Below are 65,670 nucleotides of genomic sequence, written 5' to 3'. Positions count from 1 at the left end.
ACTGTGATTTATTGATTGATTTCTTTTTATTAATTACATTATGTGTGTGAAACAACGAATTACTATTATTTGTGTGGCGACTAGGAATCGTATAATAGGAGATACAATAATGACTTTTACTAACAAATAGTGAATTTAGGTGGGTTTTGAAGACTGGTCCATTTATAATCGAAAACTCTATTAAATTTAATCTTTGAAGTTGTCGTGACTCATGGGTGTTACGTTTCCGTCCTAAGCCTTTGGGCCTGGAGTTTATTTTCGTTGTTCACCCGACATTTAATACCAGTGGTGGTCGTGATGACATCCCCTTTCCTTCTGAAGTTGATCACGGCTTTCTTCACCAGTGTGGGAAATTATTTAAAGTGCGACAATTGATTATAATAACTTGTACCATCGACGTCTGAGCAGTCACTATTATGGAGAGACAACGAACAGAAGTGTATATGCTCTCAATTTTTTTTTTTCTTTTTCAAAATTTTTCAATAACTATGTTGCTATTCAAACCTTTTATTTGCCTGAAGGACTTGGGAAGTACTATCCGTATAATTGTGGAAATAAAAATGCAAATAAACCAAATTTTGCAAGTTGCAAAACCACTAAGTGGAATATTACGTCTCGACCATTATGCCAAATTGCCAAGTACAATCATGAGCATATGAGATAACACAACACAATTAAGTAAAACATGTTTTACGGTTATTCACTTATTTGTATATTTTTGACAACACATGTTGAATTATTATTTCAGACAAATATCATAAGACAGGGGTGGAGCCCAGTTCATGTTCAGCCCATAACTATAAGTTCATTTAATTGTGGTTATTTGTAAAATTAACTTTTTCTATAAATTAATTTCTTAATTAAATTTGGTTCAATTAATCGAGTCAGAAATGATATGTTATATACTTTATGTGAGCATCGTTCATATTTAGTCAAAAATAACATCAAATTTATTTTTATTTCATCCATTTAGTTTAATTTTACTACATTAAAAATAATTATAAAAATAATTATTCATGATGTCAATCATGCCATTCATTTTACATATTACATGAAAATCAAAATTTAAACATTATTTATGAATGATATTTACATAATCATGACATTTTTCTCAAAAACCAATGATAAAGAAATAAATATACACTAAATTTATAATAAAGACAACTCTGAATCAGCTTTATCTATCGAATCACCTGCCTCGTCCTCTAAAATTCCTACTTCTTCTGTCCCTTGTAATTTGTCAGCATTTGACTCAACACGAGTTTTAAGAAATGTAATAGAAAATGAATTTAACAAGTTAGTGACATGTGTGTCCTACTTTTATATCTATTAAGAATGAGTTAGTGGAAGATAAGATTCACTATTAAAAATAGTAAAAATGAAATATGACAACAAAAACAGAAATAATTAATAAATTTTCAGGGACTGAGTATAAATTAACAAAAGGCTAGTATATTACTAGTAATTTACTGACTTTGAAACTGCATAATAAATCAATTCAAATTCTTTAGCAAAAAAGTTGTAACCAAAAGCAAAAAGAAGTTAGCGTTCGTTTGAAATTAGTGCTAACTTTGAAGTATATTACTTGTAATTTACTCATAAAACTAATTGATTAATCATTAAAAACGTATATACATGATTATTGCATATGAATTGGTCACCGTAAATATCGACACGTGCGTATATATTTGTTGTTACGTAAGAATAATGATGCTCCAAAATTGGAGAATGACGTACACTAACAATCTCATATTTCCACCTATAGAAAAGCACAACACTTTACTTATTTAATAATTTATTTTCTTCTTTTTTTCCCATTTTTTCGAATTTGTATTGATCAAACGATTATAGTGGAGAACGTAGGTCGTGTACAAGTAAAGTAGAGGAAGACTTTGACTTGGAAATTCTTTTCAAATTGGTAATGCTTCTCACTTTATTTTATTGCAATTATTCGTGATTTCACATCAAAACGATAGGAACTTTGGATGAACATAATATATTATGATTAGTTATTAATTTTGATGACGATCTAGTATAATCTTGAAGTATGGAATCAATGTGATAAGAATTTTAAGTTCCAAGTGCATAAATATTCATTAACAAAATACAAATATTTCCCAAAATGGAAAACCAACCTCATCATGGGATTCACCACGGCACGACAAGAGGAGAGGCATAAGTGTACAATTTTTTTAAATCTAAATATATAACCTTTAGTATTTTATCGATCTAGTGCACGGCTTCAGGTTTTGGAGTAAAGATTGATAAAGGTTTGTGTTGTTGCCTGTGATGTTTCTTTGGCTTTTTGGGTTTTTAGCGTTTAGCCTATCTATTGGTGTTTGACTAAGATGTTGTTGTACTCTTCTGTTTACGGTTTTTTGCGGTTGAACTTTTGGCTGCTTGTCTTAAACCTTTGCGCGCTGCTTGCCTGCTGGCTCGAGCCTTTTTCGATTTATCAAAAAAAAAAAAGCCTTTTGTCAATATGGCAAATATTAAAATGGCATTGTTTTGTATAGAAGAAGATAATAAGCATAAACTTTTGAGATTTATTTTGCCCAAACTCCTGAGATAATAAGCAATGACAAACTTTTTTTAAAATGAGAACTTTGAAAACTGAAAAACCATACTCATTCCGTTCCAAGATAAGCGAAACACTTCATTTGTGCACGAGATTTAAGGAATTGATATTTAAAGAGTTAAAGTAGAGATAGTAAAATGAGAGAGAGAGAGAGAAGTAAAGAAAGAATAAAATAGGTGGAGAATAAAATAAGAGAGATGATTTTTGCTAAAAAGGGGAAATGACTCACTTCTAGTGGAACATCCAAAAAAGAATCTGACCCGCTTATCTTAGGACAGACGGAGTATAAGATTTCTGATACATTAATATCAGTTGACATCACAAAATATTTATTTATTGATATTGAGTCAGAAACTAATATTCATGAATCAACTAACTAATATTTAGTAAAGAAGTAATATGTTTTGTGATGTCTATCTATGTATTTGCGAATCAATATAGTTTAGTGAATAGACTTTGAGAAAAGTTATGTATCCATCTCCTATATACAGTACTCCTTCTATCCCATAAAAATAAGGATTTTGAGGATGACATAGATTTTAATGTGATATTGGTAAAGAATGAAATAAATTTTTAAAAATTGGATTACAGCATTATTCGCTCCGTCCACAAAAAATTATCTCGTTTGTGGATGACACGGGTTTTAATGAGAAATTGGATCAAGTATGAGAAATTTTCCATTTTTGAAATGAGTCTATTATTCATGGACATTAAAAATGGAAAAATAAAACTTTTTTTTATAGATATAGGAAATATGTGTCAAGAATGAGGTTCACCTTAGTAAAACTTACTAAAAATGAATGAGGCTTATTTTTGTTAGATAGATTTAAAAAATGATTATTTTTATTATATAGAGGGAATATATACATTCTAGAGAATCTTTAACTATTCTAACTAAACGATGGGCCACATTGATCTATCATCCAAAATTTTATGGTCATATTTTAATAATTTAAGAAAAAATACTAATGCTACATTTGTATAAAGGTAACGTCTAGAAATTAAAGGCTTCTCGTAAAAGTGGCTTTGTTGGTAACTACTTTGATTCAGATAAACTGTGTCTCAAATTATGTTCTTTTAAACAAGAATTAAGAAAAAAGTAATAAAAGAGATAGTACTATACTCAAATATAACATGAATCATGGTGAAATGAAGATAGGATATATTATCCACTTAACAGATTTCATGGAAGATGCATGGATTCCCACTCTAATAAATTATTTGGTAACTGCTTCCTTTTCCATAAGCTTTCTCTGCGAGATGCATTTATTTATTCTATTTTAAAGTTTTAGTACTTCTCAAAACAAAAATAATGAAAAAAGTAATACTAGGCAGTGTTATTATAATAAAATAAACATGATTCATGGTCTAGTAAAGAAATGTTATAATAACAGCAACTCATGGATTCACGTTCTAATAAATTAATAAGTAACTGTTTTCTTTTTATCAATATAATTAGTAACTGCTTCTATTTTCCTATATTTATTTGTTTTTTCTATACTGATTTTGAATAGAACATTAAACCGAATTTTATTTTTTTTAAATCATGGATATGATAAAAGTTCATTTATTTTTGTCCCAAACTTTGTAGTGATACAAAGTTTACTATAGTACGTGGATTTACACAGACAATTAGCCAAATTTTATTCATAAATTGTTATTATAACTATGGATGATTGTCAATTAATTTAAAATTTTTTTATTAACCTTTATTTAATCTCACAACTTTTAAATTAAAATATGAAATCATAACTATTAAAATATTTCTCTTCCCATAATGGTCAAAAGACTCAAAATTGTAGCCAATATGACAAAGTAAAGAGTGTTAAATAAAATATGCTTGATACAATTGAAACGATATGATTTTGTTGATATAGATATTTAAAAAGTTACTATGATTATACATTCCTGTTTAAAAATTAAAAATTCATGTGGAATGGAGCAGAGCCACGCAAAATTGTGATTACAATAATAATTGTTTCTTATTAATCTATTATTATTATTATTATTATTATTATTATATTATCATAATTATTATTTTGTAGTTAATTTTACGGACAATGAAAATGACAATCACTACCTAATGTTTGGTTTCACCTAAATAATTTAATACTCCGTCCGTCCCGCTTTAGCAGTCCCATTGACTTTTCTGCACTCGTTTTGTAAAAATAATAATAAATAGTTAAAGTGGAGAAATAATAAAGTAAAAAAGAGAATAATATAGAGTAAAGTCTTATCTACATTATTCTCTTTTTTACTTTATTATTTCTCCACTTTAACTATTTATTATCATTTTTACAAAACGAGTGCAGAAAAGTCAATGGGACTGCTAAAGCGGGACGGAGGGAGTACTTAGCTTTAATGATAAAGAGAAAACACAATGTATGAACCATAAAAAGACTTGTGACATAGAAATTCGTTGAAGGGCGTTTCTACATCTTTTCACACTTTTAATATTCCATTTTCATTATTAAAATATTCGCAGCTAAACTTTTTCATTATTAAAATATTCCATTTTCCCCTTTCTTCTAACATGTTATATACTTATACGTGTACATCCCTGATCCCCACACATTATTTACTTAATGAATATAACCACTTTCAATTATGAACAAAAATCTTTGAAATTTATACTTAAGGATTTGGATTTGAACAAAGAAGTAAGGATCATAATTTTAAGTGTTATTAGCATTTTTATTCTCATTTACAAGAGAATTGTGATCAGGCCAGCCACAAGCCCACAACGTACATCAGCCACAAATTTAAAAGACCATTTTCTTTACTCCATTATTTACAGATATCATATCACTTTTTACAATAATTTTTTATTTAAAATATGAATCTTACTTTTTTACTTTCTATTCATTTCTTATGAAAATATTACGAGATAAATAGAGAAATATTGTAAGAATAAGAAATATTTAGTGCGAAAATAGAGAAATTGATATGAAAATATTACGAGATGAATTTGGTATTTCCATGTGGAAATTAAATATGGGGTGATGGGGAGATTTCGAAAATGAAAAAAATAAAAAAAATCACCTAGTTAACATATACGGTATGAGTGGGTCTCACACCGTATCCTCATTAGCATGGAGGCAAAGGGCGCATGGCGGGACGTCATGCCGCCATTCGTTTCAAATCACGACCCCCGCTCCCTCCCTTCTCGAAAGCATTCCGCCGATGTCTCATTCTCCTCGAACAAGACCGGCGCATCATTTTAGATGCTATTAGGATCATCATATTAATTTATAATTTACAAAATTTAATTTATCTGTTTAATTTATCTATTTGTAGTTTACGTTGAAAAGAAAAAAAATCAAGTTTTTTCACTCCTTCCGTTCACTATCAGTAATTTTGTTAGCGGATGATACGAATTTTAATGCGAAATTAATAAATTTGGAAAGAGATTAGAGAAAAAATGATTGATATATTATAAAATGATAATGTGACTCACTATATTAAAGATATAAATTATCAAAAATAAAAGTAGACTAATTTTTGTGGACAATCTAAAATAGAAAAATAGAATTATTAATTACGGATAGAAAGAGTATATTTATATGTATAATGATCTTTGATAATAATTTTTAATATATAAAAAAACAAAGAAATCACTACTCAACCACATGAATGATCTTAGAAATCACTACTCTCATTAAAGCACTGTATAATGCTCATAAGTTAGTTAATTCTAGCCTGTGGGCTTCCACCTATATAAGTTTATTATATACTCCCTCTATACAGGAATAGGAGTTCCGCTTTTTTTATTTTAGTTCGTCCGCATATAGGAGTCTCAGTTCATTATTACTATAAATTGTGAAAAGACTTCACATCTCACTAATTCATTCCACTCACATATAATTTAAAACCAATATACAAGTGGAGCCTATATTCTCCACTAACTTTTCTCCTTAAAACCCGTGCCGGAGTGAAATGAGACTCCTATTCATGGACGGAGGGAGCATGTAGAAAGTTGAGATATTAATTCAAGGCAACTAAAATAAAATTGTTTTATGCAATCTTTGTAAGAAAATCAAAGAAAGTAAAAGATGATACGATGGTATGGAATATCTCAACCATTTGATATCTTTAAATTTATACATGTAGAATTGTCACAATAAAATCTTACTGCTAGCACATTTACTTGCTTCACATAACCAGACTTTAGCCGGTCCATGTCGACTGGCTCTACGGAACCAAACTTGAACCGAACCGATCTGTACCACACATTGAGCTGGATTGACTCGGCACGGCCCAATTCCAATTTATTACTATTTTAAAATTCCTATTATAATTAACCTCTAGACCATGCTACTCACACTTTTCTTTTTGAAGTATAATAAGGGAATACCTAATTAATTCTAATGTAGTTTACTAATTAAATTTTTTTATTCTTACCTATACTAGAATAATGCATATAGTTTGGGACGAGCTGAAAATAAAAATGTGAATGGCATGAGATGTAGGTTATAATTTTATAAAACTTTAGCTTTTGGTCATGAACGTAACTAGTTCTTGCTCATTATATAATAGTACTAAATTATTATATACTTCATCCGTCCCCAAAGAATATGCACTTTGAGTTCGACACGGATTTTTATGTAAAATTGGTAAAGTAAGAGATAGATAGATAAATAAAAAAGTAATTAAAGTATTGTTAGTGGAGAATGGATCTCACATTATTAGAGTGAAAAGACTTTCCAAAATTAGAAAGTATATATTTTTGTAGGACGAATGAAGTAATAAATTTAATGCTAATAAAATGTTAATTTTTTTTTGGAATATTGAAGTCGTCTTTGATTTCGACCTCACAGAGTCCCAGTCCAATTTGATTTTGAAGAAGAAGACGACGTCGTCAAATAACCTTATTCTTAGAAGTTTATGCTTATTCATGCATTTAAATTTGAAATCATTTTCACCTCCAAAATTATATTCTGAATTCGTTAGTATTTCGACCGTACAAATATTGTTGATAAATAATCAGATTAATTAAAGGGTCATTAATTTGCTATTGTTGATGATGGATATATATTTTTGATGACAAACGTAGCAAACACACAATTTTGTGACATGGTTTCCACTCACAAGTCTACTATCATAAATCACACTGTTCCAAATTCGGCTGATGGAGATTAGACTAACTATTAGAGACACCCCACAACCATGAGGTGAAAATGGTCCAAGTGGGATCTTGACTTTGTAGCCAAACCAAACAAGGAAAAAGGAAAAAAAAAGGAAAAATAGCAGTGATTCCATTGAAAATTTGGAAGATAGTTAGATAGATGATGGGTTGTGATCAAATGAAAACTCTAAATATTGTACAAACTCAAAACTATGATCTGAACCATTGAAAAATGTCAACGGATCAAAAAAAACATCAACAGGAAAATGTCAACAGAATTCCAACGGTAGTCAATGATTGATGTTGTGTTGATATTGTGATGATACTTTGTTGACATTAAAATCTTAAAATTTTACACTGTGTTGATATTGTATTGAAACTGTGTTGAAGTTGCGTCGAGGAGTTTTGAGTTTGTACAATATATAGGTTTACATTTTATCACTACCCGATAGATATCGGGTGATACTACTAAATATCAGAAAAGATAAAAAAAATCTTGTTAAAAGCAAATGAGGTTTAATTAGGTAAATACTACAATAATTGAAATGCAGCCTACGTTGTCGTTTTGTGTTGGTAGGGATATGATGTTTGGAGTTTCGTCATTTTCTTGGAATCTTATTTTGGCATTTAACTCGTCCACGCTCAAATGAGAAACCAATGACTTCATTTATTCAAAATTGGCATTTTCTTTGTTTTTTTTTTTGTTTTTCTTTGGTATGCATTTGAATAATTGAATGAGTGTGAGCGTGCACATGGGAGGACACATTGTACGCACACGTATATTTTTATTATATTTGTTGAAATAATTGAAAATTATTTTTTACCTTTACTAAGTTGACACAGCTAGAAAACAAACGAAATTAATAGTGATATTTTTTCCGATGCAAGGGCACTATGCGATAAAGTGAAACTTAGTTGGTAAGACGATTCGTGTCTGACTAATAGACTAGAGGTTCTAGTTAGGACATGAGACTGAACATTCAATTATTATTGAATTTTTTAAAGAATAAATAAATAAAACTTAGAAATATTTTGATAGGTTCTTTATTGTATTTTCAAACGATGATTAGATAAGTTTGTGAGTTTTATGAATAGATGTTGTTTGACATCAAAATAGTGTAATTTTAGTACCAAAAATATTTCCAATCGCAAAAATACAATATCATTAGAAACTTTCCACTCAGATATCTAAATTTTAATGTAGTGATTAAGCTAGAAAAGAATATGAGGCCCAATAGTGAAATTAAGTCCACTAACAATATCTAGATAGCCCAATCCATTTGGGCAAAAAGCCCATACATGTAAAACAAATCAAGCTACATTGCTGTTAATTGTCTAATAATGAAGGGATGAGCAATATACTATGCTATACAGTAAGTACATCACATGGGATCAATGTCACATAAGCAAATTATTCAATCCCAATCTCTTGCGGGTATATTTTTATGTTTCAATCCTACCAATACATATACTCCATTAACTAAGATAATTCCAGGTAAGAGTTACACATTTTCTATGAATGGCTGAAATAGAGTTTTCACGGAAAACTAGTCTCATTCTGCTACTTCCTTCGTCCGCGATTAAGAGTCTTTTTCTATAATTTTGTTCTGTTCACGAGAATATGTTCCTTTTTACTATAAATACTAATATGATTCACATTTCATTTAAAATTAATATAAACATGTGAGACTCATATTTCACTAACTATTTTTTCACCATTTTTCTATATATATACTCCCTCCGTCCAAGAATAGGAAGTCCCATTTCTTGCTTACTTTAATAAATAGTTAAATAAGATAAAGAATAAGGTAGAGAACAGTCTCCTTTACAGTATTCTCTATCTTACTTTACTATTTTTCCAGTTTAACTATTTATTATCATTTTTACAAAAACGAGTACCAAAACGCAAGTGTGACTCTTAATCGGGGACGGAGGGAGTATTAGTTTTAAATGATATGTGAGTGGAATGAGTTAGTGGAATGTGGGGCCTTTTTACCATTATGGTAATTATGAATCGAAACTCTTATTCGTGGACGGTGGAGTATTTCTTAAAATCCGTGTAAAAAAAATGAAACTCCTAATGATGATAGATAGATGGAGTATTTTGATTACTTCACTAAAACTATGGCATCTGAATTTGATACTGTTTATTATGGACGGGAATGAGTATTTAAATAAAACAATTACTAAAATTTCGAAATCACTATTCCAAATGCATTAGGATAAATACTTAAACTGAGACAACAGAGTCCTAGCAATATGTACTCTGTTTATCAAATGATACAAGCATAAAATAATTGTACATTTACTTGCTATCAATAATAATTCCTCATTCATCATGTCATGACTCCAAACATTATAAACTAACTAAGATGAGCTTCATCGTCACATAAAAAAATAAGTGTATTACATAATCCTATTTCCGGAAAACATAATTTCAAACTTTTTCCTACGAAGGTTTCATGCCGTTGATGGCGAGGAGGAGACGCGCTAGCTTCGTTGCAAAGGAAGGTTCCTCCTCGTCCTCGTCCTCGTCATCATTGTCGATGAGATCAGGCTCTGGCATCGTTGTATAAGAAGATTCCTCATCGCACGATATCTTCTGTCTCTTCAAAACACTTTCTCCGTCTTTTTCGTTTGGTTGATGTACATGTACCTCGGCCGCCCTCTTCTTTGATGCAATTGGGCCCACCGGAACACTTTCGTCAGTAGGATAAAACGAAGGATCATCGCTGGCATCACCAATCGTCGCATGATGAGTAACTTGTGGAGGCCGGACCCAAACACTGTCGGAACCGTTTCCATGCAAGTGCACATGCACACCAGAAATATCGAAACTGCCATTCTCCACAAGTGAATGCCATGTCAACTGGTAGCGGATGCAGAAAAAATTATTGTATGAGAATTTATAGAAAAATTGAATAAATTTTAAAAAAACTCCATAAAATTAAATAAATTGAAAATAAGTACCTCATTTGTGTCCGCCATTGGTTGCTGCGTAGTCGGAATATCGGAGCCGGTTTGGCAGCTGTTCTCCGCTTGTAAATCGCGTATCAACTGGCGGAAAATAATTTACGTTAACAGTTTATACTATAAAATTCGGATAAATTTAAAAACTCTGAATAATAATTAAACACCTCATTTGTTTCCGAAGATGACAGTAGTGGAGTCAGATCATTGAATACGCCTCCATAGGCGTCTTCCGAATGTGAACACGATGCCAGCTGGCGGACGCAGAAAAAATATTTGTGTAAGAATTTATATAATAATTAAATAAAATTTAAAAACTCTATGAAAATTTAATTCAAAAAAAGCACCTCGTTTATTTCTGCCAATGACTGCAGCGGAATCGGATCGACTACACCGCCATAGTCATTATTAGTCTAGCGGACGCAGAAAAAAAATATTTGTATAAGAATTTATATAATATTTGAGAATTCTACAAAATATAATAAAAAATAAAAATAAAAACCTCGTTTGTTTCTGCCAATGGATGCGAAGCACGTGTCCCGCCGGATTTCTTCTTTTTCACCGTTTTGGTGATCTTGCAGACGACGACATCGGCGGCATTTGGTACGCCGCTTGACCTAATTAGATCATCGCTGAGGGAATATTCATTCATCGTCCAATGGCCGAAATCGGCCTCTGAGCTCGGGCGCTGGAAGACCAGCATCTTGGATTGGCCGATGATTTGGCCGTTCTTGGAATCTTGGATAATCTTGGATAATCTTGGGGCCCGTTTGGCCAGCCCAAGTCCCGGTCCCTGCCCTTCGAGAAACCCTCTTCGAGTTTGAAACCCTCGAGATAAATGAGAAGGCGTAGATGGTGTACTTGATGGCGCCCTTCTCCTCCGACCTCGAGTGCCAACGCGACTCCACGTCGTAGAAAACCACCCACGGATCCGACGATGGGCCGTAGATTTCCTTCACCGGAATGTCATTCCACGGAAGCTCCTCTTGCTTCACCCACGGATAAAGGTATCCATTGATCAAATCTTCGCCGCTCGGATTGAACACAAATCGCATAGGTAACATGTTTTCTACCCTAAACCCTAAACTATCCCTCTATTTCTCTCAACTCTCTAGTGTGTTATGGATAAAAAATAGTTCTATGATCTTGTATTATGTCTATAATCTATATATATAGGGAGTTTTCTTACTTACAATATAGAATCTTCTATTTGTTATATATTTATATAAGAATATAGTATCTACGCAATTTTTCAGGAGTTTTATATAATTTTTTATCCAATTCAAGAGTGTTTAGGAGTTAAAGTTATGGAAACTAAATATGATTTTGTAACTAATTTAACTGATGATATCTGAATTCCATATCTACGAATTTGGTATATTGAGTTACGAGTATATATTATTTTTAATGCTAAATAACATAACCCTATATATCTTAATTATCTGAATTCTTTAAGTATAAATTTGGTAAATTGAGGTGATGAGTACCTATTTTTTATTGCTTAATAACATCGGAGTAGGAATTTGTGAGATCAAATCTTCTAAAAGAACTCGTATTTATTCGGTATATATCAAAATAAGGGATATCTTTCGTAAGATTTTAATTTAAATCAAATTAAGATGTTCCACAACATATTTATGTAAGAAAATAAATATTGCGTACATTACAATCTATTCATCATATAGACATTGTGCCAAATAGGGGAATGTTATATTGTTAACTCAATGCTTAATCGCTAACTACAACTCAATAATAGCCATTATTAATGTCAAGTTAGTTATAACTAACTTTTAAAAGAAATCCCAAAAAAACTTTAAATTCATATAACATATATCAAATTAAAGATAATTTTATAAGTATTCCAACGATATACTACATGCATATGTTACGACGTCAAAATTTGAAAAAAAATTGAATTTTTTTTCGAATTTTCGTATTTTTTACGAACAGATTTATGTCAATACACCTTACATAATATGTCAATATTATGCTTGTAAAATGTAAATATGAAATTGTGTTGACATTATTATGTCTTCGTGTTGATGTATTTCATACACTGTATTGACATTGTATTTCTAAACCCTAAATTTGATAGTTGTTATTATCTTTTTAATATTAAAAAATGAAAAACAAAATTACACATGGAAAATTGAAGACCACAAAATTTCTAAAATTGGTCTTAAATTAGTTGTAGTTAGCAACTAAGGGATGAGTTAGCAATTGATCACTCCCCGTGCCAAATAAATCTATTTTCTTATATACTACTAGTACTTATATTGTTAAGAAACAAAACTAAATATCGGAGACCATTCCACTTTTTTATTTTTATTTGGCTTTTTCTCTCTTTTATTTTTCTTAGGAGACAGGGCTATGAATTATATGAAACAAAACACGACAACGGGATAATATTTACGTGGTTCTATAACTAAGGACCTACGTTCACGTAACGAGAGATGTCGCACGATTTTATTAATCTTGCTATTCGCTCGTACGAAATACAAAGACGATACACAAAATGATCAAAGAATAGACACTACAAGAAACACAAGCTCGAAAGGATCTAAACTTCTTGATCACTCTTACCAACAAAAGATATTAGTATGTGAAAATTTGGAACTTAGAAAATTCGAATAACACAAATATATTTATATTAATCTTTTTTAGTAAGGATACTATCAGGCCTCGAATTAACCAAATTAGATGAAATTTATGAGCGCACTCGAACGATGTTTAGAGAAGAAACCCTAATTAATTTGAGTTGTAGGATTTGCAAAAATAAAGAATTCAACGATGAATGAGAAGAATAAAATATACTATTTCTCAATTAATTGACTCAATCTATGGAATTCTAGAATTTCTAGAATTCCGACCCTATGCGGTTCGACTCTCTTGATACGACTCGGGAAAGAACCAACAAAGAAAACCCGAGAAGATTGCATAATATACTACTCCACTACTCATCGTCTAGCATATTCTCTAGTAGCTCCGCTTCGAAGAGAAATAAGTCCTCGTCGTCGTTAGGCTCTACCTCCGATCCCTCACCGGCGCCGGATGTCTTTCCGTCTTGTTGATTTGGATCCGGAACACTAACATCAAAAGGGTCTCTAACCCAAACACCGTTGCCTTGCGATTTCGGAAGAAACATCTCCGTTGTCCGCCACTCCGGAAGCTTGCTAATCCCGGCCAACGGCGGCTGCGCACCGGATTTCTTGTTCTTCTTGACGGTCTTGGTGATCTTGCACACGACGAGATCGGCTGCGTTTGGTATGCCGCTTGACCTAATTAGATCATCGCTGAGGGAATATTCGTGCATGATCCAGTGGCCGAAATCGGCTTTCGAGCCCGGGCGAACGAAGGCGAGCATCTTGGATTGGCCGATGATTTGGCCGTTCCAGGAATCTTGGATAATCTTGGGGCCCGTTTGGCCGTCCCAAGTCCCGGTCCCCGCCCTTCGAGAAACCCTCTTCGAGTTTGAAACCCTAGAGAGCAATGTGAAGGCGTAGATGGAGTACTTGATGGCGCCCTTCTCCTCCAACCTCGAGTGCCAACGCGACTCCACGTCGTGGAAAACCTCCCACGGCTCGAACGCACCGTAGATTTCCTTCACTGGAATGTCGTTCCACGGCAGCTTCTCTTGCCGGACCCACGGGTAAAGGTATCCATTGATCAAATCTTCGCCGCTCGGATTGAACTCAAATCCCTTTGCTAACATGTTTTCTAACTCTCTTTATTTCTCTCAACTCTCGTGTGTGTTATGGATAAAAAGTAGTTCTACGATCTTGTATTATGTCTATATATACATACATATATTACGTTTTTTTAATCCGTTTCAGGGTTTAGGGTTTAGAATCTGTCCTATATTCTGATTTTGTAACTAATTTAACTGATTATATCTATCGTAATCTATATTCCACATGTATAAATTTGGTAATTGGGTGAAGAGTATCTATTTTTTATTGCTAAATAACATAGATATTTGCGAAATCAAGTCTTCTAAAGGAATACATATTGATATTTGTGATATACTAATTTAAGTAAATTTGAGAATGAAAATTTTGATTTTTTGTTAATTATAATCGTTATCCGATGTCTCAAAAATATTATAAATATATTTACATATAAAATAATAAAATAATAGTACTTTTATATTTATTTTTTAAAAATTAAACACAGCTTATTATTTAACATTTTGGTTCTGTCGTTGTATACAAGTTTCGTATATCATGAAAGATAAATTAGGTAACAAAATTATACAATTGAGGCTAAGGATGTCAATCGGGTCGGCCCAGCGGGTTTCGGGCCCATCCTACTTGGGTTGCGGGACAATCAGGTGCGGGCTGCACTAAAATCCCTAGTTGAGGCGATAAAACATAAAAAAATTTCAATACTTCTCCAGAAAATTATGAAAATATAGTTTAACATTTAAATGGTAATTCTTTTATATAAACGTGATTATAATGATCATCACATAATCTATACTGTATTAAACTTGTGAATATTGGGTGAATACTGTAATTTTGGCTAAAAACTAAATTTGACTTTTGTAAATTAAACTATCTTATATCTAAAACACGACAGTAAACAATATTACTTTCTATATATGATTAACACTCATTTCGCCTATAAATATCCTTTAAGGCTTAAAGTCTTAAACTATGTCACCGGATTTTTAGTCACATTTTACCGTAAGTTTTACTATTAATTATTCGTAGCATAGAATTGACACTACAGGACACACAAGCTTGAAAGCATCTAAACTTCTCCAATAAATCATTTGAATATAAAGTCAAATAGCATATTATCTAGTCGTCGTTGAATTAGTCGTTCAGTTAGTTGATTACCAAAATATCATTTAGGTTCGGTTATGGTTTATATCAAAAGAATTCCCTACATAAATGTTAACATTGAAGAGCAAATTGTTCGATTACGTTTAATATATTGTCGACGTTTTTCAACCAAAACAATATTGTTTACTTGTTTCTATATTATTACACGAATATTTTAACCCACCGGCCCTAACATCGATGTATGATTTCCCAATTTCTTATTGAATAATACAATTACAACAAATTTTTTTTGACTAAATTCATAATTTTTCTACCTGATTTTAAGGTCACATGACTGACTAAAATCTGACCAAATTTATTGTTTTTCACTCAATTATAGGGTGTGATCAAGGAGCCAAAATCTGCTGGTAAGTTTCCAAGCAGAAATTTCGTCACCAATCAACTAATAATTCATTGGAAAAATGTGTAGTGAGTTGACCGAATATATATAATTGAATTTCTATGTCTTTCAAGTTGACTTTGATTCATTGATCAACTCAGTTTAAATTAGGCACATTTTCTACAAAAATATTGTTCAATCTCCCTATAAATACATCAACACCTTAACTAGATTTCCTTCATTCAATTCATCAATACAAAAATATGGGGCTTCTATGTTTATTTTGGACATGTTATTCATCAATACATCGTCGGTTTTATGATGAAGTCTATAATTAAGACTTCATTGATCTAAACCCATTTCTAATGAGATATTTATACAATCGATTTTAGACATTCTTTTGGTGTTAATTATTAATCTAGTTGCATTGTTCATGAGTATGATTTTTCAAGTCTTTGTATGGAAATAATTTGAAACTTATTTTCCAAGACAAACGGTTGCACCTTGAAAATTGTCCACATTCTCGAGAAGTAATATGAGAAAGCACCTAAAATGGGCTTATAGTTGTTTGAAAAGTTTGATTAAGTTTTGGTTAGATTAGTAAACAAGATTGAAATTATAACATTTAATTGTGAAGTTTTAATTTTTTTTTTCATTTATGACGTCTTTGTTCTAATAAAGTAGTTTTGAGTTCATTAAAATAAGAAAAGAAAGAAAAAGAAAATAACTCATTTTATTGTAACAACATCATTATGCATGATTATAGCCATAATACAATCATTCTCTCTTTGTTAAGTTATGAGTAGTAAATGATCCGTGGATGTTTAGTTCTAGTGACAAATTAAATTGATTATATTCTCTTGATAAATTATCATCCTTCAACGGATCCATGTTCTTAATTTTTATTAACTAAAATTTTTAAACTTCAATTTGCAATGTTGTATAACATAACCTAATCGTACTAAATTAACACAAATATTTAGAACTACCGTGCATCAAGAGAGTAAATAGCAACATTCCTCTCCGATTTAACCTATCCATACACAACGAGCTCCAATTTCAGAGCAAGGGAAGTGGTCTCAACGCAGAGCTGACCATGTCCCTTCCCTGTACATCCATGAGAGACTAGATCAGCTCCTACCTCTTTCGCAACATCCACCATTGCCTTTGCAATAACTAGTTGACACGCTCCGCTAGCCTTGGTCTTTTGTTACAAATATTCCAATTTTTGCACTCCCTGGCCAACATTTGCAGTGAAGCAAACAATCTTATTCGAATTTAATAAATTTGGTTATGAATTTTGTAGTTATTTGTTCTCATAATATTCAAATATTCTTATCTGAGAAGACAAATGTAAGTAAAAAAGTTAAATCATACTCCCTCCGTCCCTGAAAATTTGTCACGTATTTTCTTTTTTGTCCGTCCCTACAAATTTGTCACCTTTCACTTTTACCATTTTTGGTAGTGGACCCTACATTCCACTAACTCATTCCCACTCACATTTTATTTTAAAACTAATATGTAAAAGTATGACCCACATGCCACTAACTTTTTCAATCCACTTTCTATTACATTTCTTAAAACCCGTGCCGGGTCAATTGGTGACAAAATTTGGGGGACAGAGGGAGTATTTAATTATGTTAACATTCAACATTATGAAATATCATATGCTATAACGATGTCAAACGATGCGAAATTTAAAGCACCGTGTGAATCTAATCGTGCAAATTTCAAGCAATGTTGTTGGAGCGTGCAAATTTCAAGCAAACCTAGGGTCCTTAGATTATTATAAATAGGGATTATGTGCATTGAAACATTAAGAAATCCTAACATGTTTTATTTAAGACTAACCACACAACAATAATTTAGAGTCTAAACAAAATTGTGTATTGCTGATAAATCCTAAATAACCAACTTAAAGTAGTCAGAACCAAGGGTAAGGTTGTTATGGAAGAGTTCAAAACGACGGCGACTTGGATTAAGAAGGCGGCGGCCGTTGTGCATCGGGTCCTCGATGAGGACATTATGCTGATCGTTCCAGCCTCGGGGGCACTCCTACATCCACAGCAGGTGCCAAACAGACCCTCCGGTTCCGCATCTCTCGGCTCTCCTACTTCCATAGCCACTTCCTCGTATCACACACCCCCCTCCACTCCTGGTTCCGCATCTCTCGGCACTCCTCCTTCCATAGCCAGTCCCTCCTACCACACCCCCCCCCCTCCACTCCTGCTTCTAGAGCCGGCATGGTGTAGGACTAGGTGTTTGGTTCATTTTGCTTTTGGATTAGTGGTTGACATGGTTTATGTTGCTTGACATGGTTTATGCTTGACATGGTTTATGTTCTTATGGATGATATTGCTTAAATCTAGTTTTGTAATATTTGGCCCAATTTATCTGTATATGTAATATTTCAGGTAAAAACTATAATGTGCCTGTTTTTGTCATTAAGAGATTAATTTGCAGTAGAGATAGGAATCTCTGGCATCTCAGTCATGAGGAAGACAAATTGGAGGACCCGACAATGGAGCCGAAGGATGACATGTTTAAGATTATAGTGATGTGAATATAAGAACAATCAATTTTTTGGCTGGTGATATCCGCATGATCCAGCATTGCTTGAAATTTGCACGGTTAAATTCACATGATGCTTTGAAAATGTGATGTTGAATTGAAGCACGCGTTTAAGATTATAGTGACGTGAATATAAGAACAATCAATTTTTTTTGCCTGGGTGACTTGATATCTGCACGCTCCATCATTGCTTGAAATTCGCACGGTTAAATTCACATGGTGCTTTGAAAATGTGATGTTGAATTGAAGCACGCGTATAAGATTATAGTGAAGTGAATATAAGAACAATCAATTTTTTTCTGGGTGACTTGATATCCGCAAGCTCCAGCATTGCTTGAAATTCACACGGTTAAATTCACATGGTGCTTTAAATTCGTACGCTCCAGCACATACTCACAGTGACTCTCACATTGTTCTATTAAAATGACTTGAAATTCGCACGGTGCTTGTGACATAATCGCGATGATGGACGTTGGGTTTTGGTCATTCTGACATTGTTTGGCATTATTTAGAGGGTGAAAAAAAATAATTTACTATTTTTTCGAATTTATTTTTAATTTCCTATATGTTTCACTGTGATGATAGAGGCCTTTACGATTTACACAAAATATTTTATACCAATAATAAGAAAAGAGATTTTAGCAATGTAAGGGGAGCTCAACCTTTTCCTTGCTTTTAAGCGTTCAATGTTGGAAAGAAATGATTATTAAGTTGGTATAAATTTTGGGGCATGAATATTAAGAAATTGAATTGAATAAATTAAATGAAAGTGAAATAAAATAGAAGAGGGATAAAAGTACGAGAGATAAAGAGAAAGTAAAATATGTGATTAAATAAAGTAAGAGTGATGAGATATTTTATTTTTTTATCAAAAAATGAAATAACTCAACTTCGTTAGAACGTCCTAAAAAAAGAATACAACTCAACTTAGGTGGAATGGAGAGAGTACATACACAAGGGTCGCCGCCCTTTGAATTCAAGTCACTATCGTTCGAATCTCTTCCACAACATCCTTATGCTTCTTAAAACAGTCGGTGAAGAAGACCGACTCATTTTCTGCTTCTTTTAATTTGGGCTTTATTTGGAATTGGGCCTCTTGAGGAAAAAGTTGGAGAAAGTAATAGTTGGCCCGAAAATTTTAATGTTTGGGCTGGGAATTTTATTAAATGTTGGGCAAGTGGATTTGTTCAAAAAGGAGATGTTTGGGTCTATTTACTTATTTGTTGGAGTTAATTAATTAATGCTCTTACAAATTAATTACATAGCTCATTTTTTCCTTGGGATAATTAAATTAAAGAAGTTACTTATGAGAAAAAAGGAATTAATTAGGAGGCATTGCATTTTAATTTTGTTAAATGATTTCTTGAGTTTGATCAGTATGTATTTGTTATTGTTTTCAAAATTTTGTTAAATTTTAACACGCATTTCGTCTATAAATATACATCCATATTTTCTTCATAACTTGTCACCTGGTTTTTACTAACATTTTCCTTGTATGTTTTGTTATTCGAAATTACATATAGCTAACGACATGTACTTACTTATATTTTAAGAATATAAATCATATGTAGATATCATAGTATATTAAATCACCTAACGCTTATTGCACGCGAATACTAATTGAGCTATCTAGGACTTTAATGATGATATTAATGGCGCTATTTAAACATTAAGACTCATTCGCCTATAAGTATACATGTCACCTAATATTTACTCACATTTTCCTTCTAAGTTTCGTTATTCGTAGCATAGTGTTAGATGTTGTTATTGGTATATGTTCGGGCGTAAATTTTTCTACAATATCAAGATTTACATTTAGGGGCGTCTAGATTTCCTCCCTTCTTAATTCCGTATGTTTGTGTCACGCATTCTTCGTTGCAAGGATGGTACCGGCCTCATATCCATGCTCTTGCTGATCATGTTTTTAACTATCCTAGCTAGGTTCAATCATCATAATAATTGTCGGGCTAAACGAACCTCAATTTTACATACACCAACTACATGTTCGAGGAGATTCAGTTAACTCCTCAAACCCTAATAGTAATGCCTCCATTGCCATGGACCTCGAATTGAAAAGACTTGTACCCATGACTCACCTCCGTTACAACGATGTCAACATAAATTTGTCTTATGCCTATGGGTCAACGGTGTATGTGAAGGTGGAGTTGACCCTCAAGAATAAGAAGACGGTGGTGGAGGCGGAAGCCGCCTTGCGTAGTGCTCCGGCAAGTGTTGTGATGTGGTTAATTTGTAGTCCACATCGGAGATGATATCAAGAAATTAATCGATAAAACTATCTACTCTTTCGATTCTTCCTCTATCTTGATACAAATCGTATGAGGTTTCAACAATTATAAGGTTCCATAAATCATGACATTATGTTAAATAAATCAAGAATCTCTTACAATTTTCAATTTCCTTTCTTGATTAGATTAGGTTTAACTTTATGTTATCTTTTCCAATTAAATTTGGAGCTCGAACAATATGCAACAAATATATTTATATGAATCGTTTTTTTGTAAGGATACTATCAGGCCTCGAATTAGCATAAGTTGAAATTTATGAGCGCACTCGAACGAAGTTTCGAGAAGATGCGATATTCGAAACCCTAATTAATTTGAGTTGTAGGATTTGCAAAAATAAAGAATTCAACGATGAATGAGAAGAATAAATTATCTTATTTCTCAATTAATTGACTCGATCTATGGAATTCTAGAATTTCTAGAATTCCAACCCTATGCGGTTCGACTCTCTTGATACGACTCGGGAAAGAACCGACAAAGAAAACCCGAGAAGATTACATAATACTACTACACTATTTATCATCTAGCATATTCTCTAGTAGAGGCTCTACCTCCGATCCCTTGCCGGATTTGTTGTTCTTCTTCTTCTTCTTCTTCTTGACGGTCTTGGTGATCTTGCACACGACGACATCGGCTGCATTTGGTACACCGGTTGACTTAATTAGGTCATCGCTGAGGGAATATTCATGCATGCTCCAGTGGCCGAAATCGGCCACCGAGCCCGGGTGCTCGAAGGCGAGTATCTTGGATTGGCCGATGATTTGGCCGTTCTTGGAGTCTTGGATAATCTCGGGGCCCGTTTGGCCAGCCCAAGTCCCGGTCCCCGCCCTTCGAGAAACCCTCTTCGAGTTTGAAACCCTCGAGATAAATGAGAAGGCGTAGATGGTGTACTTGATGGCGCCCTTCTCCTCCGACCTAGAGTGCCAACGCGACTCCACGTCGTAGAAAACCACCCACGGATCCGACGATGGGCCGTAGATTTCCTTCACCGGAATGTCATTCCACGGCAGCTCCTCTTGCTTCACCCACGGATAAAGGTATCCATTGATCAAATCTTCGCCGCTCGGATTGAACACAAATCGCATAGGTAACATGTTTTCTAACTCTCTCTCTATTTCTCTCAACTCTCTTGTGTGTTATGGATAGGAAATAGTTCTATGATCTTGTATTATGTCTATATATAAATATAGGGAGTTTACTTGCTTACAATATAGAATCTTCTTTGTTATATATTTATATAAGAATATAGTATGTACGCAATTTTTTAGGAGTTTTATATATTTTTTTATCCAATTCAAGAGTGTCTAGGTGTTAGAGTTATGGAAACTAAAATCTGTCCTATATTCTAATTTTGTGACTATTTTATCTGATGACTGATGATATATATTGTTATCTAAATTCCATATCTAGAAATTTGGTAATTTGGGGTAAAGAGTATCTTAATTTGATTTAATTTGAAATTTAATAATTCGAGTTAGTATATGGAGATAAAGAAATGGAGTAAATCGGTTTGGTTTGCGTCTTGTTAAATAAATAAAGATAATATTCCATAAATTATACATATCTCAAGATTTCGATTTGCGTCGGTGATTGTTCACTCTACGACTATATATTTAATCTGACTGAAAATTGACTATATAAGTACACATTTAATTCCATAGTATTTAATGCTACATAACAATTTAATTTTGAACTTAGTCTAATACTTGCCGAACGCATGCAATTGATAATATTCTACGTGGATGTTTATGATATCACTATTAATTTAGTATAAATGAAATTCAGTGGCGGACGCAGGATGTCCAAATTACTATTATAGGTGTCTATTATTTTTCGATATTTATCTCAGCACAAGTAGTCACGACATGATTGTCATCAAAAGTAGCGTCGACATTGAATGAGATTACTTATACTAATATCAAATATATATGACATATTTTTTTTCATAATAATCATATTTTTTAAAATAATTAATCTTGAATAATAGTACTAGTAAAAACTACTAGTTCTATATGAATGGGAAACATTGCTAAAAAAAAAACACCATTTACTGTCTTGGGAGGATTCGAATTCGTCTCTCCACAGTCGAAGGCTAGCCCGAAACCCGAGCTTTTAGGGTTAGGGTTGAACTTTTATAACCCGAAAAAACCACAACCCGATTAGCGCGCACCCGATTGACCCGCAACCCGAGTAGAATTGGCCCGAAACTCGATGGGCTGGCCCGATTGACATACCTAGATACAACTCACATGAAGCGATTAATTTTCAGTCTTTTCACAATTTGAAAATAGCACGTGTTTGAGGAGTTTGTATCGGTTGTCATATTGTGTATTATATGATTAATTTTAGAGTAAAATCATTTATAGAATAGAAAAATACAGTAGCATCTAACAAAATATGAGCACTAATTGAACAACCCAATCTCATCAAGAACAAGTACCCTTCCTACTTCAAAACATAATCTAAACAACTGCTCTTCATTTAGAGATTGGATCAATCCAACAAAAAAAAAAACCAATCCTCACAATCTGTACACAATTTACGCATGTGAAAGAAACACTTGCTATATGTATGAATATATACGCATGTATAGATCCCGACGGCACGGGGCTAGCCGGCACTTCGAGTCGGGACGTACGACGACGGATGCGTCTCATGAGGCCGAACTCTACCACCCCTCGTCTTCTCGTGCCTCCAACGCCGAGCAGCTTCTTGGATCCGGCGATCGTGCTCTTTCAGCACCTGCTCTATGTTGTTCGATGGAGCGAGGAGAGGGCCCGAGAAATGGATCTTTCTCTCCTTCTGGCCGTGCCCGTCCTGGCCAAGGGCGAAACGAACAAAACAAGAAACGAAAACGGACGAGGCTCGGGTTAGACGATCGCCAATGGCTCGTGATACAAAACACAAATACCAATGACAAAGTTCTCATATTCACAAAAATAGATAACAAAGTCTAGTGTTTTGCATACCAAGACGGTTTCTTTCGTGTTGATTCTTCCGTATTCAGCTTGGTTCGTAGCCTCCTGTCGTCTCTTGTCGTGCCTTCTCACGGCTTCCCAAAACGACTGCGAGAACCTGCCTGCCTGATTTGTAGCCTCGACGTGCTGAGAAGCTAAACTGTCTCGGCACTCTGCTCGTGGAGCACCGTTTCTGGTGGAAACAAGAGGACCGGAATTAGAAATCACTCTCTCCCGAGGCTTTTGCTGACGATCTCTGCTCCTTTCGGATAGAACTTGTTCCCGCCCTGATTGATCCATTGCAAAACCGGAAACGACATCTTCCTTTTGAACGTTCAAAAATCCGCTACGGCTGTTTGAGTCCGCGTGGCTCTGCCTCACCTAAACCACGGTTCACAAAATCAATAATCGATGTAGAATGTGAGCATCATAAACTGATCAGGGCTAAAAATCGAAACTTTATCCGGGCTACAAAGCAAAATTACACATCTAAGTTTACGAGGTGCAGTTCCTAGACAACTAACAATCTACCGAGACGCTATTTCAGTACACAAACATAGAATGAACGAACATTACAGGTCATAAAACTAGGAACGAACGTTAACTGACGTAATTATCCTACATCCGTTGTATGACGAAGAAGTTTTGTCTTCTCGAATGTAAGAGAGCCAAAATAAAATCGTAAGGAAACTGGAGCGCACCGGCATTAACTTAGCTAACTCGGCTTTGGGATCATGCCCTGCCACAGTTCTGAATTCTCTCGATTTTTTAGAATTGCAGTCGCCCTTCTGTCCCTTAGCTCCGGAAGCTCCTTTCCTGTTGAAAGACGGCCCAAACATAATGATCGATCGAAGACTAGAAACGATGTACATGTGTGTGAGTTAAGCAAAAGCCTTAAACAGTATGAAAGAATAATAAAACTGCAGACCTTCTTGCTTCGTCTTCTCTCAGCTTTGCATCTATCTCTTTGCTGGGAGGATACTTGGGCAAACTTGCTGGATCACAGGGAACGGGAGCTGTTTTGAAGAACTGTAGGAAAACATAAAATCAGTACGACACACTAAACTTCGGCTCGGAAATCTAAAGAACACTTCATAACAGAGAGAGAGAGGGCACCTCACTCTCGAGAGCACTAGCTGCAGTCCCTCGATCTGAAGGATCGACCGAGAGTAGGATCTCAATCAGCCTTACGGAAGCATCATGACGATCCTTAAAGGTATCAGCTATCCGTCGTTTGTAGGGCTGAATAGGCTTAAAGACGGGTGAATGAGGTAGCTTCGATTTTCTCCAATAATCCTCGGAAGGCGAACCACAAAGCTTGAAGATCTTATGCAGCTGCTCAACCTGCAAGGATGAAAGTTAGTTTATTCATCTGTCGTTTAAGTTCATGTCGAAACGAATTCCAAGTGCAAGAGTTGCGAAAATACCTCTGTTCTACCCGGCATGATGGGCTTGCCAGCATACAATTCCCCGAGAATGCAGCCAGCGCTCCACAAGTCGACAGAAGCTCCATACTGAGTCGCTCCGAGCAAAAGCTCAGGCGGCCGATACCACAATGTCACGACACGGCTTGTGAGAGGGATCTTGTTGTGACTATCAAAATAACTCGCCAGCCCAAAATCAGCTATTTTCAAGATCCCGTGATTGTTAATCAAGAGATTCGAGCCCTTGATATCACGATGCAGGACACCGTTCCTATGACAATAGTCTAGTCCACTCAATAGCTGCTTCATGTAACACTTCACCTGCGGCTCTGTGAGCTTGACACCGGGTAGTGAAGCAAGCCCGGTGAGATCATGTTCCATGTACTCAAACACGAGATATAAACACGAAGATGTTTTTGATGTGATTATCCCTTCCAGCTTGATGATATTCGGGTGATCAAGCCTTCTCAAAATGAGAATCTCCCTCGCCATAAACTTTACGCTCTCTGGGTCCATATTATCGAAACGCACTCTCTTCAGAGCCACGTACTTGTTAGTCAGGAGATCCCGACCCTTGTACACGCTACTGTAAGTCCCTTGACCAATCTGCAACAACGAAACGCCATCACACAAGAGCCACAACCATTCATATCCTCAAAGAAAACACACCTCTCATCACAACCTCAAAGATGATCAAAGGAACACATAAATCCTGCATCTATTGCTATGATAGCTCGAAAAAATAGTGAAATCGTCTATTTTATATCGAATAAACGAGCAAGATCACTCAATAAACAGATTTAACATAACAATCTTCTCTTCTCACTCTGATCATGCTATCAATTCTTGCTGCTAATACCACAAAATCAACATCAAAAGCTACCATAAGTCCCAAAACATCAAAAGCACATCAAATTCAGCATCAATAGCAACAAAAATACAAAACTCTGATCAAGCTACCAAATCTTAATCATCAATACCTTATCAAGTTTCTCAAAGGTATAGGCTTTCCGTGGAACCCAGCCTCGGATAGCCTCCCCGGCCACCGCGACCAGCCAAGACGGCCATCCAGCAGCGACCTGCTCGCCTTCCACCGCCCTCGGGAGGCTCCCGAAGTCCGGGAAATTGCCACCAAGATCATCACAGCCCCCTCCCCTCTTCTCACAACAATCATCCCTCACCTTCCTAGACCCACAAACCTTCTTCTCAATCAATCCAACTCTAACATCACCCTTCTCCAAACCCTCCTTCAATGAGAAGCTCTCACTCCTTCTCGAAGAAACCCCTCTAGCCAAACGCAGCTCTGAAGCCTTCCTATTCAACTCCCTCTGTTTAGGGCTAAACTCACTATCTTCAACTGCTGAAGATGGCTTCCCACAAACACACCCCATAATTCCCCAATTCAAGAATCAGCAGAGATATTATAAAGATCGAAACTTTGGTAACCCCAATAGCATAAAATTCAATAACAAGATGAATTAGAGTCAATCATCAAACCTAAAGATTCAAGAACTCAGCTTTGCACAGTCCAAAGCAATAAATAACTGAAACACCTGAAATTCCTAATCCAATTCCTACTTGTGGGCCAGAATTTGGAGGAGATATAAGGTGATTGGAGAATCTGTAGATATTTTAGAATTTTATTGGAAGTCAAAAATGAAGACTTGGTGTGGAAAGTTAAAATAATCTGTGTAATTATTGACTGCTCAACACGCTCTTACTCTGCAATCTGCATATGTATAGTAATTGAAAATCCTTTCCTTTTCCAAACCTGCAATTGTTGCTCAAAATTCACAAATGGGATTACAGTTATTTACAAATTATAGAAAGAAATTACTGTCTTTAAGATTCATTTTGACTTAAAATTAGAAATAAAAATTTTGATTGTATAATCTTCATTTGTCAAAGGTTATTAATTACTCCCCGTCCGCCATTAGCAGTCTCATTCCTTGGCGGCACGAATTTTAAGAAATGTTAAGAAAAGTGGGTGAAAAAAATTAGTGGAATAAGAGTCCCAATTATATATATTAATTTTAAATGAAATGTGAGTGAAATCAGTTAGATAGGTGGGACCCTTTATCATTTATGGTAAAAGTGAACCGGGACCCCTATTCGCGGACGGACTAAAATAGAAAAACGAGACTTTTATTCGCGGATGGGGGAGTATGTCAAACCCACCTAATACTTTGTCTTTGATTCAACAATTTTAGAGTATAAATAAGACAAATTTTTAGTCACTAAATTCCAAATATTTCCGTAAGTATCAATTGCGTTTAATTTATTGAGACTGAGATTTCAACCTTTGCTCCATTCATTCTTTTATGTATAGTTGTTTTAAAATAAGTAGGTTTGGTGAAACAACATGATCGCACAATGTCTCAACAAAAAATAAATAAAATACTTAACTTAATTTATTCACTAGTTGAGTGGGGTAGCCTATAATAGAATATCTCAAGTCCAAAGCCTCATTATTATTATCTTGTAAATTTTCTTCCCCTGGTGTTTTTAGTATTATAAATCAACATTGGAAACATGGCTTTGTTTTTTTTATCAAGGAATCAAACTTCAACTTATGCTTTGCCGTACAAATTTGACATTTAATGTTAAGTATCAATATTTGAAATTTTCAAATCTATAAATATAGTATAAAATAACTAGGGGCGTACCCAGAAAATCATGCCAAAGGGAGCAAAATTATATCCAAGGTAATTTTATGAATTGTAATAAGGGGATATTTAGTGAAGAAATTAATATATATTTGGAAATTTGTACCAAAAAATAGTAGGATTTGTGGGGGTGAGGAGGGGCAATTGCCTTCAAATAACAATTTTATCGATTTTAAATGACACACAGAAGTGTGTAATTCGATCCCTTGCGAGATCTACACCCACGAACAAATAGTAGACGTTTATTCAATGAACGACCAAGAATCCAAGTACAACATAGAATCAATTTCTCTAGCTCGAACCCTACATTGCTATAAAAATAACTCTCTTTTTAATTTTGTGTGGTTTGGCATTATTCCTCACATAAGTTACAATGATTCTAATAATTGTCGATAGATTTTTTGTTGGCATTTAATTTTATTAAATGTAGGTTGTAGCTTTTGTCAACCGTATCCTTTACTCCCGCGTGGTTGATTGATTTTGATCGATTCACAATTTAATTTCCTTATTCTAATAAAGGATAATTATTTTAAGATATTGTCTTAATATATAAAATTATCACTAGACATGCCATATAGTAATAGGATTTAATTTTTGATACACCATATGTAAAATTGATGGTAAAAAATTGAATTTGGGACCCAAGTGTATTTTTCAGTTATTAGCCCATTGAAGCTTCACATTATTGACTTTGATTTTCCTCAATTTGAGCATTTCATTACAATAATCATCTAAATTTTAGAAACTAATTTATCAAACACTCTTTCTAATTTCTATATATAAAAAAAATCAAACAATAATCACATCTAAAGGCTTAAAGGTTTGTCAGGAAAGTAAAGTTGTCTATCTCAATTAAACAAAAAAAAAAATACATAAAAATATATGCACCAAAAAACTAATGTTTTCCATTAATAAAATTATACACCTATATGTGTGACAAACAAAAGATGAAAAAAAAAACAGATCAAAGGGAAGAAACTCACTTTAGAGAGAAGAGCACAGTTTTCTCAAGTAATTTATTTGTGTAGAGAGTGCACCTTGAACTCGTGCGAGCTTGCACGACTGCTCGGTGAAGAGCTGATACGTCGACTGCCTCTTCCACGGGATGATCCCAAAGTCGTCGTTGGACTCCTCCATCCCTTCGACCAGGAACTGCCACACGAGAGATCCTGCACCCGACTTGTTCCTCACTGCGGACTTGTACATGATGTCGAGAATCACTTTGTAGAACCTCTCGCGCTGAGCAGGGCTGAAGTCCGCGTTCTCAGTGGAAAGCCCGAACTCTGTGAACATCACGGGCTTTTTCAGCTCCTTGTCGCCGTCTTCAATGTGGGAGATCATCCACTTGGCCACGAACTTCAGCTTGTATTCAAAATCGGGGTTGTGTGTCCTGCCAAAGTTATCTGTTAGGAAATAAATATAAACGAGTGATACGATATCAAACTACGTCTGGGGACAATGCAAGCCGGGATTTCAAAATATGATTTTCGAACAAAATTAGCAATCAACGAAGCCTAATCCTAGTAGTACATTTTTATCAAACATGAACCCCAAATCACTCATACACGACAAAATCGAGTTTCAAGATTCACGGTTTTAGTTCTAAGATACTCTTTATCAGATCGGATATTCAGAAAACAAAAAACATTACAAAGCCGAGCATTCAAGATTTGCGGTTTTGGTTTTGAAACGTGTCAAGAATTGAGATATATGATTCCTGGCTTGGTTCGGAGAAGAGGTTTGGCGAACATATAGATAGGAAGCTCACCAGTGATCAGGGTAGATATGAACCGATGCAAAGTCGACTGTCGAGATCTTTGAATTGCGAATGAAATCAGTTCCCACATCAGATGCCCAGATCTCGGGATTGACAGTCAATCTTTTCGGACTTTTAGGTCCATAGAATCCTTCTAGCCCCACGGTAAGCAGATGGTTCCGGTCGATTTCCTTAATAAAAGTCGACATTTCTTCTATCCAGTCCTGCAGTTATACGAGAATACAGTTTTTACCACACTGAAGCTCAACTCTACGTTGGTTTGAGTATGACGAGAAATTTGCAGTTTACCTGTAGTGTATCACCGGATTTGTCAGTCATACAGCGGGGTTCATTGATCAACTCCCACCCAAAGATAGTTGGATCGTCCCTATACTCGACTCCGGTTAATGTGTTCCTCCTGGTTAGAACAGTCTGCAAAGAAAAGAGAAATTCAAAGTGTTATTAACCGATGTTTCATTGTTTTGAAAATATAGATATAAGAGAAGCTGCATCGAATTTTATATCTCTTTGGCAACCAGAAAGGAAGACGTCTCCACCAATAACTCATTTACATCTGTGTATGAGGAACAATCACCTAAGCACCTAATCTCAAACGAGCAAAGGTCTCCAATGTGTTCTTTCGCTTTCAATTTGCTTTTATTGCCAACAAGGAAGACGCCTACGTCAAAAACCTAACTACATCTATGTGTGCGAGGAACGATCACCTAAGCACCTAATCTCAATTTGCTTTTCCAATCAAAGAGATAAGAAACATTGACCCCAGATGCATAATGTACTCACAACGATACAACAGTAGATGTTTAACATACACAGCCACATTTTGATAAAGTGGGGCCACTTTCGATTAATTCATGACACCGGTAAATTGTTAATTTGTTATCATTCTCAAAGGGTACGAGACAAAATCCATTAATGAATTAGTGATCATATCCTCGAAGCTTAGACACAAAAATAGGAGCTAAAACAGCAAGAATACCTTAACATAATGCTTGAAGTAGCGGCGGATAGATGGGTCATAAAAGAACGAATCATTAGAAGAACTCAAACCAACGCCTTCTTCCCACGCCCACTTGACATATTGCGTCTTTCCACCGTAAGCTTGCAAGTTATTTACCAAGCACAGCATCAGCCTTATACCGTATCTTCTAGATTCTGCGATAACATAATCTAAGGCCTGCAATAATATATAAACTCATCAGATCATACTAACGAGAAAAGGTTAATAGAAAGAAAAGTGGGAATAGAAACAGCATACTAAATATACAGTGGGACATTATCATAGATTTGAATGAAGATCAGTGAACAAATATGATTGGCAACTAATTCAAGTGCATGATTGACAAATTCCATATTCCGCTGCCTAATTTTCTTCGACTTTAAATGAATAATGAAAGTTTCCAAGGAAGAACAAAGCAAAAACTCAAACAGGAAAAGTATAAACTTAAACCAAGGGAACTACGCAATCCTAATCCTAACGATACAATAGTTATACTAGCATAAGGTATAAATTATTTGCAACCGAAGCTCCACAAAAAACAATCAAGCCATAAAAGATTATAACCACAATGCATTAGACAAATGCATGATACGAGTATAAACTATTCACAAAATGAAGCTCCATTTAAGAATCAATATAAATATAAACATATTTGCAACCGAAGCCCGACAAAATAATCAAGTCATCAAGATAAAGGCTAGAACCACTGCATTAGACAATCCTCAATCATCAAGATACCAAGATTCACACCCTGCTTACTACACATCATAATCATTATACGAGTCTAAACTATGCACAAACGAAGCTCCATTCAGTAATCAAGATAATCATCAACAACAGCCAATGCTCAAATCCAGTTACCAAGAAAACAACAACAGCAGCAACCCAACACTAGATCAACAAACAAACACGAGACGTACCCTAAACACTCTCTCATCGAATCGACCGGGGGTGATTTGGAGAGCATTGTATTCCCCATCATTGAAAGCCCAAGTCCTGCACACAGTGAGCCCCATTCTTGCACCAGTCTGCAGCATTTCCCTAACCTTCCCCCTCCTGAATGCATCAGCAGCATGATCCATCATCCAGTAAGAATTCCACCCATTGAAATAGAACGGCCTGCCATCGACTACGAACTGAGTCCCATTCCTCTCCACAAAGCTCAATTTCGTCGTATCCACATGAATATTCATCCACAAATCCCCAAATGACAAGTATACGAAGGCCACACACGACACAAAGCCGACAATGGGGTAAAGCACCCCATTCCCACCAAACGCCTTGCTCTTAACCATCAACACCGACACTCCCAAAACAAGAAAGAAGCTCAAGATCGAATTTTTAAACAGCAAATCAAGAATCAGAGTCTCCTCCCCATCCACTACCATACAAAATCGCTAGCAATTGAGAATTTATCGATGCTTTGAATCTATCCTCACTGATTCTTTAGCTTCTTGGTGAAGACAAGAAGAGGTTTTGATGTCGGCCCAGATCCCCTTCTGCAAAAGGGTATTTCAAGAATCAGCCAAAGTCCAATCAGACATCAATGAGCCTTCAAATTTCAGTTACCCCAAAAAATAAACTGAATCATGAGACTTGATGCAGAAAAAAACAGAGCACTCTGTGTTTGTGTGTGTGTTTATCTATTTCCTTAGTAGTTGATGGTTTATGAGAAAATTGGGGAAAAGGTACAATACAAAAGTGGTAAGAAATTAAGAAAAATAAAATCTTTAATGAAGACGACGGTGGAATGTTGGTATCAAATGCATTTACCTCATTAGATCTGGGATCATAATTTCAGACTTTTCTTGAGAGATTTAACAATGATTATACAGTCATCCTACCAAAATCAAAATAAGCAAAAATATTAAAATGGGCCATTTCTCAATTAGGCCTTGTTACCATTGTCACATCTTTTCTATCCAACCTTTGCTCTTAAATAAAAATAAAAATAAAAATAAAAATAAAAATAAAAATAAAAATAAATGTGAATAAATAACCTTTGCTCTTTTATCTTATTCTTTAATTTTTAAAGGGAAAATTATTTTTTTTAAAAAAACAATGAAGTTTCGTCAATTTTCAGTCCATCTTGTAATTTCGTAAATCAAATGAAAACACCATATAGTATGAAATGGTGTTTGATATGACAGTTGCAAAATTATAAATAACGTCTTCGTCGATGAGTTATAAATATGTACTAGTTTATTTATAAAGAAAAAAATGTTAATTAATTGAAAAATATCAACAATATATCATATTAAATGACTAGATAATTGTGAATGAATTCAAACCTCATATTATCAACCTGATTTATAAAGTTAGCGAGATTAATTAAAATTTGACTAAGGAATTTTTTGACATTTAAAAATATAAAAGACCTTGAATTCAAAGGCATTGGTAGAATTCGAATTTCAAACTTATGATATGACATCAAAAACACTTACTAAAACTATTTGATGATCTTAAATTGGACATTAATTAAATGGGTTCTTAAGTAAATTACAATCAACACAAAATTAAACAAAAGACAACCACACTGTCCACACATAGTAAGAAATGTACCTATAAATTTGATAGGATACATAGTTTGCTCTTCACTATTTTTTTATTGTCGCATACTGCAGTGATGATTATTTAATCCATCTCTGAATCAGTGTATATTTTAAAATATGGGATTCACTCATTCACCAATGTCTCATCACATGATGACTTTTTTGAGAATTTCAAATTAAGACATCATAAACAATTTGATTTTGAGTATTATGCTCATGTGCATTAGTGCTAAACTAGGTAGTAAACTTAATATAATCACTTTCATCATTCAACAAAAGATAAATCTCTTTTTTGTCTGGATCTTTGCTTTGTTTTTAAACAATTTCAAGTTGATGAAAATATTCATCATTATTCATAACATGTTTGGTGGTAAACTGAGTGAGACTGACAGTGTGTTCTTCAAGAATACTAGCCAAGTTGGGTTCATAAGAAAAAAAATATACTCACTCACTTCTTTGACATGGGGAGTAAATGATGGACCATGATTTTTTGTCTATAACGAGGACAAGTTTATTTTGTATGCTTTTTTCTTTTTGTCTTAATTTGCTTCTATTAGTTCTTTTGTTGGAACTTTGTTTGTAGATTAATTGGTTATATGGTTCTATTGTTAAATGATACTCCTACTATTATATTTCGTGATTTATTTCATCATGGCATGTAGATTGTAGTATAAAACAATTATTTTTTTATAATTTGTAAATTTGGAATGGTATTATTGGGATTATATGTAGGTAATGGTTAGTTCTAGGAAAATACCACAGAGAATTAGAAACTTATAGGAGAAAAGATTAATTCATGGATTGATACTTGAGAATTGTGACAATATGGACTAGTCTATTATGCATCACAAAGTGGATAGAATGTAGTGATAATTTAAAATAATAAATACTTTTCGTCTTCTTCTGATCCACAAGACTAGCGAGCAATGTATTTCTGAACTGTCATTTGTTGGTTAATAAGAATTATTGAGAATTATTTGTTGGTTAATGAGAATTATTGAGTTAGATTGCTCAAATCTTTTTAAATATTCAAAACTTGTGTTTTAAAATGATGGTTGTGTTAGCTAGTACTAGTAGTATTATTTTATGCGTGAAAAACAAAAATAGTTTTTTTTTTTTGATTCGTGGGTGGTGAGAATTTGTGCAATACATGACATACTAATCAACAAATTAGATTCCTTTTATAAATAAAATTACAACCAAGAAACCACCGGAATTCGGATCATGATATTTAGACAAACATTTAGGTGCCTTTTTAAAAGTATTTTTTTTATATTTTATTATTGAGATATACTTATAGTACTACAAATATACATATGAAATATTTATATTCTCTTAACCACTTATCAAATTTCCAATATATTTTTTTCGCGTGACACGAAGATATAAAGATTGTAGAAACAACAATAAAAAAAAAAAGTTCAAATTTTGCCTGTAAAGCTAGCTATAATTACGATAGCTTTGGTCAATATCGTGCATATAGAATCTTTAATTGTCTAAACTTTCCTTTTTTAAATATAAAAAATTGTTAATCATTAGCAAGATCGATATGATCAAATTTATACATATTTTCCGTTTACTTTTATTAAATAATACTATATTGATTTGTGGTAGGTCCTAAACATACGACGATAATATTAATCAAAATTTATATCCATACTGAAACATAATAATAGAATGTGATTAATTTCACGCAAATAAATAATTGAAAAGATTAAATAAAATTGGAAACATTATTATTGGTGATGGCTGCTTCAAATTAGTACTCCAATCAATACTAACGACTGGCTCTATAACTTTATTTTACCATTTTGAAATGCTAGATAATAAAAACGTGTACACATAATAATTTATTATTATAGTAGTAGTTTATTTATGACATGTAAACATCAATAATGAAGAAGCTCCCTCGACAAGAAATTAACTGCAACTTTCAATTATCCATTTATTTTTAGATTCTATTGTTCACACGTGCAGCGCACACGAGTGCTTCTTGTCTTAAAATGTTAGTATAATATCCATTTCAAATGCAAGTTTCTCAAACCCAATGTCGGCAGCGTTACATACAAATCGAAATAGTAAAAGAGAAAAGATAAACGTATATAAACTAAACATGCACATAATATTCTTAAGTTTTTGAATTAATTGAATATAATTAAAAATTAATTTTATATTTATTATATTATTGTAGCAATAAAAAAGATATGATATAAAAATTTTATATCAAATAGTAACATGATTTTGAGGCTCATTCGAATTAATTTAAAATATGTATGATAACACTTGAACACATTTTTGCTGAACTATTAGTAATAAATTTATATTTTACGGGTAACTTATCTAATTATGAGTAATATTTAACTGAGATGAGAAATACAAATGAGATGGCCACCGACAAGCAAAAGTAACTTAGTGGTTGGCCTATCTATTCAATTTCCAACTGTACTAAGTGAAATCTATGTTTCTAAAATTTTATTGCAGTAAAGTAAGAACTACAGTAATATTTACAAAAATATCATTGAGAAGAATTTTGGTAGTTACAACTGAAACATTTCAAATAAAAAATAAGATTTTTTTTATTGATTCACAAGTCACACTTAATTTATCCATACGAACATCCACACTGGCAGAGCAATAGTTCAAAGGATTGATCGACTTTATTGTCAGCCCATTAAAATCAGAAACTTATTTAGTTCGATCACTAAAATTGATGGAACGAGACATGTCAAAGTAAGTTTATATTTTTTCCAAAAAAGAAGCTTAAACAACATCATGTTTACACTGTTTAAAAAGAAAAAAAAGAAAAAATATCATATTAAAGAAAATGAATAAAATAGATTCATAGATCATATACTATGAAAGATAATTTTAATCAGATAGTAGTAGTAAGTAGGGTATGTCCAAATTTTTAAAAACCAACAATTTATACATAGGCCCAGGCCCAATGTATTGTAGTTTTTGGACCTTTAGGCCTAATCAATAAATACTTCCCCTACTTTTTAACCATGATTCAAAATTAAGTAAGTTTAATCTATAAAACAAAATAAAAAGTGTAGTATTAAATATTCTTAATTGCCACTCTAATCCAGCAAACGTGTAGGGCAATGAATAATTAATTAGTTTCGGCCTTAATCTGCAAGCCCAGTCGAGCAGATTAGTCGGATTCCGCCAAAAAGACAGGTTCGGTACACCTGTGTGATTAAACCAAAAAAAATTATTTTCCCTTATTTTTTTACTTCATCCTTATAATCAACATTTTGCATTTTGTTAATAAGATTTGTTAATAATTACATTTTGCAGATACTTTGAATATTCATCATTATACTCCATCCTAATAATCAAATCATGAGATTGCAAAACAGATTACAAATAATCAACATTTTTTTTTTCAAATAAACCAATTTACTTCAAATTACAGCTATACGTTACACAGCTAGTAATTAATTGCAGATTTAAACACTCGAAATTCAATAAATAAGAAAACAAAAATCTAATCCTAATTTCACTGTGACAAATCGTCGAACACCTTCGCCGCAAACTCAATCACCGCATCTTCGACAACCGCGGCGATCTTCTGATTCCCGAGGCGGCAGCCCCTCCCTTAACCAATTTCTTCTTTCCTTCACCGGAGCTAATTCTCTCCGCGCTTCCGATTTCGCTCTCCCTCGCCACTCGTTCAAAATCATCCCCCAATTTCCTCACCAAGCCTCTCTTCACCGCCGCGATCACCTCTTCCTCGTCTCCATCCGTCAATCCGACGACGCGGCGGCGCTTAATCGCCGCCGGAGCGCGCGGCGGAGACGGCGATGCGCCGATCTCGGCTGATTTTGTCCCCGATTTCGTCGGAATTGGGGATCTGGTGGAGATCTGGTCCCGCTGAGCTCGGAGGCGCTCGACGCTGCCCTCGATGCGGCCCTGGAGGCGGCGGCGATGGACGCTGAGGCCGCCCATGGACCAGTGGGCCTCGCGCGCCCACGAGATGAGCGGATCCGTGACGGAGGGCGGCGGATCGACTCTCTCGTCACTGAGCTTGGCGTCGGTGTGGAGGCGCGGCCGCGGCAGGGCGACGCCGTAGAATTTCCCCGGACCTAATGCAACAACCATTTCGGCTTCGGCGGAGGTTTATCTGTGAGATTGGATTGTGAATTTGTGATTGAAGGGGCGTGAATTTTGTAGGGCGTGAGTCAGGAATGTGGCGGGAAAATTGGCGCCATTGATGGAATTGGAAAGCTTAAGCAAAACCGCGCCATAACAAATCATATTTAAATTTCTAAAATCTGATTTTAAGTATTTTAATTTGATTTATTTTTCAAGACGTAGCAAATATTACTCCCACCATAACTAAGTCCTATTTTTAAAATTTTGTATGCTACAAAAATTAATTTATCTTTTGGTAAGTTTCTGAATTAGTAATCACTCTTTTTGTTCACATCATTCATATTTTATTAATTTGAGAATTTAATTGAGATTGATCATTAGAGAAATCAATGACTCGAGAAAACGAGCATTTTGGTACATGACAAATTTCTCTAGGAAAATAGTTCTACTACTAGACAACAACTAATTGTCAATATTTTTACTCCATTCGTTCACTATCAAGATTCTAAATCAAAATATTAAACACGTGGTATACTATTATTTTAATATACTCTGGGGTGTATTATCAGTGTAAAACACAATACAAATCACAACCTTTGGATACTGAAATTGGTTGGTTGTAATAATAACAGCCGAGCTACATTATTAGACTAAAAATAAACATTATTAGACGAGGTACATTATTAGTCTAGCATACGTTATTAAACTAAAATGTTACAGTATTATCAGAGGTACATTATTAGGCTCAAAATCTACATCAGTAGATGACACGTGACATTAATCCAACCGTCAGATCACAAAATCCAATAGACTGACAAGCATTTTATGTCTTCCATATATTTAACGTTAGATTATGAATACATCCCTATACAGCCATATTTAGTCTCAATAAAGCTCCTATCGATTTCAATTTTTTCATAGTCCCCACTCAAGTAAAAAAAACCAATTATTTTCATAAGCTCCAATTCTTCTATGACAAGTACCTAGATTTGAGGTAGCCATATATTGAAATCACAAAACCACACAAAGCACCTAAACAAGCGCACAATCCCACACTTTGAAAGCCCTCTCCCTTTGTCTCTAGATATGCTAGAAAAAAACCCTCATTCCATCTTCTTCGATTTGAAGCCCACCAATCCATCTCATCTCATCACAATGTGTGGTAGCTGCATGAAATGCATCGGCTGCTGCTGCTGCCTCCTCTTCCTCCTCCTCCTCGCCCTCGCCCTCACCGCCTCCTACTACTACGCCCTCTACGTCCCCCAAGTCCCCACCTACGAGGTCCACAGCCTCGACGTCCGCACCTTCTCCATGCTCCCCGACCTCACCCTCGACACCAACATCGTCGCCACCGTCAGGGCCTCAAACCCTAATTCCGACATAGGGTTCATCTATGGCGAGAACGGGCAGGTCAACGTGGTATTCAACGAAACAGACGTGATATGCATGGGCCGCCCCCCGCACTTTCGCCAGGGGAATAGGAACGTGACGAATATCCGGGTGGACATGGTGGGGAAGGGCCGGGTGGGGCCAGGACTCCAGGCGGCTCTGCAGGAGAACCAGAAGAGCCACAGGCCCGTCCCGTTGGTGGTGAAGGTGACGATGCCGATTAGGGTTGTGGTGGAGGGGATCCCCTTGAGGGAGTTTAAGGTTTATGTCAACTCTTCTATGTTGGTTGATAACTTGGGTCCTAACAAGATGATGAAAATCATATCGAGTGATGTGTCTTATTATTTTGAGTTGTGAGAGGGTTTTGTAAGGATGCATTATGTTGTTCTTTGGGAGAGATTTGGTGTGTGATTTATTGAACTTTAAAGAAATGAAATTTACTCGAGTTCGAATCGCGGAGGTGACGATTTTTATGTTTGTTTTAGTTTGATTATACAGCGGATTCAATAGTTAAATCACGAAGTTTGGTAACATTCTGGATGGTCGCATTATATGGTTTGAAAATGGAATATTAAATCACAAATTTTGGTTTTCTAGATTGTTTCCTCATGCAAATTTATCTAAATTTGTAATTTAGATGACTATTTATATGACCATTGCGTCTGGTCTAGCATGATTATGCACAAGATCTCTAGTAGCGAAAGAATTAAAAAATTGCTAATGTTCAAATTAAATTACTCAAAATGCTAGGCCTGATTAGCACTAACCTACAAAGACTTAATTTGTAAAACAAACACATTTGGTTTATTAGATCAAATATAGATTTTGCTATATTATTGCATTCAATTGATGGTTAAAGTTACTCCAATATCCCCCAATTCCAATGACTTAATTTCATCCCAGAAATCAGCTTGATTTTATGCCTTAAATATCAATACTACTACTTTAATCTTCATCATTATTTTTCGGGCTATACTAATTTGATCGAGATATTAGTATTGGTCTAGTCTACTACCAATGATATCTAGAGGAGTAAAATTTATTTTCCACAATATCTTAAAAAATCAATCTAATTTTGAGTTGGACTGGACCAAGCTTATTTTTTCTTACCCCAGCCCAACCCGAATTCTCCCTTCGTCCCGATGGGCCTGTCGCGATAACACAGCCTGTTGAACGAGGCGAGAACCGCTCGAATATCCCTGAAAAAACATGACGTGATAATGTGCGTGTGCACGAAGTATAGAACAAGCAAAAAGGAGCAATGTAAGTCATGGTACATTAAAAAAAGGTGCAAATCCTACTATGTTAGCATCAAAGCACCTCTAATTCTAAAAGGCCCTTTCACAGCATACCAAACATCAAGGAATTGAACACATTTTCAAGTATTACACAAGGTGTAAACCCTCAAACAACTTCTCCTCTCCCTCTCTTGGTCCATTTTTTTTCTTTGAAAAACATGTTCTAAGACGAAAACCCGACTCCACGGCCCCATGGGGTGGGTCTAAAACTATGTTGCCACGGGGGCGTCTTTGGTCAAACCCCCCAGGACCAGGCAGAATGGCTCAGCAAGAACCATTTCTCGACCTAACGCGCCCTAGCCATGCCGGATGCCCCTGAAGTAGTCGAAGTCGTGGTGCTGGACGCGCAGCTGCTTCAGCCACGAGTCGGCCACGCCCACCAGAGACACCAGCCTCTCCCTGTCCCGGCCCATCTTGTCCGAGACCCAAACGCCCCCCTGCAGCTTGTAGGAAGCCAGGCCAAACGGGGCGAGGGAGAGGCTCTCGCCTCTCCCTCGCCTCCTCTTCACGTGCTCGCCATCTGCCTCAAGATTCATATCTAAACAACAGGAATCCTCCCCAAATCAATTTAAGGCCATTCTTGATATTCAAATGAGACACATGTCTATAACTTTACCTTGAAAAGAAGAAGACAGAGTGTGGTAAGTGAGGAAGCATGTCTGCAAGTCCTTCACAGTCCTCCCAGCAGGAATGTGATAAATCGGGTACCTGAAATCATCCGTTGAGACGAGCAAACCATCATAAACACGAACAATATTACATCACGCGAGCGCATCACAAAAGACTCACCAGGCAACCGCCATCCAACTAGCAGGCGAAAGATCTACGCTCCTCAACGACACCAGCCCCGGGTATCTCTGAGCAAAGCTACTGATCTAAAGAGCCAACAATCAAGAACATTAACATTTCAAAAGCAAATATTCAATAAGAAGTTTATCTTGATTCATCAATTAATCAAATAGACAAAATTTGACATATCTCATTATTAGAAATCTATCAAGAAAAATCACTTATTTGATTCTATCATAACTACTAAAGATTTTCTTAATAAATAAATGCTTTTAACACTTTCCCTTGATTTACATCAACTCAAAAAAATAAGAAAAGAGATTGGATTCATTTTTTGTTACCTTGTCTACAAGAGGGACTCTTCCATAAGGAGATGATTTCTCAAAGTATTGAAAGTAGAGATTGCCCAATCTCCCATTGGGATGGCACAAGGCGTCGTGCTCAGACATTCCTCCCTCGGACGAACACCTGTCCCACCTAGACGACACCTTCTCGCTCTCGCTCTCATCACTGAACGAGTCGCTGCAGGACTCCCTCGTCTCGCTAACGGAATCACTCTCCTCCCTACATCTAAACCGCGCCATACGATGAGTAAAAAGTTATATGAAGCAAAGGAACAAAGCAATTTTGCAGCAAACAAAAGGTTTTTTATTTGAACCAAGTGCTATGTATAAAGAGAGAGGGAGTGGTGTTTGAATTCCATAAGAGCCAATTTTTTTCTACTTTTTAAGGAATTTAAATTATAGGCCATGTTCTGGTAATAAGAAGATTTTTATTTGAACCATGTGCTAGTAGTATAAATAGAAAATTAGATATGAAAATATGAAAAATTTCCATTTTTTTAGTGCAGTTAAATTGTTCGTTAATGAGTAATTTTATACGGTATTCTAACCACGTACTCGCAATAAAGGTTTTTATTCGTACCACACACTATTAATATATAAAGCGACAAGATTATGTACACCTCAAAAGTCAAACCGTTATAAGACCACGTACTCGCAATAAAGGTTTTTATTCGTACCACACCCTATTAATATATAAAGCAACAAATGTATCTACACGTCAAACCGTTAAGACCACGTACTCACAGTAAAGGTTTTAATTCGCACCATGTCCTATTTATATATAAAGGGACAAGATTATCAATGCCTCAAATTATATGATCACGCACTCGCATTAAAGGTTTCTATTCGCACCACACACAATTAATATACAAAGCGACAAGATTATCTACCCCTCGGACCGTTAAGACCACTTACGCACACTAAAGGTTTTAATTCGCACCACGCCCTATTAATATATAAAGCGACAAGATTATCTACACCTCAAACCGTTTAGACCACGTACTCACAGTAAAGGTTTTAATTCGCACCATGCCCTATTTATATATAAAGTGACAAGATTATCGATGCCTCAAATTATAAGACCACGTACTCGCATTAAATGTTTTTATTCGCACCACACACTATTAATATACAAAGCGACAAGATTATCTACCCCTCAGACCGTTAAGACCACTTACTCACAGTAAAGGTTTTAATTCACACCACGCCCTATTAATATATAAAGCGACAAGATTATTTACACCTCAAACCACATACTCACAGTAAAAGTTTTAATTCGCACCACACCCTATTAATATATAAAGAGACAAGATTATCTACACCTCAAACCACGTACTCACAGTAAAAGTTTTAATTCGCATCACGCTCTATTTATATATAAAGCGACAAGATTATGTATACCTCAAACTGCTACCAGACCACATTATATATAAAGCGACAAGATTATGTATACCTCAAACTGCTACCAGACCACATACTCACAATAAAGATTTTAATTCGCACCACACCCTATTTATATATAAAAGCGACAAGATTATCTATACCTCGAACTGTCGAATGCTTACTTAATCTACGAGGTCGCGTTCGGGTTTTTATTCGAACCACATGCTATATATAGTGATGGAAGTTATACCTCAAAGAGTTTGCAGATGAAGTGCTGGTGAAAATCTGGATTGCAGAGAGATAAGGGACGAAATATTGGATCAATTTCTGGCCGTCGTCGGAGACCACCGGAACTCCGGCGCCGCAAGCGCTCCATTCGTCGTAGCTATTCCAAAGATCACCCAAAGTAAAGTAGTCTTGCTTTTCTCTTTCCCATGGATGCCATAGCTTGTTCAGCTTCCTCATCTCACTCTGCAACATAAATCAGACAACAACAACAACAACAAAAAACAGACAACAACAAAACATGTATGAATTGATTTCCAAGAATGTAATGAAACACAACAAAAAGGGGAAAATGCAAGATAAAAATCGAACCTTTGGCAAGAATTGAGATGGGACCACCGGAGTTATGCAATCCAAGAAGCATTCAAGGTTTGTTTGCATCATCTTTTTCATCAGACACAGAGAGAGATAGAGAGAGAGATGGAGAGAGAGAGAGAGAGAGAGGTTGCTCAAATCTCTCTCCTATTTCTCAATGAAAACAGAGAAAAAGAGAGCCAAGGGAGAGAGGGAGGAAAGCAGAGCAAGAGAAAAAGGAATTTTAATGGGAGAGGGAGAGAGAAATTAGGAGAGAGAGGAAAAAATGAAGCTGAGACAACAGAGAATACTAACCTTTGACGTTAGGACAAGAAATACTATTACTATTATTATAAAAATAAAATCACTCTTTTTCATCTTTTTTTTCCTTCTTTTTTATCAAGAATTCCGATTCCAACAGATTCCATACTTTTTCCATAGCTAATTATTAATCAAGACTCGATTTTTATTGAAGGAAACACACTATTGCAACTTGAATCCAAGAAAAGAAATTCCTTTGAAAGAGAAGTGCACCCTTTTCTTTTTTAATTTTCCGAAATTCAAGCCAAGAAAAATGAATTTATCTTTTCACTTTTTTATATATTCGGAGATGGAATTCCTTGGTTTCTGATAAAAGGGAATCCACTTTCTACTTGAAAGAGGAAAATAAAAGGGAATAGAAAAAAGTTGTAGTTTCGGTTTTACTATGTGTAGTGTGTGAGTGAGAAAGGAAGAAAATTCATGACTTTAACAACGCCAGCGAAGAAACTTAAGATCTCCTCACTATTAATGTGACTCACTTGCAATTAATTTGCTGCGTTTTGTTAATTAGGATCCAAGAAGTATTTAGTACTCTTATATTTTATACTTAATCCGTCCCCGATTAAGAGTCACAATTTGACCGGGCACGAGTTTTGAGAAATATAAAGAAAAAGTCAGTGGAATGTGGGATCCATTTTAAAATGTGAGTGAATTGAATTAGTGGAATGCGGGACCTACTTACCATTTATGGTAAAAATGAAGTGTGACTCTTAATTGGGGACGGACCGAAATGGAAAAGTGTGACACTTAATCGGGGACGGAGGGAGTATTTTTATGGATAATAGTTAATAAATTTTTAAATTTTCTCAAATTACGACTAGTCTATGAATTTTGAAAATAAAATATTAAATCTAGAAATTTCAATTTTCGTAATTGTAATATCCAAGTATAAAATGACGTCTTTTGATAGACGACGTAATTGTATTATCCAAGTAAGGTCCTTCTTTGAAAGTCGAGTCATTCCGGGAATATATAAGTAGTACACCTATTCTGATCACAATTTTTTTATGGATAATAATTATTTTAGTCACGGATTTTGTCAAATTATGATTAGTTCAATAAATTTCGGATTCTAAATCTAAAATGACAAACTTTCAATTTTTTGCGAATTTATCAACGTATACAAAACGATATCATTTGATGGACAATGAAGCGCGGCCACGTGGGTAACACACTTTATCAGGAGTTTGAGTCATTACGAGTTTAATGGGATTAGGTTGATGCTCAAAATGAAGGTTTATTCATTAAATTAATTAATTTTTCTTTTATTTTCTAACTTTTATGAAATGACCTAAATTAAGTATTTGCAGAAAACATTGTTTTGTATACGGAGAAGTAATTAAAAATTTCAAACTTTGTGGAAATGAGAATTTGGCTAAATTTTGTAATTTAATTACTATTATCCTAATTGTGAGATACTATGATGGAGAAATGAGAATACGAGTAATCACGTGAATCATGATGTGGACTTAATTAATAACATTAAAACAAGATTAAAGAAATTAACTGTTTCGTGTGTGTTTAGATTCTTGTAAAGGATTGCGCAACAATAACAATTATTTCCATAACTGAAATGAATTTGTAGAGTTTCATTTGAGTATACTAAAATTTATTTCAACTGCATCGGTTTCATTTATGTTGCAGTTTAGTTTTAAGTAACTCTAAATTGTACTCCCTCCGTCCGCGAATAGGAGTCCCGGTTGAGTTGGGTGCGGGTTTTAAGATAAATTTGAGTGAAATAATTAAAGTGTGTGATAGTGGAATGTGGAACCCATTTATATTATTATTTGCTTTATTCTTTGGAATAATAAAATTTAACATTAAGAGAGAAAGTGAGAAATTGCAATCAAAGTGGATTAAAATTAATTGCATCTTCTAAATTAAGGAAAAAGGGGGTCATTTTTTATACTCCCAAGATAAAATGTCTATCCGGGACTCCTAATGGCGGACGGATGAAAATGGTCAACCAGGACTCCTATTCGCGGACGGAGGGAGTACATAATTACGATATCTGCTTTATTGCATTTGCCTTTGTAACATAAAAATTGAGGCCAGGTTGAGTTCTACTTCATGGGAATTGAATAATGATAATATTATCTGTATTGAAATAAAAATTGATACTAATCCTTGGGTCAGCTGTCTTACCCATTGAGGTGCCTACAAATCAGCGCAGGGAATAGTCACTGGACCCATCGATGGATACCCTTAGTAATTAAAAATAAAAAAATAAATAAAAATTGATACTTATCTTATAATAAATAAATATATAGTTATGAATATACTATGGAACATTCTCACACAAACCGCTAGTTTGAATATAATCGAATCACGAAAATAAGATGACTCTTTTTAGACAATAAGGCGTTTTCGGAAAAAGCATTTTCTACGATTTAAAGTTCAAGAGATAATGTTGGTCACTTTAAAAATTCTTGATATTAAATAAGAGCTTTGGCCATCCATAAAAAATATTTGTTGACCATATGAGTTTAATGTATGATTGGTAAAAAAAATGGAGTATGAAAAAGATACAAAAAAAGTGGTGAGAAAAGCATAAAATAAGGCTAGTTTTGATAGGCAAATCAAAATTAAAAAGTAAGAGTAATTTTTTTTGCATTTATATGATATTGGCTATTAGTAATTATATTTGTATTCCGTTCTATATTTTTGAGTACTTTAAAAAATGCAAGTACATTACAAAAATAAGATTTGGAGTATTTATTTATAGGATTCTGAAAATTCCTGTGATAATGAACATCGCAGCAATTATGAACAAGCAGTTTGACTTATGCATCATATAAAATATAAAATAATTTTAAAATAAATTATTTGAGTGCTACTATCATTTTATTTGATTAAAGTAAAAAATTGATCTGTATAAAAAACTTCATTATCCTAAATGTATTTTGGTTCGTATTTAATATTTCTATAAAATTAATGGTTAATCACGTTTAAAGTTTAAAATTAGTCTTGTGGAGTACAATATTTGTAAAAAAAAACTATTCAGTATTACACATTAATTAAGTGTGTTAGCTTCATGTTCTTATCAATATGTATTAGTAGTTTTTTCACTCAGTAATCAAGTCAAAACAAGGTTGACTATTAATTTTTGATAAAATTGTTGAATATAGACTAAAATGTATTGATTTGAATCAGAAGCTAACACTTAATTTGTTGGACCAAAATTCTTTTTGGGCAAATATATGTGACCAAGTTTGGATGGTATTTTATTTTTGTGGGTTTTATTCACTTAAAATGTGGATAACACTCTTAAACTTGTTGGATTATACTTAAAATCTATATGGATTATAATTGAAATCTGGATTAAAATTGTCATTAGTCCAATTTAATCGGCTAATATAGTGCATCTTTCACTTCATTGACTTAAATAGCCATATAGTACCATTAATTTCACTAAGTTTATGTCTCCTAGTAATGGGCTGACCACAAGCCCAAGACCAAGCAACCAATGGGCTTCACCTAATATTTCGAATTTATAGTCTAGTTTAATAAATTAACACCAAAAATCTCAATACTATTTCGTCTATTTATTTTTCCTGCAATGCTTTATGGTCGTATATATTATATCTTCAATTGATTCATCATATTATCAAATTTGGAAACACACTCAACACTTGTTCAACAAAATTATCAATTTGAAGTGCCCGCAACTATATACTCCATCCGTCCCCTAAAAATAGAAACTCTTTCATTTTTAGTCCGTCTCATAAAAATTGAAATTTTCTATTTAAGGAAATTTCTTTTTCTCTAAGATAAGACTCATTTTCCACTAAAACCCGTATCAATCTCTTACTTTATCAATTTTGTATTAAAATCCATATCGTTTCAAAAGTTCATATTTTTAGGGATCGGATGACGTATTACACACAAACAAATATCATGACTTCGTTGCAACTAACAAATACCCGTTTACAATAAAGAGTTGATTGTCCAACAAAATGAATCAATACCTATTTAAAATAAATTTCGTTCTATCATTCGATAAAGTTTATTTAATACTCCATCCGTCCTGAAAATTTGTTCCTTATTTCCTTTCTCGTCCGTCCCTAAAAATTTGTCACATTTCACTTTCTTCATTTTTGGTAGTAGACCCCACATTCCATTAACTCAATCTCACTTATATTTTATTTTAAAACTTATACTCCGTATGTAAAAATAGGACTCGCATGCCATTAACTTTTCCAACCCACTTTCTATAACATTTTTTAAAACCCGTGTCAGATTAAATGGTGCTAAATTTTAAGGGACGATGGGAGTAATACCTCAATCAATTTTCGATCACTTTTTAACTACTACCTCCGTCCCTGAAAATTTGATACAATTTACTATTTCGGTCCGTCCCTGAAAATTTGATACACTTCACTTTTACCATTTTTGGTAGTGGACCCCATATTCCACTAACTCATTCCTACTCACATTTTATTATAAAACTAATATTTTAAAAGTAGGACCCACATCCCACCAACTTTTTCAATTCACTTTCCATTACATTTCTTAAAACCCATGTCGGGTCAAACTGTAGCAAATTTTGGAGGACGGAAGTATTAATATTTAAACAACGCTTATATATGATTTTTTTACCAATTTGTTATTTTCCTTATTTTATTTTTCTTGGACGTGTTTACGACATGTCATCCATCCAACAACACAATGTCTATGGATCTCTCATCCAAACAAAAATTTCTAGATAAGACGATAAGCCAAATCCCTTCACAAAAACCACACCCCCCTCTCTCCCTCTCCCTTCCATGGCTTCCCTAATCTCCCCAACCGCCGCCGCGGCCACCACCGCCACCCAAAAACCCCTTCCACCTCTCCGATCACGAGCCACCACCATCGCCGCCGCGAACCCCACAGCCTCCACCGCCCGCCGCAGCTTCCTCTCCCTCTCCGCCGCCGCCCTCTTCCTTGCCCCCGCGGCCGCATTGGCCGCGACGGACGAGGAGTACGTGAAGGAGACGGAGGAGGTGATCAGCAAGGTGAAGAGCACCATCACCCTGGACAAGGCCGACCCCAACGTGGCGGCGGCGGTGGCGGAGCTTAGGGAGACTTCCAACTCGTGGGTGGCCAAGTACAGGCGGGAGAAGGCCTTGCTCGGCCGGGCCTCCTTCCGCGACATGTATTCGGCCCTCAACGCCGTCTCGGGCCACTACATCAGCTTCGGGCCCACCGCGCCCATCCCGGCCAAGAGGAGGCAGAGGATCTTGGAAGAGATGGAGACGGCTGAGAAAGCTCTCTTGAGGGGTCGATGATTTTTGTAATTTTTTACTTGTTTTGGTGGCATATTTTATGTATTTATATTTTTATCTTGTTGAGATTATAAAGCGAGGGGATCATTTGAGAACTTTATTTGTATATGTTTAATTTTCTTAGCTCTTTGGCATATGTCTCATTTTGATCCTACATTGAGTTTTAATAAATCTAATGGAAATTGAATGAAACGTGTAAGTGGAATGTGATTATTGTGAATCGTGTAAGTCAGGTTGAATCGTATGATATCGGGGTTTAATTGTGTAAATCAGGTTCGGGTCATTATCGCGTCGTTAACGAGTTTATGTTGGGTGCAGGTCGTATTCAGGTTTGCAAGGTAGCATATTGGATTCGTGTTCAATTGATAACTATTTTAAACAAGTCGAATTCGGTTTAGCCGTTTAGGCAATATTGTGTTAGGTCGAAACCAGGCTAACTCGATTACAACTCAACGCGAATGACTTGCCACTTTATGGTGTATCAACACTTATATTTTATACTGTATTAAATGCATATAAGGTTTTTAATTTAAATGTAATACTATATCCTTGAGTTAGTTTAATCATAACTGGTACGAAATTTTTTATTTTAATTAATACTATCTCCGTCCCACTCTAAACGACGTATTTTTCATTTTGGGATGTGCTACTATATAGAAACATCTCTCTTACTATTTTTTTTCTCTCTCTCTCTTACTTTATTCTCTCCGCTTTATTCACAAAGTAACACCACATAAAATTCTGTGCCGAATTAGAAATGTTCCACTTGAGTGAGACGGAGGGAGTACTACTTTGAGTGACTTGTAATAAGATATGCTAAATTGCTAATAATCTCACAAAAGGAATAAGCAATACTCCCTCTCTCCTATTAGAAATGAAACATTTGTTTTTTAACATGAGATTTTATGTAGTGTTATTTTGTGAGTTAATAATGAGAGAATAAAGCACTAAGAGATAAAAAAAAAGCATAGATGTTGTTTTCATTTTATGAAACATTTCATTTTTCAAATGGGTCATCTTAAAAAGAAAAATGTTTCATTTTTAATGGAATAAATGAGTAAAAATTTTATTGTAATAAAAACAAAATTGTATATGTCATTTAATATACGCATGCATTTTTACAATTTAAATAGATGTCTGAATCTTACACCCGCGAGTAATAATTAACTTAAATAATTAGTACTATTCGATAATGATGTCGGATGGTTACGTTAATCAATACAGTGTATATAACCCAAGTCATCTAATAATGCGAAGATCGAAATGTAAATATATTGTTTTCATAGATTAGGTATATAATTGTAAAAAATACTCTCGTACTACTATATTTTAAAGACCTACGTGTATAATACGCACGTGGGCTGCTGCTCCCATTTTTGTCTCGAATACTCCTAATATTTAAGGAATGTAGAATACAAAGATCCTCTTTCTCTTTTTTCGATGTAAGATTTGTAAACTTATAAAAATGCATATATTAGATGTACTGTAAGATATGTAATTAATTTTTAGTGAACTGTAAATTTAGTCTTTGGAAATGTAGTTTTAAATTTTTAGGTTTTTGAATTATTAAATTACTCCCTTCGTCCCCTATTAGGAGTCACTCTTTGACCGGACACGGGTTTTAAGAAATGTAAAGAAAAGTTGGTTGAAAAAGTTAGTGAAATGTGAGACCCATTTTTTTATATTAGTTTTATAATAAAATGTGAGTGAATTGAGTTAGTGGAATGTGGGACCTACTTACTATTTATGGTAAAAATAAAGTGTGACTCTTAATTGGGGACGGACCGAAATGGAAAAGTGTGACTCTTAATGGGGGACGGAGGGAGTATATTACTACATATTTTTAAAAATGAAAAATATTATTTTAGGTATTTATTTTTATTTTGATCCCAACTTGAATTTAAATCTACATCACCCCTTTTTTACACCGGTAATCTCATTTTTTTTTTTGAATCAAATTTGTAATTCCCTCTATATTTTATTATTTGAAATCAAATATATAATAAAAGTTTGTATCAAAATTCGTTTTATACTAATAAAAGATATTACAACTGTTATCCATTACATCAAACAGACAAACATTAACCAACAATTTGAATTTTAGATTTCTCAACTGTAAGCCTACTAGCATTAAAAAAATCCAGATAGATCGTTACCATCCTTTTTTGGCAAATGACCATGTGAAGTTGAATCAGCACTGAAAATTCGCCATATTATATACAAATAGATAATTAGCAACTTGTACACTACATAAATAATTCTATAAATATTAAAATTACCTCATAATGATTAATTCTTAGCAATTAAAAATCCCCAAGTTTCCAAATCAGCCGTATCTAGTTGTTCAATAGAATTTTTATTTGTAAAATGACGTCGTATCAAGTCAACTTGATGATCGGACATACTTCATACTTTATAAAAGTTTTTTTTTTCTTTTCTGAAATGACTATAATTCTTTAAACTAGTAAATATTGTGATTTTTTGATATTTAATACTTTGATGCCAATGAGATATAAATATTAATTTAATAGTACTATTATATAAGTGTGTATTCCTATAAATTTTGTATATATGTTTTATATCAATGGGAGTATAAAATAAGAATCTTTTTGTATCTGAAATTCTTTAAAACGACTAATGACTCACAAATATATACAACATTCAACTAATTATAACAAAATAATGCTTTTATTTTTGATAACTGCCTCGTTACTATCCCTTATATTTTTCTTAACTTTCATAAATTTATTTACATAAAAAATTGCCAAACGTGAGCTCTTTTTTCACTCATTTGCACATTTACTATTGAGCATTTATTAAAATATATGCAAACAGTCATAATTAAACGTATTATTTTTAATCATAGTACTATCCAAATAGACAACCAACCTATACATTTCCTCACTCATCCATTTCAAATTTTCAATAGCGTGTCTCTACTTAGGCAACATTTTTCTATTCCTAAAATTGGGGTTTCCTATGTTATTTCCGAATTTAAAACTCCCCCATGACCATAAATAGGAGTGAACTTGTCTAGTTTCGAGATTCAAGGCAAGCCTAAAAATGGTGAAACCACCTACTTTCGATAGCAACGGCATGAAGAGAGGTGCTTGGAATAAAGAAGAGGATGAAAGATTAAGGTCTTTTGTTATGCAATTCGGCCACAACAACTGGCGCCTCGTCCCGTCCTTAGCCGGTTAGTCCATTTTCCGACCACTTTCGATTCGATGAACCCTAAATAAATTTCTCAAATTAGGTCAAATTTCTCTTTCTCATTTGTTGCAAATTAATTTATTTCAGGATTGTCAAGATGTGGAAAGAGTTGCAGATTGAGATGGGTGAATTATCTCAAACCAGGCCTAAAAAGGGAAAAATTCACAAAACAAGAAGTGGATCTCATCATCAAAATGCATAACAAACTAGGAAACAAGTAAGAAATTCAAACTAAACTAATCCTCACACATATTTTTATTTTTATTTAAAAAAAAACCATTTTCCACTAACTAGTTTAGCTCCATTTTTATTATTTCAGGTGGTCAACCATTGCTGGAAAGCTTCCCGGGCGAACTGACAACGAGATCAAGAACTACTGGCACGCCCACATAAAGAAGCGCGGCCGACAAGGCCGATCTCCATCTTCATCATCATCTTCCTCTTGTGTGACAAAAGATGATCATCAACAAGAATTTGCAAATATCGATGCTCTTAGCCCCATTGCAGATTTACATAAATTCACTCGAGCTCAAGAAGATGTTTCGATTCACGATTCAATTAATTCGGACTTGCCTCCATTTCCGGTGGAGGATCAGTTTTCCGACTTTGAGTTTTTATTCCAAGAAATGCAGAATGGCAGCCCTAATTCTTCGGATGGTGGCAACAGTTTTTGCAGCTCAAATTCTTCGGATCTCGAAGGGGATTTGAATTTCTGGTCTTATCAATCGTTTGGAGAAGAATTTTTGGACATAAAACTGTGGTGACAGTGTACTAAATTAGTTGTGATTTTATTACAAAATTATTGTGAAATAGTGTAGATTGATTCATTTTGTGTAAATGGCTCGAGTTTTATTTTTCCATAAATGAAAATATTTGTATTGAGGAATATCTTTATGACGCCTCATTATTGTAAATTGGCGCCTCTTATTGTGTTGTGAACATGGTGGTATAATAATGTAATTAGGGAGAATCTACTGTGTTAAAGATTTAATTACATTTAACAAATATTAAGTGGTCCTTTGTCCCCACAACTCTCAGGTCAAACTTTACAAGCGCGTTAGATAAGTCAAGTCTGTCATACTTGATTTTTCAAGTGTATATAAAATTATATACATTTGGAGGTTATTGCATAAGAACGAATCTAAACTTCGACCTGTGTGCAACTTGCTACCCTTGTAAAAAGGTGTATTTTAATTATTTCACATTTGTTATATTTTTGATTAAAAAAATTGCTAATAAAGCAAGTTATGAGAGCCTTGAGATATTCCTTGCCATTCTCACCATGATATTGATTAATTCAGCAAAGTTTATTAGATAAAGTTTATTTTATCCTAATCGTGATTCATTTGACCATCAAAACGAAAATATGTGACTTAAAAGACCCCCAACCCACAAAGAAGAATCCCAAATCCCAAAAATAACACTAAAAATCTAATATGGAGATCATTAATGTACACGAAAATCTATTTGTTGGGGTGGAGATATATAGATAAAAAGAAAAAAAAAAAAAAAAAAAAAAAAGAAAAAAAGATAACTTCTTTTCTTTCAATTCTTTCAAAGTCATAATTTCTGTAGAATATGTTGACTTTCGTCAACCAAATTTATGTTATTTGTCCCATATGATATGAAGGTACTATGTGTACCATAAATAGATAAGTAATTTGTCAAACATTCTGTTTAGGAGTATTTAATTTAGGACGATTAATCCAAATACCATAACTTGCACAAAACAATCTAATTAAGATGAATAAATTTACCAGGTGAAAATTATTGAAATTTTGTAAAAATGTTAAATATATAATGCTAAACATTAATTATCCAAAGATTTATCTTTAAATTATATGCTCCATAAAAGTGAATATAAAAATTAAAAGGTAGATGTGCCCCATCTAAAGTCAGCAGAAGGCGGGGGTTTATTTTATTTTTTTTGTAAATCTCAATGAATGAATGAACCATACAATTAATATAATAATGCAGCAGCCGCATACAAACAAAATCCTACCTTTAAAAATATTAATTACTATATCCGATTAAATTAAAAAATTTCGAGACGATAAACAAAAAATTCCTACTCCAAATTTGGTATAATCTGAACACTCTTTGTTTCACATTCGATTTTATTTAATATTTATTTTCAACTTGATTGGTTTCGTGACGTTGGTTCATGTACGCTTCTTGACGTAAGCAAAAATACATTATTGTGGTCTTTTATGAAACAACAATTATTTTTCGACTAAATTAATCGTTCCCATTATGAATATTTCACACGGTTGCAGGAATAAATTTTATTCAAATTTCCCCTCCGTAATTGAATTTAATTAAGATATTTTTCAGTTTAACATTCGGTAGCTTGGAACTTAAAAGGTTTGAATTAAGCAAAGACTATGGATATTAATTGGGTGTGGTAACAAGCCAAGCTCTTCTCAATTTTATTACTTAGATTAAATTTATACTTTTACTGAACACTTCGATATAGAGCACTAGTTTAGTTCAGAACATACGAGTTTCTGAATTTGGATTCATATATTTGTAATATCATTTTTAAAATAGTTATTATTATGAAAAAATATACTTGTACATACACACTATTCATCATATTTTTGTAACAATTAAAGCTAAGTGAGACTTAATATTCATATGTAATTAATATTTAAAATTGTGTATAATAATGTCATACATTTGCCTATACTATTAGTTTTATTGAATTTTTTCTCTCATAGGTTATAAAGAAGAAGGATAAATGAACCAATAAGAAAACCTAGTAAACGACCAACAACCCATTTGTGGGACAAATAATAACATATTTATACAAACAATTATTGTATCTAATACTGTTTATTTTAATATTGTATAATTTGTCTTTAAAATTATCATAGCTTATGAACAAATGAGATAAAACATGATATGATGTTAGATTGAGATATTTTTTGACTATATAACACATATAACAATATCAAATTCGATATATAGAAATATATTAGTATGTGGGGTTAGCTCACTTGCAACTTGCCTTTCTCAAGGTATTGAAATACATAAGAGATCATCTATGGTAAAATATTAAATAAAAACAAAAAACATCTATAATACACTGCATCTATGACATTAGTTGCAAGTTGCATGTATCAAGTCATATAATTCAAATAAGTAGCACTATGAGTTTGACGAAGAAAAGGTCATCTAAAAGTGTTTCCCTAAATACAAAGATGAACATCTTTTTCTCTATGACCAATCTATATGAATATCAATTTCTTTGATAAGTACATGTGAACAAGTGACAAATAAATAGGTATATTTCTTCATAGATAGGTTTGTTATTATGCAATTTTCTAGTATTCTATGTTAGTATCATATTTTTACATTGTAGTAAGATTTTTTTTGTGCTTCAATTGAATATATTATATTCCGATGATGTGAACACTCCTTTTTAATTTTAGTGATTATGCATGCATACTACATATTCTAGTGTTAAGGATTAAACTTGCTTTCTTGATGTCAAACATCGTTTAACATTGATTATTAAATCCCCAACAATCATGGGGTCAAGGTTAGTGTTTGGGCACTACTAAATCTATCACGAAACCTCGGTTTTGAATAAAAGGAAAGTTTGAAAGAAAATAAAACCCCATAATTTATTTATACTCGGTGAAGAAAATTGACATTCCCATTTACACTGGAAAGTCTTTGGAAGAAAATTAGAGCAATTCGTGGAAAGGAATGGAGAATGAGCTGGCAATGAACACTATGTTTTCAAAAAATTACATTAACTATAGAGATGATACCGTATTTATCAAGATAGACTATAGAGATATATATACATTAACATTAATTAGTGTTTTTTATTTATTTAATACAAGGAATATACGATTATGCTATTTATATGCACAAGGAGTACACTTTAAAACTAGATTTTAATACCCAAATCCTTAATTAGACAAAGGACAGTTCAGTTTTTAAATATCCATAAAAGTGCCCTCTTAATTAAATACTAGTATTAGATTATTATTTTAATATATTTTATCCTGACATATACACGATCATGTGGCTTATTGGCTGTTATCATGAGCATAAATACCTGGAGATTCCCATGTTCTTTATACAAGTTTGATTAAGAAAATGTGATATGCTTCTTGTTCTTGAAGTTCGAAAATAAATTATAGACTAGTCAATTAGGATTATTCAATCTATTTTCCTCAAACGTTTAATATTGGTTATATTGCAATGAGTGGGAGCTCCATTAATGACGACTTCACTTTTGGTCTTGGATATTTGTGTTTTAATTTTTTTTCATCTCAAAATATAGAAAGCCAAAATAATTAAGTAAACATTTCCACAACATCCGAAATAGTCCATTGCACAATCTATAAAGGGGTAGAGAATATTTTTTGTTGATTTTAATGAATCCTCGAAACTAGAGGGGTCAACTTTTTAGCGTTGAAAAAACTAATTGTTAATAAAACAAAGTTAGATCCATAATGACTCTATTTCACACTAATCTCTTCACTAATACATGCACCTTTAACGTCGTTTTCAAGCTTTGTCATATTCAATTGAAAATTATGTACACATTAGCCCTACTACTTAGTTTTCCTTAATGACCATGACGCTTTTGAAAAGGGGAAATCTCTTTGTTGCTTCTTAATTTTTTTCCTATATTTTTAATCCTTTTGTTGAGGCATGTTTTCATAAATCAAACATTTTTGTATGACAAACTACCATCTTCTTACGCTGTTTCGTATCGACGTTGACGGTTGAAGAGCAACGGCTGTGGGTTTGTCTGTTTGTTAGTATAAGAAACCTAGTGAGCTTATGTATATATATGTACAAAACCCTAGAACTAAAAAGGCAAAAAAGTTGAGGTTAGTGTAAGAGAAAATGGTGAGATCACCTTGTTTTGATAGTAATGGAATGAAGAAGGGAGCTTGGAGTGAAGAAGAGGATGACAAGTTGAGGGCTTTCATTCTCTCCCATGGCCATTGGAATTGGAGATTACTTCCAAAATATGCCGGTTAGTAGATTGTTACATAATTTTCAAATTTGATTTACAATTTGTAACACATGGTATAAAATTGCACAATTAGACTACTTATGGAGTATAATGAATTATGTTCGTTTGGGCACGTGTTTTGATTTACTTGAGATTCATTTTTGTTACATCTTCTGAATTCCAAGATATTCTCTTCATCCGCGATATAATTTAAATCCTATTTGCTAGAATTTCGAACATTCGCAGTTTAAAGTCACATTTAATTATTTTTTTCATTTTGGGTAAATGGTGTCACAGTCTATTAAATCACTGCATTCATATTTCATTATAAAATTAATATATAAATGAGACTCACTATTTTTCGTTAAATAAATTATGTTCATAAGGTCGGTTTATGATTGGCGAGCTCCTGAATTATGCAGATTCTCGCCAATGTAGTTGGTATAAAGCCCTTGCGAGCACTTTTGCTTCCCCCAATGTTCATTCATTGGCGAGCATAGTTAGTGCTCGCAATAAGCCGATTTTGATTATACATATGTGACTAATCAAATTGAAAATCCAATTATAATAAATTAGGTCTGAAAAGATGTGGGAAGAGCTGCCGATTGCGGTGGGTGAATCACTTGAAACCAGGCGTCAAAAGGGGCAATTTCAGCAAGGAAGAAGAGGATCTCGTCATCAAATTGCATGACCAAATCGGCAACAAGTACTCATCTTTCCTAAAAATTCAGACCAAATTTAGTTTGATTTGCCTATTAAGATTGTTGCATTGACACAGGTGGTCAGCCATAGCAGCCGAACTCCCGGGGAGAACAGACAACGACATCAAGAACTTCTGGAACACACGTGTAGCGCGACGAAAAAGGCCTAATCCATCAACTTCTTCTTCCATGGATAATGAAAATCACTTATTGGAAATAGCTTCAAATGATGCCATGAAAAATATTCATGAATCCACGTTTTCATTCGAGACTATTACACAACCCGAATTGGATTCAATGGGTGATAAATTTCCACCATCAATGGTAGAGGATGAAGAGTTTTGGTGCCCCCAGTTTGATTACAATGATTGGGTTGCAAGTGAAGATCATAGTATCATGTTTAATGATGTCGGAGGGAGTATTTGGGATGAATCTTTTGAGTTGACTAGTTCGGATTGTCAACCTCAGACTAGGGTTTGTGATCCACTAGATTATGATCCAATTTTTTTGTTATGGGATTCATGAATTTGCATTGCATTTCTACAATTTGAGAAAAATTATGTACGAAATTTTTGTTATAGATTTTCTTTTATTACATTATTAATCATGCAATGGAATAGAAGATCTGACTTGTAATTATATACTGTTTCCAAATTTGGATTTTTAACTAATGTTATTGTTTTGGTTTTAAAATAAATGAAATTTGAATTTTTTTAAAAAAATTTGTGTATTCCAATTTCAGTTGGCCAACGACTCGATTCCTGATTTAAAATCCAAATACACACAATATTGGGGTTTTGGTTAAAAAATTAGTCTAAATTGGGTTAAAAGTTATTTTCTCGAAACTCTATGTTCTTCTTTTTCAGAATTTGGATTTTACGATGTACAATTAGAATTATCATCTAGAGCTTCTCAACAGCACATGTGACATCAGAATCACTAAAAGTCAATATTGGACAAGAAAATTTGAACTTATGCCAAATGTATCTAAATCTAAAATATCCAATATTTTTGACGAAAAATGTGTTGGTTACCAAAACTTTGGTATAATTCGAATATTTGCAAGCAATTAATTTATAATTCGGTATTTGTTAAATTTCTTTGAGTTGTGATATAGCTTATGATTGAATTCAAGCAAAATCTTGACTAGGACACTATGAAATGTCTGTTCCCAACGGGAAATGTCTAGCTTCATCACTGGATCAATCATTTCGGTTAGCATTTTTGCTTGGTTTATGTTGTAATACCCGCTTCTTTCATTATCCTTTTCGTTGATGTTTAATGTCGAACTAAAGAATCTTCGCTCTATTGCTTCGTTGTGTTAAATAAGAACTCATTACTTACTAATGCTTAGTGTTGATAGTTCGCAAAACAAAAACCTTGAAGTGAAAATCAAATGAACTAAACAATTGGAATTTACATTGTAGAATGTCAGGAATTTTCGAATAGCAATTCTTACTCAATAAACGAACAACTAATCTTCAAAATACTACAATACTTAGAACAAGGCTTCCAATAAAGGAAACAAAGAAAGGGAAAGATAAATGTGTATGGAACAAATGGCATCGGGTCTCTTTTTCCGGGCCGAAAGTTGCGGCCGTTTTCCGATCAGCCGTTGGGCCGGGGTATCAAGCTGTCCCGGTCAGCAGCTTGGCAACCAAGTTTTTCTCGACCTGCAAGGTGGAGATCAGTTTTTGTCCACTAAGGATCAAAAGAAAACAAAAGGGGCTCTTACCATAGGGATGGAGACAACTTTTCTTTAGTTATAGATGACCAAAGAATCACCATAAGAGGCAAGTCAGCCCTGCAGCTCCTTTGGCACAACAGCCACCTGCTTCTCTGCACAATCAAACAATTCCAATTACTAACTAGTACTAGGTACCCATAAAATACCAAGTTGCAGCCATAAAGGAGAGGCAATGTGATCTCTAAAAGTGAGATTTGCTGCAGCATAACAACAAATGGTACAACAACCATTTAAGGCCTCACGGGTACACCACACTTCGCCTATAAATAACTCCACACCACATTCGAACTCCCTTTCTCATACACTTTGAATTTTCAGCCACAATGGCAAGTTTGAGAGTGAGGGCTTGGAGTAGAGTTTCTGCAGAGTTCTTGCAGACAACTCCCACACCCATAGGAGCTTCAAAGAGAGAGTAAACTTTGAGAATTTTGGAAACTAGAGATTCAAGCTACAAGTTCGAGAGGTAACCCCCTCAACAAATCCCTCTTGCATCATTGTAGAACAACATGGTTTAGCCAAGAACTTAGAGAACATAGAGCTCCATAGATTCCCACAACATTAGCATGTACAAGACTTCATCTCAAAACATAAGCTACTGCCAAACAAATTAAAAGAAGTTGTATAAAGAACTTAGCTTTAGGCTGTCCGGCGACGAAGCGATTGCCGACGCAGCAGAGGCGAGGCGGGGCGGTCAGCGGCTTCACTCGCCGAGGCTGACGACGTAGGCGCGATGACGAACCTGAGTTCCACGATCTAGGCGCCTTTCCCCTCGATTGGTGACTTCGCCGCTGGAGCAACAGCGAAAGGCGGCCGCCGGGGACGACTGCTCACCAAGGGCAACGCCGTGGGAGAGAGGCGACGCCTCCTCTCCACCAATTAATTCGCGGAGGAGAAAGGGATCACGGTGGGCGTTGATTCACCGGAGACGACGGAGGAAAGAGAGAGGCGTGAGGAGAAAGTATACGCCATCGGATTTCGGCGATCGATTGAAACGGCGAAGAACCGTGAGGAAAAGATGGAGGCGCCGCTGCTTCGCTTCATTTCTAGATTAGGGATTTTAATTGGAAAGGGAATTTGGGGGAAATGACGATGGAGAAGGAAGTAGCATAATTGGACACTTTTTTTTTCTTTATTGGGCCACCTTATTTATTTTAGTTGGGCTTTAGTAATTATTTGAAGTGGTGGCTGACTTAATTAGTTAGATGGACTCAATGGAATTAGTGGTGAAATGGTCCTAAATGTTTTAAAGGAGAATGGAGCATGGACCAATTTTAATTGAGAAGTTGGGCTGAGATTAAATATTTGAGCCGAGAATTATTTATGTGAGCTTGGAATTAATTTAAGGAATTTGAGCTTGAACCTTAATTAATTAATTCCCAAATAAATTTATCGAGTTTTCAAAGATGGAAACATATTAAAGTAAGGCGCGAAGGACCGACCGGCAGGCGACTCACCTTAAGAAAAATTCAATGAAAGATTTAAATGTGAATTTTCCAAGAATCCATACTTTATTAAATGTGAATTTTCCAAGAATCCATACTTTATTAAATGCTCAAGTATTTGTTTTCAAGAAAATAGAAGTTCTCCGGACTTAGCAGGTGGGCATTTCTTTCAAAATGTGATTTCAGTATGAAAATGTGAATCTTTGCTCAAGTATGTTGTCATGCCATGTTTTGTTTTATGATTACCTATCTGCTTGGCTATGCCAATTCAAGTTAAATCGAATTCGGGTCCCAGTAGGGCCGCAAACCCTACTCGGACTAGTGTACACATAAGGGGACCGTGAGCTAACAAAAGGGGTTGGCCGGTCCAGTGACCGTCGTGGAATGTGGCCACATTCCCGGTTCACATCAGTTTCAGATATGGTATATCTATGTTATGTGATTGCGCAATCAAATCTTTACTAAAGGAAAAGTATTTTAGTGACTCGGGTCTTTTTAAGTAAAACCCCGTGATCACTCAACTCTGGCATTGACAATTAAAGATAAAACCATTTTTGGCAATGTGCCCACTGAGTATATCAAATACTCAGCCCTGCATGTTATTTTCAAATGTGCAGGTTGAACGTGTACGAGGAGGCGAAGGTGTTGGGACAAGACTTTTAAATAAGTAGTTAGGTAACCCAAAGTAGCATGTCTTCATACGTGCTATTTTGTCTTGGACTCTTCCGCTGCAAATCTAGAATTATGTGCTAGAAAGCTATGAACTTAGTCTTGATACTCTGAACACGTTTTGACTATGAACCCATATGCCTTTGATACTATTGATTTAAGTGATTTCATCCTTTTATTGTTGTCCCTTGATTATTGAGAATTTTTAGTCGCGAAATAGCTACGCTCACTAGCACTAGGGAGTTGTGGTCGTGACAGAGTGGTATCAGAGCACCGTTCTTTCGCTCTGGACCCAAGAACCTTCTTTTCAAGCCTTAGTCGAGAATGATAGTACTAGACTAGGATAGTACTAAAATGGAAAGCTTAAAAGGACCCAACACCTCGACTCGTCACGTTCAACTGCAGCAATGAGGTAAGAAAGAAGTTTTTACCAGAAAAATTTTCAGTTATTCATGAAAGAACTTGAAAAAAAAAAATGATTTCTTTTTGAAGATATTGTGAAAATATTCAGGGTTTTCAAGGAAAAGCATGTAAATTCCATTTTTCCTACGAACCATGGAATTTCAAGTTTAAATTGTTAAGCATAAGGATGTCTTTGAGACAAATGCTAAAGTATTATCAGTTACACATGCTCGATTATGTGAAGTATGATGATAGATTAAGGAACTTTTTAGGAAGTTACGGAATGACTAACGCATGCGAACATAGAATGCCTAAGAAGTACGTTAGACTAAACGCTCTTGAACAGAGTTGTAAGTTGATGACTTCCTTACCGCTTTTCTAAGCGATAAAATGAACGAGTATATGCAAGTTAGGGCAAACCCCTAATTTTGTTTTAAGAATGAGGAAATATAGATGAATGTGTCTAAAAGTGGACCCCACACCTTTTCCTCTACCCTATCTCTTGACGAGACCACGATCCATGATGTTGTAATTGGAACAATTCCAAATGTACAAGAATGAACCTAACAATTTATAAATAACCCATCTATTCTTAGATGGTAACGATCAGACGAGATACGAGAAACTACCTACGGCACATGGGCGTCTGTTGAACGTTTTAAATGATGGGAACAACATGAAGTTCCCTTTGTCTTCATGAACTCAATCATAATCAAAATGAGCGTACCCTTGATCTAGTAAAGGAGGTGTATCCTTACACGAAAAGATATCGTACTTACGATCAAATTAAGTGATCCAGTCTTGCGTAGCAAGTCAAGGAGGCTACGTGATCTAGAAACAATGCTTATAGCACGCTGTGAAGCACGATGGAGAGTGCAATGTTTTACGAGAATGAACGTCCTGACTTATCGAGATCATTATGAAAATATGACCTTCAACGACAGCTATTAGTTGTAACACCAGGAATCCTAGCTTGGAATCTATGGTTTCCTGGAACGCTCTGATCATGTACAAGCTCCGAAAGAACAAACAAGAAAGTGTCACATAAGTGGAACAGATGATTATGATCAACAGTACTTACTTGGATTCCCATCGATTTCTTTCTATGAACCTCCTTAATGAAAATGCCCTCGTCTACTTTAGACCTTAGATTGACTTGGATTTATGCAACTAATGCCTCATTTTTTTTTTCTCCTACGAAAGTTGTGACTCTCTTTCAATTTGTTGGCTATAGTAGTTGAGCTCATTGTTCAGAAAATGTAAGGTGTTGACTTCATAAGCTCCGGTCATAAACCTTCGACTCTAAAGTTGCTTACGGCCATGCCCTCCAGAATAATCTCATTTTGAACATCCTGAACAAGGGTGTCCTGCCGTCTTTTTAAGACTTTTGATTGACTCACGTTTTTGCAAGTAATAAGTCACTATCATTTTATTTATTTATTTTTTTTTTACGAAAATGGTGACTTACTTTCAAATCTTAAATTCGAAAGACTTATATGTTCTCAAGCATCTTTGTTGTTTGTTGTCCCCCGTATGACCCACCATTGATAAAATCAATATCCCAGATTCTTTAACTCTCACGGTATAACTTCACCCTTAAGTTGCTGATTTTTTCAGACATTTCTTCTCAGAGAATGGCACAATAAGTGGAACTTTTGTTCACCTCCTTATTTGGCAACCATATTGTGACTATTTCGTTCTTATATGAGTGAATTTTTCTTGTCCAGTTCCACTACATGCATTATTTCTAGCTCAAGATTTCTTTCTGAAACACTAAGTTAAGGCTAATGTATTGCATTTTCCTTGATGGTAGTTGACTTTTCCAAAAATATTTCTTTCACTTTGGTCGCTACCTGTGAATCCATTGATGTATTTCCATGATTTCCACATTATAATGTTGGTGAACCATGATCAACGTTAATCAATGGCAATTGTTTACATTTCTAAACCCTCTTGCGACTAATCATCTGAGATCTTGACATGTTGAAATCATCATCCTTGATGTCCGGATCTAGTCAATTTGAACGGACAATTTAACCATCTTATTTGACAAGCCTACTATGGAAATTGAGAGTTCATACAGTATCATCTTATTCTCATGACCTACCTCATGTTCTTTCAAGTTCCCATAAGAATTGAATTCACAAATTCGATGGGTTTAAGTATTTGAAACCATTTGAACCTTGAAGTTCTTTGAATGGATACGATAAGTTCAATTGAACTTAGTACTTGCCTTCAAAATCAATTGTCACGATTTGAGGTCGAAAATTCACAACAGTCGAGCAAGAGATGTTATTCTTATCCCTTTGGATATTCTATAGTCCTTTCAATAAAAGAAATTTGCAGTCATGCTTCTTCTAGGTGACATCAGTACCTATCCAAGTTAAGACTGTTTGATTAATCATCGAGTTCTTAGTACAAGGCAATCACGAAGGGCATAGTTGTTTGGACTTTTCGCACTTGTGTGCCGCCGGTCACGAGCTGCTATGGGATGGATCGTTACGCTATATACATAGAATGTAGGCCACAAAAAGAGAAATGTAAAGGAATCTTATATACGTACAGACCTAATGACTTTTCGTTGTGCAAGACTTATTTATCTAAGTGATTAATCGTTTGGGGCACAAATAACAAAGTGAACTAGGAGAGCCACGAGGAAATGGAGATCAAGATCATCGTTAGGTAACGAAATCTAGTGAAAATATGAACACTCTCATAGATTACGTTTTAATGAACGGATGTCTTCGACAAGAGGAAAATCATCTGAGATATGGCGCAATAAAACCAACGAATGAAGGAACGATCGGGAAAACGAAAACGTACTTCAAATGAGAATAAGAAGCAACAACTTGCCCCAAAACCATCGCAGAATGGCGGTAGAGAAGCCGATCTCAATAAGAAGGTTGAGTACCGACCTAAGGCCCATCCCCGCGCTAAGTGGTCAAGAAACCACCGTGGAAAGTGCATAGTTAGGACACATAGGTGCCTTAATTGTGGCAGAAGCGGACATTTCTCCAGGGAATGCTGTACAAGAATACTAGGACAGGAGGGAGGCAGGACTATTAAGGGCAGCGTCCGTAGTTGCGGGCACTTCAAGCTGAGCCAAGAAGAAAGACAGTCCTAATCACCATATCACCAGCGGCAGCTACGCCAGAGGTTTCCCACTCAGACTATAGTTACTGCACCGAGGCAGAAGCAGCCTAAGATTGAGCAGGGAACCAAGAGCAAGACAATTTAGCAAGTATGGGAACTCTCCTCAACATACCTATTGTCATTCTTTCATGTCAGCACCTTGCGTGGATACTTTAGAATTGCCTACTGATGAAATCGAACATAAGATGAGGGTGTTCTCACCCATAGGAGGCCTTAAAGATACCTCACGAACTTGCTCGAACGTAGAATTCACTATGGGAAACCTTAAGTTAGTGGCTCACAATTTACATGTAATGTTGATGTGGAACGTCGACATCATATTGGGAATGGATTGGTTAGCCGAGAACTACGCTACCATTCTTTGTAAGGAAAGGCAGATCTCTGTGCAATACCCAGGGAAAGAACCCACAATCTTTCACGGAATATCCGTGAGGCGACGAAAGTCCATAGATTCTGCGCTACAAGCGGCCACTATGATAAGGAAAGGATGCTCTGCATACCTCGTTTATCTGAATGGAGAAGAGAAAGAGGACCGTAAGATTGAGGATGTAGAAGTGGTACGAGAATTCCCAGATGTCTTTTCGGACGCACTACCAGGATTGCCGCCAGACAGGCAATTAGAATTCACAATCGATCTCGAACCAGGATCGGCCTCGGTATCGAAGGCACCATACAGAATGGCGCCTAAAGAGTTAGAAGAACTCAAGATACAGCTACAGGAATTACTAGACCTCGGTTTCATCCGACCCAGTGTGTCACCATGGGGCGCACCAGTGCTCTTCGTGAAGAAGAAGGACGGAACACT

At 34.7% G+C, this 65,670-nt stretch overlaps 9 protein-coding genes and 1 long non-coding RNA gene across 12 annotated transcripts; 4 read left to right on the top strand and 6 right to left on the bottom strand.

Annotated features, from left to right (window-relative positions):
• Window positions 1-21,225: 21,225 nt before the first annotated feature.
• LOC125188199 (NAC domain-containing protein 78-like) lies at window positions 21,226-21,798 on the bottom strand. Its single transcript, XM_048084958.1, has one exon. It carries the CDS (start codon window positions 21,796-21,798, stop codon window positions 21,226-21,228), a length of 573 nt encoding a protein of 190 aa, XP_047940915.1.
• A 1,251-nt stretch (window positions 21,799-23,049) lies between these two features.
• LOC125190451 (probable serine/threonine-protein kinase At1g54610) lies at window positions 23,050-26,761 on the bottom strand. The gene is made up of 7 exons (XM_048087764.1): window positions 26,075-26,761; window positions 25,098-25,700; window positions 24,787-25,014; window positions 24,599-24,699; window positions 24,372-24,486; window positions 23,683-24,051; window positions 23,050-23,530 (listed from the first exon to the last, which is right to left on the bottom strand). The coding sequence occupies exons 1-7, from the start codon at window positions 26,483-26,485 to the stop codon at window positions 23,324-23,326; spliced, it is 2,034 nt and encodes a 677-aa protein (XP_047943721.1). The 5' UTR covers window positions 26,486-26,761; the 3' UTR covers window positions 23,050-23,323.
• Window positions 26,762-28,643: 1,882 nt separating this feature from the next.
• Window positions 28,644-32,437, bottom strand: LOC125186393 (mannan endo-1,4-beta-mannosidase 2-like). Of its 2 annotated transcripts, none has more exons than XM_048082747.1 (6): window positions 32,308-32,437; window positions 31,455-32,033; window positions 30,514-30,711; window positions 29,826-29,948; window positions 29,529-29,740; window positions 28,644-29,150 (listed from the first exon to the last, which is right to left on the bottom strand). In XM_048082747.1, the coding sequence occupies exons 2-6, from the start codon at window positions 31,920-31,922 to the stop codon at window positions 28,745-28,747; spliced, it is 1,407 nt and encodes a 468-aa protein (XP_047938704.1). In that variant the 5' UTR covers window positions 31,923-32,033; window positions 32,308-32,437; the 3' UTR covers window positions 28,644-28,744. The 2 variants fall into 2 exon arrangements, with proteins under 2 accessions (XP_047938704.1, XP_047938705.1); XM_048082748.1 differs by lacking the exon at window positions 32,308-32,437 and adding an exon at window positions 32,104-32,278.
• A 4,192-nt stretch (window positions 32,438-36,629) lies between these two features.
• On the bottom strand, window positions 36,630-37,190 carry LOC125188198. Its single transcript, XM_048084957.1, has one exon. It carries the CDS (start codon window positions 37,188-37,190, stop codon window positions 36,630-36,632), a length of 561 nt encoding a protein of 186 aa, XP_047940914.1.
• A 1,127-nt stretch (window positions 37,191-38,317) lies between these two features.
• On the top strand, window positions 38,318-39,010 carry LOC125187795 (NDR1/HIN1-like protein 6). The gene has a single exon (XM_048084432.1). The coding sequence runs from the start codon at window positions 38,340-38,342 to the stop codon at window positions 38,928-38,930; it is 591 nt and encodes a 196-aa protein (XP_047940389.1). The 5' UTR covers window positions 38,318-38,339; the 3' UTR covers window positions 38,931-39,010.
• An 818-nt stretch (window positions 39,011-39,828) lies between these two features.
• On the bottom strand, window positions 39,829-43,269 carry LOC125187793. 2 transcript variants are annotated; one of them, XM_048084430.1, is made up of 6 exons: window positions 42,985-43,269; window positions 42,638-42,858; window positions 41,002-41,230; window positions 40,661-40,746; window positions 40,488-40,579; window positions 39,829-40,409 (listed from the first exon to the last, which is right to left on the bottom strand). In XM_048084430.1, exons 1-6 carry the CDS (start codon window positions 43,063-43,065, stop codon window positions 40,168-40,170), a joined length of 951 nt encoding a protein of 316 aa, XP_047940387.1. In that variant the 5' UTR covers window positions 43,066-43,269; the 3' UTR covers window positions 39,829-40,167. The 2 variants fall into 2 exon arrangements, with proteins under 2 accessions (XP_047940387.1, XP_047940388.1); XM_048084431.1 differs by having other exon boundaries at window positions 41,002-41,224.
• Window positions 43,270-48,008: 4,739 nt separating this feature from the next.
• LOC125187583 (photosystem II repair protein PSB27-H1, chloroplastic-like) lies at window positions 48,009-48,654 on the top strand. The gene has a single exon (XM_048084210.1). It carries the CDS (start codon window positions 48,054-48,056, stop codon window positions 48,555-48,557), a length of 504 nt encoding a protein of 167 aa, XP_047940167.1. The 5' UTR covers window positions 48,009-48,053; the 3' UTR covers window positions 48,558-48,654.
• Window positions 48,655-51,611: 2,957 nt separating this feature from the next.
• On the top strand, window positions 51,612-52,653 carry LOC125190863 (transcription factor MYB10-like). Its single transcript, XM_048088275.1, has 3 exons — window positions 51,612-51,750; window positions 51,855-51,984; window positions 52,087-52,653. The coding sequence occupies exons 1-3, from the start codon at window positions 51,618-51,620 to the stop codon at window positions 52,529-52,531; spliced, it is 708 nt and encodes a 235-aa protein (XP_047944232.1). The 5' UTR covers window positions 51,612-51,617; the 3' UTR covers window positions 52,532-52,653.
• A 3,986-nt stretch (window positions 52,654-56,639) lies between these two features.
• Window positions 56,640-57,977, top strand: LOC125188197 (transcription factor MYB10-like). The gene is made up of 3 exons (XM_048084956.1): window positions 56,640-56,772; window positions 57,328-57,457; window positions 57,530-57,977. The coding sequence occupies exons 1-3, from the start codon at window positions 56,640-56,642 to the stop codon at window positions 57,975-57,977; spliced, it is 711 nt and encodes a 236-aa protein (XP_047940913.1).
• Window positions 57,978-58,832: 855 nt separating this feature from the next.
• On the bottom strand, window positions 58,833-60,743 carry LOC125188903. The gene is made up of 2 exons (XR_007170798.1): window positions 59,188-60,743; window positions 58,833-59,125 (listed from the first exon to the last, which is right to left on the bottom strand). It is a non-coding gene; the product is annotated as an uncharacterized LOC125188903 (long non-coding RNA).
• Between the last annotated feature and the right edge of the window lie 4,927 nt (window positions 60,744-65,670).

Source organism: Salvia hispanica, chromosome 5, assembly GCF_023119035.1.
Source record: "Salvia hispanica cultivar TCC Black 2014 chromosome 5, UniMelb_Shisp_WGS_1.0, whole genome shotgun sequence".
Taxonomy (NCBI): domain Eukaryota; kingdom Viridiplantae; phylum Streptophyta; class Magnoliopsida; order Lamiales; family Lamiaceae; genus Salvia; species Salvia hispanica.
The sequence above is the reverse complement of the archived record's forward strand: the minus strand, read 5'-3'. Positions and strand labels throughout refer to the sequence as shown.

What these genes read in the sequence shown, in the direction of transcription:
- LOC125188199 (XM_048084958.1), bottom strand. Translation starts at nt 21,798, where the DNA reads ATGCGATTTGTGTTCAATCCGAGCGGCGAAGATTTGATCAATGGATAC.
- LOC125187795 (XM_048084432.1), top strand. Translation starts at nt 38,340, where the DNA reads ATGTGTGGTAGCTGCATGAAATGCATCGGCTGCTGCTGCTGCCTCCTC.
- LOC125190863 (XM_048088275.1), top strand. Translation starts at nt 51,618, where the DNA reads ATGGTGAAACCACCTACTTTCGATAGCAACGGCATGAAGAGAGGTGCT. An exon ending in CCTCGTCCCGTCCTTAGCCG is followed by an intron (nt 51,751 to 51,854) that starts GTTAGTCCATTT and finishes AATTTATTTCAG; the next exon opens with GATTGTCAAGATGTGGAAAG. An exon ending in CATAACAAACTAGGAAACAA is followed by an intron (nt 51,985 to 52,086) that starts GTAAGAAATTCA and finishes TTATTATTTCAG; the next exon opens with GTGGTCAACCATTGCTGGAA.
- LOC125188197 (XM_048084956.1), top strand. Translation starts at nt 56,640, where the DNA reads ATGGTGAGATCACCTTGTTTTGATAGTAATGGAATGAAGAAGGGAGCT. An exon ending in ATTACTTCCAAAATATGCCG is followed by an intron (nt 56,773 to 57,327) that starts GTTAGTAGATTG and finishes ATAATAAATTAG; the next exon opens with GTCTGAAAAGATGTGGGAAG. An exon ending in CATGACCAAATCGGCAACAA is followed by an intron (nt 57,458 to 57,529) that starts GTACTCATCTTT and finishes GCATTGACACAG; the next exon opens with GTGGTCAGCCATAGCAGCCG.
- LOC125188198 (XM_048084957.1), bottom strand. Translation starts at nt 37,190, where the DNA reads ATGGTTGTTGCATTAGGTCCGGGGAAATTCTACGGCGTCGCCCTGCCG.
- LOC125187583 (XM_048084210.1), top strand. Translation starts at nt 48,054, where the DNA reads ATGGCTTCCCTAATCTCCCCAACCGCCGCCGCGGCCACCACCGCCACC.
- LOC125186393 (XM_048082747.1), bottom strand. Translation starts at nt 31,922, where the DNA reads ATGGTAGTGGATGGGGAGGAGACTCTGATTCTTGATTTGCTGTTTAAA. An exon ending in TCGATGAGAGAGTGTTTAGG is followed by an intron (nt 30,712 to 31,454) that starts GTACGTCTCGTG and finishes ATATTATTGCAG; the next exon opens with GCCTTAGATTATGTTATCGC. An exon ending in ACTTCAAGCATTATGTTAAG is followed by an intron (nt 29,949 to 30,513) that starts GTATTCTTGCTG and finishes TTTTCTTTGCAG; the next exon opens with ACTGTTCTAACCAGGAGGAA.
- LOC125190451 (XM_048087764.1), bottom strand. Translation starts at nt 26,485, where the DNA reads ATGGGGTGTGTTTGTGGGAAGCCATCTTCAGCAGTTGAAGATAGTGAG. An exon ending in CCTTTGAGAAACTTGATAAG is followed by an intron (nt 25,701 to 26,074) that starts GTATTGATGATT and finishes TCGTTGTTGCAG; the next exon opens with ATTGGTCAAGGGACTTACAG. An exon ending in CTAGTGCTCTCGAGAGTGAG is followed by an intron (nt 24,700 to 24,786) that starts GTGCCCTCTCTC and finishes GTTTTCCTACAG; the next exon opens with TTCTTCAAAACAGCTCCCGT.
- LOC125187793 (XM_048084430.1), bottom strand. Translation starts at nt 43,065, where the DNA reads ATGAAAAAGATGATGCAAACAAACCTTGAATGCTTCTTGGATTGCATA. An exon ending in TCATCTGCAAACTCTTTGAG is followed by an intron (nt 41,231 to 42,637) that starts GTATAACTTCCA and finishes GGCGCGGTTTAG; the next exon opens with ATGTAGGGAGGAGAGTGATT. An exon ending in AGTTGGATGGCGGTTGCCTG is followed by an intron (nt 40,580 to 40,660) that starts GTGAGTCTTTTG and finishes GGATGATTTCAG; the next exon opens with GTACCCGATTTATCACATTC.